This window comes from Aythya fuligula, chromosome 2, assembly GCF_009819795.1.
Source record: "Aythya fuligula isolate bAytFul2 chromosome 2, bAytFul2.pri, whole genome shotgun sequence".
In the NCBI taxonomy this organism is placed as follows: Eukaryota; Metazoa; Chordata; class Aves; order Anseriformes; family Anatidae; genus Aythya; species Aythya fuligula.
Window position 1 is genome coordinate 22026552 of NC_045560.1, and position 72089 is coordinate 22098640.

At 41.9% G+C, this 72089-nt stretch overlaps 2 protein-coding genes across 2 annotated transcripts; one reads left to right on the forward strand and one right to left on the reverse strand.

The window, feature by feature from the left end:
* Positions 1-3140: 3140 nt before the first annotated feature.
* C1QL3 (complement C1q like 3) lies at positions 3141-6923 on the forward strand. Its single transcript, XM_032183056.1, has 2 exons — positions 3141-3728; positions 6744-6923. Exons 1-2 carry the CDS (start codon positions 3141-3143, stop codon positions 6921-6923), a joined length of 768 nt encoding a protein of 255 aa, XP_032038947.1.
* A 2708-nt stretch (positions 6924-9631) lies between these two features.
* On the reverse strand, positions 9632-19871 carry PTER (phosphotriesterase related). The gene is made up of 4 exons (XM_032183040.1): positions 19420-19871; positions 16939-17204; positions 13923-14063; positions 9632-10508 (listed from the first exon to the last, which is right to left on the reverse strand). Exons 1-4 carry the CDS (start codon positions 19849-19851, stop codon positions 10298-10300), a joined length of 1050 nt encoding a protein of 349 aa, XP_032038931.1. The 5' UTR covers positions 19852-19871; the 3' UTR covers positions 9632-10297.
* Positions 19872-72089: the final 52218 nt, after the last annotated feature.

The window sequence follows — 72089 nt, forward strand, 5'->3', positions numbered from 1 at the left end:
TGGGCTGGCAGTCTTGGTTTTTAGCATGGAGAGGAGATTGCATTATAACATAAATGGTACCCAGGCCTTAATTACAGTGACTTGATACTATGGCAAGCCACTTCAGGAAAACTAAAGTCCCACAGTGAAAAGACATTTCCACATTTTCCTTAACTTTGTTCTAAAGTACTGAGACCTCCAGTGCGTAACTTTTCAGCCCATTGGTTTTCTGTTCTTGGTTTCCTTGGAAAAAATATTTTTCCTTGAGATGTAAGGATGCTCTGGTAACTAAAGCACTGGTCTAGCACTCACCATCCCAGGCTGTGTTCCTGGCTAACACATGGTCTTTGTGGACAGCTCTGCACAGGGGCTCACCCTGTGCTCTCTGTTCTGCTTGCTTACACCGTGATTTCTGTGGCTGGCTCATGGGCCTTCTCTGAGAGAAAGTCTGCAAGTCTCGAGTGAATGAGCACAGAGACTCCTGGCAATCTGCAAGAGGATAAAACTGAGCAGTAAGAAGGTAGGCAGGACCTTGCATTAAGAAGCAGGCTTATCCTAGCTGGAGTAAGGGTACGCTCAGCAAACCAGTGCCCAGGTGCCACCCAGAGTCACCACGGCTTGACAGGGCACGATGGGTTTGTGTCTCTTTGAGGACAGGAGAAGAATTGCTGCCTCCCCAGTATGTCACACGGCCGTTGCAGTGGAGGTTTACGCACTTCCTGATGTCATGAAAACCTCCCGGGTTCGAGATGACTAAACACAGCACCCCAAGGGCCCAGCTCCAGCCTGAGACTGACCTGTCTCTCCCAGCACAGCTTTTTTGCTTCCTGGAAGGACAAAAGAGCGGTGTTGAAAGCCCTCTCCTGTGGGGTGAAGAGAGCGATGAGATATAAATATAATCCTCCAAATGTGCTCAGCTGCCTTCCTGGGTCTTGAGCGGCAGCCCTTTGCTAAGGGAACGGGCGAGCTTGTGTCAGTACCAGATAAAGAATTTTTTAAAGACAGAACATTAAAGAAAAAAAAATAATAAAGAAAGAAAAAGGGTGGGTGGGGGGAGATATTTACGAATGTGTGAAATGGAAGCTTTATCAGGAGTTTTGTGGGGAGATAAGGAGCTGGGCTGGCCCATCTCTGCACAGTGCGGACACACTCACTGCCTTTGAGTCTCTCAGGAAAGAGCAAAAGGAGCTGCTGACATTTCTGCTTAAAAGGAAGAATCAATGAATCTTTGTTTCCCACTGCCTGCTTGTTTGACCTTATTGTGTTGTGGAATAGAAAAGAAAGAAAAGAGAACGGGTAAGGGGAGAGGGGATTCGTGCTAATAAAATCCAAGACAAGATCACAGCCCTCTGATCATCACTGGAGATGCTATTATTTGGTTGCTGTCCTATTTGCTGCCATTGCTCATTTCGGATTCCTGCCTTGCTGTAATAAGTCACACTCTTTCCAGCCATCATCCCTGTATTGACAGGCAAATGTCACCCACGTTTGATTGACGTCCATTGCTCCTGAATACAGAAGTATGATTTAGGAATCAATTCTGTTTGTTTATTTAAACAGCTCTTTGTGTACCTTGTGTATTTGTGAGCAGGACAAGTTGCTTAATATTTTCTCCGGAGAAATGCCACTAATAGTGCACATTCACCTTCCTACCCTGTCACAGAGGTGCCCACCAGCTCTTGGGGGAGGAGAAACCTTTCACCAAAGGAAGAAAAAAAAAAAAAAAAAGACTCAACAAAACACTTTGCTGCCGTGAAGTTAAGCCGGTGAGATGCTTTCTCTCAGGTCCAGGCATCTGTTGATCTGCAGATGCCCCACGCTTTCCTTCGGCTTCTGAACGAAAGGGAACTCTTTGCCTTGTGTCACTTTGTTAGCAAAGCAGTGGCTGGCTGTAACACCGGGAAACACTGCAGCCGGTTATGAGCATGCCGCTTTCACTTCATGAACAGAAACTTTGCATTGATAATTGTAATTGGGGAGGGGGGACGAGGGAGACCCAAAACTGTGAGAGATGCTGATGTCTGCTACCGCGCGTGGTGGGAGGCATATTGTCAAATAACTTCCACTTGGACACTCGGTAACTGTAAAGCATCCCCGCGTTTACAGTGATATTTCCCAGCGAGTGCTAACATGGCAGGGTGGCCTCGGGGATGCGTTAAGCAGGAGGTGGATTGACCTTTTAATTCTCGATCGGTGACCTGAAGGGTGCCCAGAGGCTGCTAAGCAGATCTCTTCCTTTCGGTCTAGCTCCAGAAAGAGCTGTCATCAGGCGATGCAGCTAGCGAGTGAGCCTCACGATTTCACTGCTCATCCGTTCACGGAGGGAGGGGGGGGGGGGGGACCGGGGAGGGGAGAGAGAAGGGAGGGGGGGAGGAAAAAAAAATATATATTTCCCACACTGCCAGAGTAATGCCAAACTCTCTGTGAGTGGGAAGAGCAGAGCAGATGCTGGAATGAGATGCCAAAGCAGCTCCCCTTTCCCCTGCGCTTTTGGGTGCCTATAAATTGCTCCAGCGCGCTCGTCAGCCTCCTCCTCTCCTGGCAGGTGGCACCCGGGCAGGATCCCGCTCGGCTCCGGCTCCGGCTCCGGCTCCGGCAGCGCTCGGCGGTGCGGGCTCTCGGCGGCAGCAGCAGCAGCAGCAGCAGCGGGGCTGAGCCCCATCACCTCTGCGGGGAGAGAGGAGGGAGAGAGCAGAGAGCGGGGCGACCGCGGCAGGCAAGTCCCGGGGAAAGTTGACTCGGACTGACTGGCACAGCGTGCGGAGAGAGGAGGAAAAAAAAAGAGAGGAGAAAAAAAAAAAAAAAAAAAAAAAAAAGTCGATCGCCAGCGGGAGCATAAAAGTGAGGGCGGCCGGCGAGCAGGCAGCTCTCCTTCCTTCCTTCCCTCTGTCCGTCCATCCGTCCGTCCGTCCATCCCTCCTCCATCCATCCCTCCTCCTGCCCCCCCGGGCCCTCCGGGTGCCCCGCAGCCGCCTCCGCGGCGCAGCCCCCCCCCCCAGGGGAGCCGGGCTCTCTCGGGCTCGGCTTTTTTTCGGCTCTGAGGAGGTCCCCGCTCAACCAGCAAGATTTTGTCCAAAAGCAGGCAAGAGGATCGCCCTGCGCTGAGCCGGCTGGTGGGCAGCAGGCGGCGGCTGATCGCGGCCGGCGCGCTGGGGGTGGTGATGGTGCTGCTGCTGGTGGTCCTCATCCCCGTGCTGGTCAGCTCGGCCGGCACCTCGGCGCACTACGAGATGCTGGGCACCTGCCGCATGGTCTGCGACCCCTACGGCGGCACCAAGGCGCCCAGCACGGCGGCCACGCCCGACCGCGGCCTCATGCAGTCCCTGCCCACCTTCATCCAGGGCCCCAAGGGGGAGGCCGGCCGGCCGGGCAAAGCCGGGCCCCGAGGGCCCCCGGGGGAACCGGGGCCGCCAGGGCCGGTGGGGCCGCCGGGGGAGAAGGGCGAGCCGGGCCGGCAGGGGCTGCCCGGCCCCCCCGGGGCACCGGGGCTGAACGCGGCGGGGGCCATCAGCGCCGCCACCTACAGCACCGTGCCCAAAATCGCCTTCTACGCCGGCCTGAAGCGGCAGCACGAGGGCTACGAGGTGCTCAAGTTCGACGACGTGGTCACCAACCTGGGCAACCACTACGACCCCACCACCGGCAAGTTCACCTGCTCCATCCCCGGCATCTACTTCTTCACCTACCATGTGCTCATGAGGGGAGGCGACGGCACCAGCATGTGGGCAGATCTCTGCAAGAACAACCAGGTGGGAGCCGGCAGGGGACGGGGGGGCTCGGGGAGCCCCGAGGGGACGGGGAGCAGGCGGGGAGCGGTACCCGGGCAGGGCCGGGGGAGCCGAGCGGAGCCCCCCGCTGCCAGCAGCCCCCGGCTCCGGGACGGCTCCTGCGGGCGGTGGCTCCTCACAGGGAGCCGGGAACGGAGTTAACGAGGGCAGCGGCTAATTCAATTAGGAAATGTCTGCCGTAAATACTACGGGAGCAGGGAAACGAAGTGCCCCGTGGTATATTCACTCCCAGGTGAAGGCAGTCCCGTCCATCGCGGGGATACCGTTTTACCGGCAATTAAGACATTAATTCATTTTAATTAATTAATTTATTTATTTTATTTATGACGCTTTTTAAGGTGTTTGCTTTCCCCAGACCTGCTACCTTTTTAAAAAATAAAATATTAAACGGAGCCTGGAGTCTAAGCGCCCCCAAGTACAACCGCTCCCGGTACCAGACATCAGACAAATTAAACCGATTCAAGGGGAAAAAATATAAAAGGGGAGGGTTTCTAGGCATGTACGTGTGCATTTTTATGCTAGGATAAATACTTAGGTAAATAAAATTGTCTGAAATCGACAGCTCGGATGCGGCAGCGCTGCCTTTTGGTTACGGTCCGTGCCCGGGACGCGAGCCCCGCGTGGTGTGTGGGGAAGCTCGCAAGTTTTGCAAAAAAATCGCTTAAACGGCGCCTGACGGGGCTGACACTGTAAAGTCGGTGTTTTCCAACAAAGCAAAAGCCGTCGGCAAGCGGGAGCCGTGGAGGCAAACACAGCAATTCCCACGCAGTGCCTCCGAGGGATCCCGAGGTCCCCGGTGCTAACACATCGCCCGCTGCCTGCCGGCTCCCCGGGCGTCCCGGCGCAGCGCTGGGAGGCAGCAACATACATGTCTATGCTGCCTGAGTGCTTTAATTTCCAGATAGATACACTGACACAGCGGCACGCTGAGAAGTCATCTGAGACCTTTCTGCCAGGCTTTAAGAGGAAAAAATTATGCTGCCTCACCCACCGAGGTGAAATACTTGAAAACAGCATGCTGGGGTTTGCAGGACGTTTGTCACCACTCGCATACCTGCACTTTACTTTCCAGGCTTTTGAATCCAGGGTCCCTTTTCTCCCCCTTCAGCCACTGTCTCAGGTCTTACAATGAAATGTCCATAGTGTCCAGTGTCCATACGCTGACCTCCTCACGACAGTCACAAACACGGTTTAAATTCGCTTTTACTATCCACAGCAGTACAAAATTTTAGAGAAATCCACTAAGCAGCATTTAATTATGGTCTGCGTGGAAACTAGGAAAGTAATTTAAACCATTTATTTTTGCCAACACGCAAGATAATGTCATTTGATGTGAAAGTTTGTCTCCTTCAGCTGTAGCCCTTTTACTCCTTGCTATTTTGCCCTTTCCATTTCTATTAGCACTACAGCCTCAGCTCACCTTATCTTCTTTGGAGGGCATTTCTAGGGTTAATGGCCCAGAGCCTTCAACTCCACCCTGCTAGTCATTAATCCAGACGAAATACCCTGTGCTTAGAATTGTTATTGCTAAAACACTAGCAAAATAGGTGCCCTCTGTAAACAATACCAGGAGATTCGGGATCAAGAAGTCCTGAAATAGATGTGGTTTATTATCATGCGATGCATCAGTTTAAATTTGCAGCCTGTCAAACCTCTGCAAGATTTTCAAGCCCTTCTCACTCATACAGGATGTGTAAAGAAATGTATAAATAATTTCCACCTACAGTGATGTTTAAGCTGCATAACACCACAAGATCCTCCATGGCAAAGACATCCCCCCCTGCCACCTTTTAACATTTCAATATTAATGTGAGGCCATATCACATGAAAGTTTAATTGGAAATTTATCATTTAAACTTTGAAAGGAATCTGTGGAAATTTGTGACTTATAGCCTATTTTTTCAATTCAGAACAGATAAAATCCCACATACAGTACGCCAAGTCATGCATTATTACTTAGTTCAGGTTTGCAGTGCCACTAAATCACTTACTGCTCTGTAACTACACCAGAACAAAGACAAGCAACAAGCAGATGATGTGATATAAATCTCATACAACTAAGTTTAAATATTTTAACAAACGGGGTCAAATTATATATAAATGATTTGGAAACTTACAATGCCACAGACTATTCCTTGCTGGAAACCAACATACATCCACTTCCAGTTTGCTACTAATGTCAGATTTAATCAGCTGTGGAATAGCAAGGGACAAAAAAAAAAAAAAAAAAAAAAAAAATCAAAAAAAAAAAAAATCATATGTTTAAATGAAAGTTGCAAATGAAATTAGAAGTCCTCCATTGCTTGTAAATTCCAAGAGCTCTCAAAGTAAACAGCGACTCGCCCATGATTTTTCAAATATGCATCTTTTACACTACACAGAAATTAAATGTTTGTTTAATGAAATGTGGCATTAACAGCTTTTCCAAGCCCTGACTAGACTACCTTACCTGCCTGTGTGCATTGGAGCGAGCATGTGGGTGTGTGTTTTTTTTGTTCAGTTCTCTTTACAGCACGATACTATTAGCAGCATGACAATAAATCGCCTCTGGAAACACTCCAGCCTGGTACCAGTAGGGCCTCACTGTGGACCCTCACCAATGTCAATCAATTGTTCTGCTGAAATACAAGTCACGCCAGTGTAAAATGGGCACGCGACCACATTCGGTGCTCCCAACTCTAGCTCTTACTACACATGTATATAAAAAGGCACAAAATATTTACGGGATATAAAATATTAAGCAGTTTTGTATTGATCAGAGGACTGAGAAATAAGCAGGTTACTGCTGTAGTTTCAAATACTGTATTGCAGGAGAAAATTAGCAGTGCCCATAAGAAAAAACTACAATGAACATTATTAGATATTGAAAGCGTCAATGTGTGCATGCTGAATCAAATGGTGAGGCTATGCTTTAATTTCACCATGCAGGAAATATGACCAGAGTTTTATTAACCGCTCCTTATGTATTTTATGTAGGTTCGAGCTAGTGCGATTGCTCAGGATGCTGATCAGAATTACGACTATGCCAGTAACAGCGTGGTTCTTCACTTGGAGCCCGGAGATGAAGTTTACATTAAATTAGACGGAGGAAAAGCACACGGAGGAAACAACAACAAATACAGCACATTTTCTGGATTTATTATTTATGCCGACTGATAACCAGTAAAAAGACCCACCAAACCAGTCCAAAAACAAAGCTCGCTCTTCTAAGCAATGGATTTGCGTGGCAAAAGTCAATGAAACAAGCACCCCAGCAGAGATCGACCACCGAACACCTCACTAGTGGGGAAAAAAGTCGAATGCTACCTGATGCACATCTGTACGACACAGAGAAACCTTATGTTAAAAAAAATTACTAAGCGAGTTAAACAGATGTGTGATCCACTACCGCCAAAGCAAATACTTCCTCATTGTTAGTGTCCATGTGAATGAAGTCCTACACAGGTCAAATTTTTATAGGAGAAAAAAATAAAAACAAACCACTAAAGACACTGAGCTACTTCTTCAGTGTATATGATACTTGGATGTGTTATGATCTTGCTGCTTTATCCATACTTCAGCTTTGGTTCTTGTGACTTACTCGCTAACAATGATGCTTAGAGTCCACTCATAGTGTGGTGAGGAATGATTTTACAATAAAAGGAAGAGGTAATCGAAATATACTTTCTCTCTCCAAAGGAATTGTTTGCCTTGTACTTTTCTTATTCTTCCACTTAAAACTAGAAAGTAATCAGCTTCAAGCCTTAACTCAATGTTCCTGCTTTGTAGGTTTACATTAGACTTTTAACATAAAGTCAAACCACCGGAGTTGTTTAAATTTTGTCTTCCCCTTAGCTATGTTTTAAAAGAAAAAGAGGGATAGAAGAAACACTTTTTTTTTTTTTTTTTTTTTTTTTTTTCTGAAATATTTAACAGCTGACAAACTATTCTATTGGACCAAATCCCCAATTACACTGAAGCCAATGGCAAAACTCCCATTGATGTTAGTGGAAAGAGGATTTGGCTCTTCATTTGTAAACATGTGTAAATATATAGTTAGCCAGTTTTACAGGCCCATTCTTGATGGTTAGTTGTGTAAATATTTAGCAAGCCTAGCATCCACATCCTCAGACCAAGGTCAAATGTTTTCTTTGCAGCAATTAGTCTTCATTAGTCCTTCAACACTTAGACTGCACTTGGGTACAATTTGTAATAAAATAGTAATGACAGCATACTGCAGATGTTCAACTAGAATTTTGTAGGAATGGGTCAAAACCTTAGTTGTCTTCGGTGTCTTGTCTCACTGGAGTTGGTGAGATTACCCCCACAAAGGAGGAGTGGGAGATGTGACCTGAGGGAGAACGGTGGGACACGGACCTTTTCTGTGGTAGCTAGTCAGAGGTTTGTGGTAAGGCGTGCCTATGAAATGGACACAGATAAGCATACTACCAAAAATGAAAACACATATGCAAAGAAAGAAGCAGATATTTACTTGCAAAAAGAAGCGTGTATTAAAACCTATTTTTCTCATTCATATATATAGATATATATATATTAAGGCTCAAAGAAAGAAGTTTAATACGTATAAAGGATTAACGGCTTGGAGAATTAAACTAAACACAGGTACTATGAGTTACATAGTTATAAAAATGCTTTAAAATCTGTCATTCCACTAATAGCCACAGAATACGTGTCATCAGAAATCAGATTTATTATTTGCTTTGGTTTGGGGAGGGGAGGCTGTCTATTTCTCTCAGGTTCAAACTTGCAGGTTTCGATCTAAAAATTAAGCAAGGTCATTAACCAGCTCCTTAGCAGAGATGGTTAGGTTATTTTTAACATTTTGGCAAATTGAAGGTAACATTTGTATAAAGTGTTACAGAGTAATAGAGGCTACCCCTAACATTTCAATTTCATGCAATTTGCCACAAGCAACCTTGTCTAATCTACTAGGGGTACAAACAGATTTATCTGCACTAGAACGCCAAAAGTGTCTGCCATTGAGACAAAAAGCTCTTCAGTGCTGATTGCTCAGTAAAAGGCGGACAGAGATTTTAAGAATCTCTCAAAATCTCGTTTGAATGAGTGAAGCTTTTCTTAAACAGAACACGTTGCTCATTCTGTTTCTGTTTTTGAGTTGTCCAGCTTGAAAGATATGCTGAGGTAGTCTAGACTACGAGGATCGCCAGTCTAACCCATTTAGGTTTTATAAAGGGATATAGTGCTGCAAGCTGCTTGTGTATTATCTCATCAGAATGGCTACGCTTCTAGTCTATAACAACGTGCCAAACTACATCTGCACATTGTAGTGATTGCTTTTGTGTTTTTTTTCTACTACTTTAATAACAGACGTGTAACTGCCCTCACGTCTGTTCAGGCCACAACTGCTTTCAATGCTTAGCCCACTCGCAGCAGTGTAGCTGGAGTTTGTCTGTGCAGCAGCAAACAGCAACGTGCCAAGCTAGAGATCATTTACAACTAACAACGCATATTTACTAAGGTATTTATTGGAAAAGGTCAATACTACAAGACATATAAGGTCAAATTTGAAGAAGCTTTCAAAATCAGACTACCATTGCTACTGGGTATGATTTTTTTTTTTTTCTTTTCGATAAATCACTTGCCCTGGTTTAAAGTTAGACAAGAGGAAAGAACACACTTTATGTGAAAAACACATATAAGGCAAACATTTCTTCCTTTTTCATCATATCTTGATATACTGATTTGTAAAGACTTATATCACAACCTTTGTTATAACTATTGCAACTCATTAAAACCGTATTATGTAATATATTTTGCCTTTTGGTGTTGCATCCTTGCAAAAAGAAGCTGGTCTCTATTGCAGTTTCACATGATCGCTGTGAGATTCCATCAATTCCCAATGAAAAACTAATCTGGTTAAAAAATAGACATCCGTAACAATACTACACACAGTTTAAGAGGTCTACAAATGGTTTTATTCAAAAATAATTCTTTCCATGTATTTTTTACACATTCAGTTCAAAGTAAGTAAATGATTAAATGAAAAAGAAATAGTATCTTTTTAGAAATATTTGAAATTTGTTTTGCCTTCTGTTCTACTTGGAAGGTATTTCAAAGTGCCAGACCTTTTATCTAGCATTATTTAAATGATATACGGATAATTAACGGATTATCGATATTACAAGAACTGATTTATTAAAATCAACCTGTGGAATAGGGGGATTTAATTGAAGACTGTAATGTTCTTCAAAGCCCTGCTGATGCATAAAAATATTCCTGGATAATGTACTAGTATTATTAGCTTACCCTCTGGAAACAACTATTTTAATACATTGAGAAAATTTTGCAGGTAGGTTCATATCTAGTAAATCATTCCTGAACTGGCTTTCAGAAGGGAGAAAACAAATAATTCTGTTATTCTAATTAAAAAGAGAAGTCCTAATCAGGTTGTTCATAGCATGAATACCTTCCAGTTTCTCTGACAATAAGCATGACTGCTCTTCTGAAACAAATTTGAATTATGCCAAGCTCCCCTATGAAACAGGAATTTATAAGTTTATTCACTATTCTTACTTAAAAGTCAACCACCGCTTTGGATTTTCTAGGAGTATTTTATCAATTTTATCTTGGGAGATGCCTCTAATGAGCATTTTAGGAACTATGTTTTTAAGGATATGCGAATATCCATGACCTCCGTATTTCATCAATCTATTCTTCGTGTGCACATCATGAGCCATCAGAATTCTGTCTTCATAGCCTTCATTGATCAGCATCCGAACCCTGCAAAGGTAAAAAGTGTACCTGTCACTGGCAGCTCTCACTCTGCAACACCGCAGAACTGATCAGTAGTTAAACTTTTTACATTATTGTAGTCCTCCACTGCATCATAACTGAAAATAGCTACTTTAAGGTACTCAGAAGACATGTTCCTGATATTTAATTAAACCTAAAACACTTACTTTATTGAATGATAATAATACTACTAATAAAAACATACCAGCAAATATTGCAACGTGGACAAGAAAAAGTGTTTCCAGCTGGCATGACTTTGAATTTCCAGTCTCATGGGCCCATGGAGGAGGAATTCAAGGATTTCATTATTGCCAAGCACAGGACACAGTTTTTATATACATGAGTAAGTAATCATTTCCTACTAAAACTCCTTGCTAGCACGATCTACTCATGGGGTTAGCTCTTGCTGCTGTCACAACACTGGCCCCATAACAATTGTGGAGGACCAGACTCTGCCTGTGACAGGTCCTTTATGAAGCCTGGCTCAACAAGGCAAATACTTTCACATCTGTGCTTTATTCCCAATTAGAATAACCAGGTTGTCAGCATCATATTCCACGCAGGCAATTATCAACCAAACATGTTTCAAAGATGTTCATTAGAGAAGATAAATAAGACAGGCATTGTACGGTGCTAGCATGTGCCAGCAAATTAGAGGAGTTAATTCAGCAGTCCGACTAAGCAGACTTGGCAAATTGACAAGTCAGCTTGAAAAAATAACGAAACAAAACTCATCCTTCTGGTCATTCCCTTGCAGCAAGCCTCCTACAAGGCGTCCTTCTGTTCTGCATTGCACTCAGGTAACCTTAATCCCTTGCTAAGCTCAGTTTTTAGAATCTATTTGGTAGGTGGCTGAACTTCTCTGTTGCATGACTCCGCTGAGTTTCAGTTTTCCACTTGCACTGGCGGTGCTGAGGTGGCACAGACAGATAGAGCAGGCCTGGAAGTGCTCATTCCTCACTAAGCCACCCAATTCCACCAGATGCCAGCACTGTGAAATTCTAATTTTCACCTTCTTGCCTGTGCTTTGATCAGCAAGAAAGCAAACACTGGTTTTATAAGTAACCACACTGCATCTGAAAGCCTTTACTGTCAGTTTTTATTACAACTACTTACGAGGAGATACATCAAATCAATATGGAGAGTAGAAAGAAGGCAAGTGAGATAGAGCTTTGTAAAAAATCAGTGTCTTTCATAAAAACAATATAAACAGTGCTGTATAGCACACAGCACCATGTATGCTGTAGGGTTATAACACCGCTACTATCTTCTCCAGCTTGAAATACGAAGAGGCCACAAGCTAACCTGAGAATAAAAGCAATGACACTTCAGTGACTAAGTTCTTGGCTGATCAAACATCATCTTAGAATGATCTCCTTCCACATTTGGACTCAATTTTGTGGGGTGGGGAGGTATATGGTCCTTTAGATTCCTTATTTATTGCTTCTTCTTGCTCGTTCCTGTAAGTTTAGTTCATACTTCCTGCTGACTCAAAAGAAAACTCTTCTCTAAAAAATTCAGTTTTCTACTTGCACTGGCAGCAGATTACAGCATAAATGCCTCAGTACACACACAGTTAAGCTGTGTTTGAGTAGGTATGGTACGGCTACAGAAGTTTACTTATCTTTTGGACAGGCTAGACCTGAGCAATGTTCTCCATTTAGTTTGGTCAAAATGTGTTTCAGTGACACATTTAAAGATCAGGTTGGTTTCCATCTCTGGGGCGCTGCTAGACCAGAAAAAAAAAAATCACAAAGAAAACCAACAATCCAAGGAGACTGCCACTGCCAACATATGCCCAGTGTGGATGCATCAAAAACTCAACAAAATCCATGTAATGGCATTTCTAACTGGAGGGCAGAGAGCCACACCACACAAAGAGAGGACAAGCTCTTACTATTTTCTTCCTATAAGCAGCCTGCTGCACTAAACGCTCAGCTGCCAGAGAATTTTAAGGAGAAATCTCGGTGGCTAAGCAAGTACCACAGACAGAATAAAAGCTGTGCCATGGCTGAACAAACACTTGCTAACCAGGGCATGCCCCATTCTTCTACACATTTTCCTCACAGTGCTTCTGTACACGCTGACCTGCTGTGGCACAGGAGAGCGGAGCAACTTTAGGGATTCTGAAGGTGAAAACTGCAGATTCATCACAGCAGTTTAAAATACTGTGTGCAAGACTGAGAGACCTGTTAGCAAGAGAAACTATTTCTAGTGTGAAAAGCAGCAGCAAACGCCTGGCAGTAAGTAGAGCAGTAGCCACAATACCTTCTTAGGAGAGCAGCCTGAAAGCAGAGAAGAAAAGTTTTGCAGCTAATTTGACAGTGAGGGGCAAAGCAGTGTCTGAAGTGTGAGTGAAAGCTAGAAAGCTCCTTCATTAGTGATCAGGGACCTTAAAATCTTTCTCCTGAAAAAAAAAAGGAAAGAATTATTTCTGACTCTGGAAGCAAAACGAGACATAGGGCAGGATGGCATTCCCACCCCTCAGATAGCTGCTGCCTGACTACACCTGAATACTGAGGACGAACAGTGAAGGAGCCTCACTCCTCTGGACAGACTGGAAGGAGGGAGAAGCCCACTCCCAGCTGACCATACCTGTCTCAGGCAGTTTCTGCAAGGAATGCATCTGCTTGCAATACTTTGTGTTAGCACAGCACACAGATTTGTTATGCAGCTGAGCTGAGAGAGAAACGGGGAAGAGAGATCTGGCCAGCAGGGCCAATACTGTCACAGTGTGGCTGTGAAGAGCACGGGAGTTGTGAGCCTTCACCAGTGGGAAAGGACAAAAGGAGAGGGGTGGGATAAATGCTAAAATGTATGGAGGAACAGTTGTATGGAAGTGCTGAAAGGTATGGAAGAAATGTATGGAAGGCTGTATTTCAGGATGGAAGCACAGGACCAAATCCACCCAATGAAACTAATCACTTTTGCTCCTGTAAGACACTTGTGAGAAGATGTAATAGGCTCAGAAGACACGTAGTAGCAACACTAGGTTTCCAACAAAAGCCAAATCCTAACATAAATCCTCTATCTCCAGCCTTTCCTTTTATAACACTTTAATTTTTTATAATACATTAATATATAAACGCAGTAAATGATAAAATTCAACCAAATCAGCATGGAATTAGGACAGAGAATGAAGTTCGAGTAGCTTTTGATCTTTCCCTCAAGTCACACTCTATGACTTTCTGATTCCACATTTTCCTTTGCAGATAGAAGAAATTATACATGCTGCCCTAAAGAAGTGACAGCAGCAGAAAAAAAATTGCCATTATTTTAGTATGAAAAAAGACACTTTTGAACTGCTAGCAGAATCACTCCGTGATGCCCTTTAAGACAAGTACCAATAATATTCATTTGTCAATGGCAATGCTATTGCTCAAACCCCACTGAAGCAGATACCTTGCAATTCTTTCGTTGTCACTCGGCATGTCGATGTCCGGATGGAACTGGTAATGAAGAAACTCCGTACCAAATAGGTCATACTCTAAATAGCACCCAAGTTTAGCAAATTCCAGAAGTTTCTCTGTATCAAAGATAGTCCTGCAGAGCATATATTACACAAAGTCAGCATTGTAATGGGAAGAAAAAAATCTCACGGTGTGAAGGTGACGTATTCTGCGAGCTCCTGTTTGCAGGGAACAAAACCAGTCGAGGATTTTGAGAAACAGAATTCCCATTTGGCACATGCAGCCGAACCTGGTAGACAACAGTGTCCTTCTTACATCCATCTGGGACTTCATGCATTAAACAAATATGAAACAAAAGCAACTCTTCCCCCATGATATATTAATAATAATAATAAACAAAAACATTTACAATCATCTTTAAATGGAAACAGAAAAGTTACTTACTTTTGGTATCACTAAACCTCTCAATAGACAACCTAACAAGGAAGGACATTTAAGGAGGAGGTTAATTCAGAGTGACATTTAAAAAAAAAAAAAGAAAAAAGGACAATAGATTACTGACATAAAACAGATTTATGTTCTTAACAGCTACCAGAGACAGCTACATCCAGGACTTGTTTCATCCATCAAACACCGTTAATACACAACTTTGTCTTTAGTTTCTATAAGGTACAGTGATGTTTCCAGATTGTCACCAGAACTGCAATATATCTTAGTCTGTGCTCGGATCTGCCCGGAACACCTCAAGGAAACGCTCTTACCAAAATATATAATGGGACTGTGAGAACCCGAGGCATGGGCTCTGCATCAGATGTGGAAAGCAAAGGAACAAAGCTGCTAAAACCCATCCCTCACTTGGAAAAGAATGACAACGGAAATAACAGCTCTCTGGAATATTTTTTTCTATGACACATTTTTACCAAGAGCATAAACTATCCAAATGAAAAACAACAACAAACCCAATCACAGAACTCTCAAATGACACCTGGTAAATTTATCTTTTAAATTTATCACAACACTTTTTTTTTTTCATCTAGGGAAAAAGCAGGTTCCCACCAAGGCAGCGCAGGTAACCAAAAGTAGCCAGGAATACTCATTCCTATGCAGGTGGTCCTACATGTTTTTAAAAACAAAAGAACAAAAACCCCACGAACAGTGTATCTCAAAACCACAGCCAGAAAAATTTCTTTTGAGAACTGTTTTTGGTGTTTTTTGGAAGCTCTGTCCCAACAAGGGGCAGGAGAGCTTAATCCCATCAGCCACGGGTTCCTCTTGTAAGCCCTGCTGATGTAGCAACAGCAGCAGCTGGCAGCTCGGTGCTGGAATGAGGTGTTTGGGCAAGTCACCACAGGGACACCCACCAAACCCTCTTCAGACCAGCATTCCTAGCAGTTGCAGTGATTTTTCTAACAAAAGCTGCTGAATTCAACATATGTTGATCTCTAAGATGCCTCTGTAACCTTTTTCCCTATTAAATGATGAGGTTTGGTAGCCAAGGTTTAGCAGCTGCTCCTCCCTAGCCTGCCTGGGCACTGTGCTTTCACGATGGACACTTGCAACCTTTTGCTCTGAGATGTTACACTGCAAAACGAGGCAGCCAGCATTTTAGCTTTTGCATCCGACTGTAAATCCACCTGAAAACTGCCCTTCTGTCTGTGTCGAAAGCAGGCATGAAATATGGAGCTATGCACAAATTGGTCTCACATTTAAGGGCCTGGGATGCTCCCACGTGGATTCTTCTCACTGAAAGAGACTTAAAATGTTAAACGCACATTGCAAAGCCAAACTTCACAGCAGTTCAGAGCCTATGTTACAGCAAGTGTCAACCTGAATGTGTAAAAATAATGATAGAAGCAGAATAAGGAAAAGCCATGCATACCAGCGGCTGTTAGTGAAACTGCACCTCTGCCTTGACTGTTTTCCCACTTATGCTGTTTATTTTTTCCATCAATAAATCACTGAATTCAATGATTTACAACAGTGCATAAAAGCAAGAAAAAATCAGAACTGATGTTTATGTTGTAGCAAAAATGGCTACATAAGTACTGACACTGCAGTTTGCTCAGCCGTCTTTCACAGAAAGATTTAAGCCGTCCGTTTGTCTTAATAATTGAGAAAAAATACAGCTAGACATACAATGGCATGCAGGTAAATAAGGAAAGCCCATATCATTCCTATACAATCAAATATAAATAAAATTTCATGGCACTGAATTTTATGCTCCTAAAATCGCCACACAACATTGAGCTCTGTATGAATACCAAAAAAAAACAACCTGACACTTGATTTGTAAGAGCCTATAATCATTAGAAATTTAGAGCACAGTGCTTTTGGCTGTGTTACACTCACATCGACGACAAACAATCCGATTGCTGGGAGTCATATGACCACAAACAGTCTCCATTATTCAGCAACTGTCCAAACCAATCAATGCTTGGACATTTTCCAAGTCATCATGAGCCACGCAAGGTCAGAAGAGAGAAAAGTACCCCAATTCCTTTACATGGCTGCTGTAGGGCTTCTGGTGTTTGCTCTCAAGGAAACTAAAAGTTAGCTCTGGGGTCTAAGATGAGAATTACCCAAAATCCAACTGTTTTCTTTTTACGTAGTATTTCTTCTGTCTGGCAGCAGAACTGAAAAGATCCAGAATTCAGCCAAATCAATGAGTATGTTAGCATCTGCAAGACTTTGGTCAGGCCCTTAAGAGTAGCCCTGTTTTCAAAAGTGCTGAAGCCCGACAACTTCCCACCCAGCCTGGCGGGAGCTTCTCAAAGTCCAGTGCTTGTTAAATGCAGCGATTTGCACAGGGATGTCAATTAATGGAATCCTCTTTTTTCTTTTTTTTTTTTTTTTTTTCCTAGTATGGTTACAGTTATTCCTAATCTTGCATCCCAACCTTCAAAAGGAGTGTTTCAAATCCCTGGATCATTTTATCAGCGCGAACCTACGAGCCGATCCAGTTTGAAGTGCTGGAAGCTGATTAAGCTCCAAACAAGCAGTTTCCTTACCTGTCGAGGTGAGACATGACGGTTTTGGAAGCGTCAGCCCCAGCTTCCTGCAGAATGCGGATGATCTGGAAGGGCGCATCGCTGTTCCTGCCGGGGTGGATGATCACCGGGCACCCCAGCTGCGCCTGGGCGCGCGCGGTTGCCTGGAGCACCCTGCGTTCGCTCTGGGTCAGGGGCCAGGAGCAGCCGATTTCCCCCACCACGCCACACTTGATGTTAGTCCCATCCGCTCCGTCGAGGATCTCACCAACAATGATGTCTGTAAGCTAAAGAACGGGAAAATGAGATATCTGGTTAGTAATATTGTCTGTGTTACACAGCATCACGTTTGGCTGATGGACACTGCGCTGGTCCTAAGGTCCTTTTGAACCTACTTAATTAACAGTTGGGTGTGTGAAAACACTGCAGTTAAAATCTGGTTTCTGCCAACTAACGTCAACCTAGCCATTAACTAAGACCAAAATAAACACAGAGGCAAATCAATTTAACAGTATGCACTCACACAGCTGCCTGGGTTTGCAAGGAAAGATTGTCTACATATAATCCGGATACTGCTTTAAACTGAGACTAATTTTTCTTAAAAGTCCAGGATAAAATCTTGTGCTTCACAAGCCTATATTGGATCCAGAAACAATTCAAGGTAGTTTCTTGCTAAACAAGGGCTCAGAGATTAAGGAATCCTTGTCACTGAAATGGGGAAGGAACAAAGTCCTGCAAAGATTCTGGGCCATAGATCCTGAAAAGACAAGTTTAAGGCAAATCCTGCTCTTGCGAATGCCAATGTAAAACTACTGTAACTCTGCTGACTTTGGAACTACAAGAACAAAGCTCAGCTGACAAACTTACAGGGTCAAAATTACCTTGCTTTTAAAATATTCATAGGCAAAAAAGACATCAAAATCTCCAAATAAAATCAGCTTGTTATAAAATCTTTCACTTTTCTTTTTCAGAATAGGCTTGTGTCTTCAAGAACACACTCAGAAATGAAAGCACAAAATGGCACTGATGGTGATGTTCTAACTATTTGTCCCTGAATGTTAAAGAAATCATGATTTAAAGGAAGAATAAAGTGAACAAAGGAAGAAGGTTTTCAAGCAAACACAGGAAATCAAAAAAGCTCACACCAGTTTTCAAATACATTTCTAACTTACCTTTACTCTGCATCTCATCTCCTCAACAGGTCAATACAAGACATTTTACGGCAGGTCTCTGCCCATCACTTTATCCCATGATCACACACCTCCTGCCTCGTGTATAACCAATCTACCACCCATTTCCAGGGACAACCAGACACAGAGTTCGCTTCTCTCCTGAGAACAACCTGAAGAACATTGCTCCTGCAGCAACATCCTTGTGTCACCATACTTCTCTCGTTCAGTTGAAGTGAGCAACAAAATATTCAAATTATCTTTGCTTAATCAGGAAAAGTATCATTATGACAAATTCACTGGCAAATGAAGAACCACCAGTTATCATGGTGCAGTCCCTGCACAACCCTCGTTAAGCAACTGATCGTTGTTTGGCCTGCATTAAGTATTGATTAACTGTTGACTACAGGACACCTGTGGGTCTTCAGCAGCCCATCAGATACAGGAGGGAAACTTTTGCCCAATGAAATCTTTTGTATCAAATTCCAAGTGATGCAAAAATATTTAGGAAAAGTTGGACCATACAGCTTGAGCCAATTTGGTCCTCGGAGTTGACAGAGCTATGTCACATTGCATCTGCTGAAGCTTTCAGCATTTATTATTAAAATGAACTTGACTCATTTGTAAACTGTGATAGAATTAAAAAAATAATTCAGCTCCATACATTCTCATTCACAGCCTCCTGCCTTGGAGGGTTCCGCTTCCTTCTTCTCCCCATCATCACATTTTCTTAATAAAAGACGAATGAATATTTATTATTACAGAAGTATCTGGGGACTTCTGTCATTATTAACACATTGTCGTGGGCACTGCACAAACAACTGGATGCCCTGAAAAAAATAGGGAAATGGCGGAAAGAGAGGTAACAGGCAGCTTGAGCAGAGCGATGATTTACAACCGTCCTATAAATACTGCAGTTATTTATGCTTCTTAAAAGAATTCTGGGTGGTCTAATTGGGAAGTAATTAGCCAGGAAAATATACAAATGAGGAATAAGGAATAATGTTTCTTCCTTAAAAAATTGTAAAATGCACAGGGTAGATGGTGTTGTACCGAAATCCCACATATGAAATATTTTATTTTCCTTTACTGTTGCAATCTAACTAATCCCTGAGAGAAAAGGGAGTTCAAGAACTGGAAATGCTGACAGATACTCCCAGCACACACAAGTAGGGCTGGTCCAGCTACAACACACCAGCAGTAACACTGCTCTTAAATTCTGCAAATTAGGAGCTTTTAGATTTCATCTTTCTTACTTGAACTTCTCTCCAATTTTGACTCATCCAGGGATAATCCATAGGAGAGAGGCTCCTAGGAGATAGTTAAGACTTACCTGCTCCACTGTCATAGCCTGTGTTTGAGAAGAGTGAGTGGAACCCACATAAAACCCAGCCCCAGCAATAATATGGACTCCAGTTTCTTCAGCGAGTTTCTTCAAAGTATTCATATCCCGACCAATTCCTGTGGTCGTGTTCTCCACGATAGTCCCACCGCCTGCTGCTTTAAAATTCAGCAGCTCCTCCTTCACAGCATCCCTTTCCTGACACAAAAGAAGGTTTTCTTTGTGGCTGTAGGGGTTCTGCTTAATCCAAAACAAGTTCTTCATCTCAATGGGCCCATCAGACAAAGGCTCTTGGCCTGGGGAAGGTGGACAAAAACAGCTGCTGTAGTTCATTGACAGGTGCTCATGAGTCAACGTGTAGCCAAGCTGCACCGGCTCCACGAGGCCCAGGACAGTCTGTGCCTTTCCTCTCAGGGAAGGCATCTTCAACAACTTCAAGAGGAAAAAAAAAAAAAAAACACAACAGATTCTGCAGAAGTCTAGGAAGGAAGAAGAAAGGACATTTCAGAAAAAGCCAACATTTCTTGGAGAATGTCTGAATTCTCCACTCTCACATGCACATACCTACATGCTGTGTGTTTGTTAGAATGTTTTCAAGTGCTAAATCCAAGTACAGTAGGCATTACGAAAACCAAAGCATTTATTTTACCCAATTACACTTTCATCAGTACTCTAGTAACGTAAAAATACCACATTCAGTAAAAGGAAATTGTCATCATTTATTGTGTCGTAGTCAATACCCCATTAAGATAAATGTTTCCTATTTAATAACCACCACTGTATGTTTATTTAGGATTCTTCGCTCTTCAGCAGCTGTCAATTTTTGTCAGCTTGAGCCACCAGATGAACACACTTGGCACCAAGAGTGAATGTTCCTTACTGGTACGTTCATTTGATCAGTGTCCTCCACGACTTGCTATCCCCTTCCCATGCCGAGGAACCCGCCTGGCTCTGGGCACCTCCCCTGCCCCTCCACTCGAGGAGCGCAGGGATGGGGTGACATCTTCTCAGGCATTTAGCAGGGGCTCGAGTCCTCCTGCCAGTTTTGCTGGCAAAGCCTGGCCTAGCCCCAGGGCAACTCCTCCAAAGCTGACAGCAGTCCCTGAAAACACAACCTGGCCCCCATCCAGCTGGGCAGAAATTCCCATCTGGTTCCAAAGTGCTTTTTTCTGTCAGCTTCGTTGGCCAAATGTTTTACCAGTTTAGAACAGACCTTAGCCTAACGTCTCATTTCCATGGCTCAGCCCCTAAGACGATTTTTCCCTCGTCTTTAATATAAATGAAACCAGGTTATTCTTCAAAACTTCAAATGAGTGGTGACGAAGACATACCTTGGGGCTGCTGTCTACAATTGGTTCATGTCATAGGCATCTGCTCTGTGAAAGTTTAGCCCGGATCTCTACAGGTTAGAATTAGCTGCAGCTGTCTCCATTGGGATTTGGGGGGATTTTTTTTTTCTTTTGAGGGTGGGGATGATCTTTATAGTTTATGTGCCGTATTAACATTAAACATAGCTGACTACTCAGCTCATGTTAGATCTTCCTGATGCTGGTTGCGAAGGCTTGAGGATATGTAGTTATAATCCCTAGTCAACCAAAATCATCAGTTATGAAACAAAATACATGTTTAATCATGTCCAGGGGACAGGACTAACTAGAGCATGCATTATTGATTAAAGAGAGAGGTCTTTCCCATTTCTGTCTCCCTTTTAGTGAATAATATCATAAACATGGGTTTGTTACTGGTAAAGCCCTCAGAGGACGTCTTCCTTTTAACTGTTAATGTTAATCTACCAGGATGACAGAAAAACTGAAATCTGAAGGGCACTGAACTCTACATATCAAAGGGCACAAGGATGTCTGGATCTCTTTGGGGATACTTTCTTTTCACGAGTAAGACTCACTGCCAGAGTACCGCTGTAATAGTGACCCAGCTCCTGCAAAAGGCAGATACCCCCTGTCTAGTGATGTTTGAGTGCTGGCAGTTAATTTAACATGAAAAGTCAGCCATCCATAAGAAAAAGAAAGGACTGATTGATTGTGTGTGCTTGTCTTGTGTATAAGCAGACGTGTATAATAATCCCACGTAGGAAGAACTGTTCTTTTATGAATCGCATTTGTAGACTAGCGTCTTGACTTGTTTGAGAAGGCAGAAGTATAATAACTCTCACGGAACAGACTGCTGGCTGATTAATATCATGTTGTGTTGTGGCTTTTGCCAAATAAATTAAGAAGTCCATGATTTCAGAAAATATTATTCATGAGAAAATAATGAAAAGCAAAATACCTGTCTTAGTCAGAAACTGCTGCTAACTGCAATTCAGTTCAGTTGTCCAGCTGAGCCATTAATTGCACTCCTGAATAAAGCTAGTGTTGTGTAGAGCAACGCCCCAGTCTGGAAAAAGCTCAACGAGCCAGGTCATTGTCATACACACAGCAAAGTGACTGCAATAATATATTCTTTAATTTTTATTTTTCTTCCATCAAGTATCTGCTCTGGTATTCAGTTAAGTCTCTATAGCATAAAAAGTGATATCCACTCTCTACTGGAGAAGCATATTTTTCTCCACATTTATTGACAATTTTCAAATCCATTTATTAAGTTAGGAAAACAGACCTATATAAATAAGTTTGTATATATTCAAGTATTGAAGCTCTTTTAATAAAACTAGACACAAAGTGATTATAATTATGGCCCGTTTCCTTAAAAAGTTTCCACTTTATTTTTTTTGGTTATTTGACAGTGCAGTGGCTTAAAACAGCCATTCTAATTGATTCAGATTTTTTGCTCACTTTCAGATTCCTCCTTTGAATGTAAAAAGGACAATAATTAAAAGTTTATTTTCAACATTTGTTCGACTAATTCCTTTCTGACATAGCTAAATTAGACTACCATCAATTAATCTGGCCCATACACTGTGAAAACCTATGGTGGTGTGAGATCTTCTTATAGCCTGAGGCTGCTGTCCTCTGATTTATAACAGCAGGAAACATCTAAAATTACCTGTTCCAGTGCCAGGTTCCTCTTGCAGCAGACATGAATCTGTTGATTTTTAGGCTCTGTACTTCAGATTATAGCATACGTACAGAGCTAACAAAACCAGTGCCTACTATTGAACCTTTTGATTGAGCACAAGTGCTTTTATGACTGTAAGAAGCATCACAGAAATGGAAACTGACATAAACAGCATTTAAAGCAGGCCTAATTTTATCTTCCTGAAAAATATGATTAACGTTAATGTCAGTGCCTGCTTACTAACAGTTTTAGAAAACCAACACTTTTAATAAAAAAAAGAAAGAAAAATAGACAGCCAACAATTCGTGACTAGAATTATTTTTAAAAATACAGTCCTGATATCTTCTCTACCATCATTTACATAGACAGCATGCCATGAATATGCTATAATGATACATTATTCTTGATAAGATTCACCTGATGGAACCATAATTTAATTAGTGTCTTTAAAATAGATTTATGTGCAAACAGCTTTCAAATTGAATAATGACTGCTGCTTAATTTAAACACGTATACGTTAATGTTCGTGCGGTTTTCTAATGACTTGTATGCCACGTTCTACACAGAATTTTCTTTTTTGAGCAAGTTTCTTCTTTTGTACACTGGGGATTGAATTCATACCCTCTCACTTAGCCATCTAAAATGGTACACGTCCTTACAAAATAACTGTCTAGACTATTTTCATACCGGAGATGGGAAGACATATCTACAGGCAATTCATCCAGCCTATTTTGAATGCTTGTGACAGGACAGGACAAGATACTTTCTCTAACATCTGCCTCCTTCCATGGACTAAGGAAGGAGCCAAGAAACAATCTTGGACAAGCCAGTAGATCTTAAATGGCCCCGTGTGAGACATGTGAATTAAACTTCCTGAATCCTCACCCAGTTCAAGGGAAGGGGCAGGGAGAGAATGTGAGAGGAAAAAGGGGAAAGGAATTCATATTTCTATGACAAAAAATAAACAGGTAGGCTTTTATCTGGCAATAAGATGTATTTTGGTTTTGGAAATCACTAATTTATACTGTGTTAGTGCTGAGGCACTCCCACTCAGATCAAGGTTTCCCTGTTTAGGTGCTGCATAAAGAGAAATAAATAGTATTTCCTGAAAATATACTCAGATAACAAGAAAATAATCTTGAATAAACAATCTTTTTTTTTTTTTTTTTTTTTTTTTTTTTTTTTTTTTTTTTGTCCACAACAGCTTGGAAATAATGACCTAACATTTCCTTAATAAACTCTGGACTAATCTTTACAACTCATTGCACAGTGAAATACAACTCTCACCATCACCCTCCTGTTAAATACCAGCAAAGTACATATTTTTCCTAGAGGTATTATTAAGAGGAAAGAAACTTGCTACTAAAAAGGTCACGGTACTGCGTTCCTTACTCTGGTAAAAATTCCACTAAATTCAATGGGTGTTTTGCCTGAATATTGATGGCAAGACGTGTGTTTCTGCTTTTCCCATCTGAAACTCACACTTCAGTCATCGTGTCATTTTAATGGTCTTGTAATGGGACGTCTCTCTAGGTTTGGATTAGTTGCTTCCTACAGTAATTTCATATTGCTGGAACATTATAATCTCATAAACGCGGCTTCCACACGCTAACGCTGCATTTGTTTTGATTCGGTAAGCACATCTGAATGGTATTAGCACAGATTCTCTCGACTTGTATGAGAATAATTGTATTGTTACGTTACAATGCCAGATTACAGGGACACTAAGTGGAGATTGTTGTGACAAAAACTACAAAAAAGCAAAATGAATGGGTATTTATTGTGTTCAGAAACAAATTACACACAGCTGACATTTAGAAACACGGGTTGCCCTGGCTGCATGAAGAATATTATAAGAGAGTTTTTCCCTGTATAGCCATGCAGCTTGAGGAAAGGTGACACAGCAGAGGTTCAAAGTGTATTCACAGCTGGAGGAAATGCTTCGAACATTCAGTTCTACTGTGAGTGACCTCAGCAAAGCACGGAGAAGCCCCGTATCAGTACAGGATACATCTATGGCCCGTTAGCTAGTCTATCCTGCGTTATCTCAGCATCCCCCGTATTTGAACATTTTGCAATGAGGGAAAATGTTAGCAAGACAATGCAAGAGGAGAGGCAGAGGGTATGAGAACACATGCAGGCTGTTTAAGGATGAAGTTAAAAACAGAATTTCCCTCTCCCTTCTCACGTGCTTCTGCCAGCTCTGCAGAGCTTTGTGGGGTGAAAGGAACTCAGTTCTGCAGGCACACTTCTCCCCTATACCCATCAGACAATCAAGTTTTCTAACTTCTCTGGCAGACAGGCTCCACATCAACTTTACCTTCAGAAATGTATATAGAAGCTTTAATTACAGGACAAGCATACCTGAAAACCAGCCTTCTCATCCACTGCTTGCAATAAGCACATTTTTGCTCATGCACAGTGTCAGCAAGTGCAGCTACAGTGCTGGGAGTGGAGCTGTCTGTGAGCTGTGGGGTTGTGGTGGCCAGCAGTGACGCTGCCTCTGCTTCAACAGGACCTCTACAGGCTCACCCTCAGCTTGCCCAGACACTCCTCTGGTGCCAAAGGTGTCCAACAGCCTCCTAAACAGGCATTCTCACTACACAGTTGTCTCTGAGTTATGTGAGATGCCAGAGAATGTCTCCTTTGGGTTATTTTGCCCCAAAAACAGAATTTGGAAATGAGGTAAAAGGACAATGAAAACTCTTGTCTCTTCTGCAGAAATGACAGATAGGCTTCTCTGAAGATTGAGTGGATTATTTCCATTAAAGTCCTAAATATCCTTCCCCAGCTCAATGATCAGAAGTGACATCGAACTTTTTCCTCTCCCAAACTGGACCTACGAGACTAACATGATTTGCTGAACTTCGTGCTAACTCAGCACATAGAGCCAAGGCAAATAACCTTACCTAATCACAGGCAGTGTTTTCTTTCTTCACCAGCTTCACACTCTGTAAATTAAACAAAAAACAAGTATGATAAGTATCATGGCAGTTTTTCACAGTATAAACAAGCATTGTGAAAGTTTTTCACAGGTGTTTGTTTAGCGCAAAAGTATAGTAAAGGGAAAAGGATGTACAGTGCTGGCCTTCCTCCTAGTTATCAGGGTGGCATCCTAGTATTTCCTTGCACATAGCACTAAGGCAAGGCTTTGTGTCCTAAGGACCTGTGCCACATGGGGGATTTTCCACGCATTGACAAAAGCCCTCAGAGAGGAGGGGGACACTTACAGCACCTCTCTCCTACAAACACTCTCATCTAACCCTGTAAGAGAGTATGTTGTAGATCTTCCCTTACACGGTACCTGCACGGTACTCATCTTTGCGTGGCTGTATTTTCAAGGAAAAAGTAAGAACCTCACCATTTCAGATATCTGTCATCTCTCGACTGCTTAGAAATTGGCCAACAGATCCCAAACCTAGAGATTTCTTGGGGGAATATACAAAAAGTGAGAAGCAAAGCTTTTAAATGCTCATCTGAACGGGTAAGCGAAAACTCTCTGTGGCTCTCATAGCAGACCTCTGGGACCAAAGGAAGCTCCCGTGACCTGCACAGGGCCATGTGTGCACTACTGTCTTAGTATTTAATACTCTGAGTGCTTTTTCCTCAAATTGGTTAAAGTTCAGCTGCTGTTAATGCAGCAGAGTCAGACTTTTGTTTTACCTTATTTCTGTGCAGATAAGGGTCGCAAAATTAAGGCTCCTCCGAGCAAAGTCACATTGAAGTTTGTTCTCCTCAGAGATACGAGACCAACATCCCCATAAATGTTTTTACATCAGCAGCTCCTTTACAAGAACTTCAGGGGATTTTACATTTTGGGCAGCTTCCAAAGCAACTCCTGAGGAAAGGTCATAGAAGAACTCTCCCCTGGGGTGCAACATTACATTAATTACATTTTACATGCACACACAGTGTTTTTAGGCCAAAAATCAGGCCTGAGGAAACTTTATACTGTATAATAGTCCATGCAAGGATGGATGAGTCCTGCATGCTGCTACGTGCACGTGTGTTTCTTTACCCTAGATGAATCGTATGTACCCCTTGTGGGTGCTGGGCTACAAGCACACACTCTTTCTTGCAATGAAAATACCACACAGGACAGCAGCCTGTGCTTTTTAGGAATATGTCTTCATTCTTCATTCCCTCTAAATTTCAAATTTGAAACTTAAGCATATACCTAGCTAGCTTTACCATTATTCTCATTGACTTGATTGGTTTCACCAAAAGGCATAGCAAATCACTCCCTAGATCTTTACACGCAGAAATAAAGAGGAAAGGGATGGAGATCTGAGACACCAAAGACTCAACAACATCCTTCTCACCACACAAATCTAGGCAATGGAAGGGTGATGTTCACTACTGCCTCTTGGTCAAGACTAGACCAAGAACTGGAGCCATTCCTAACTAGGACATTCAGATGAATGAAACCCAAGGCCAGCTCCATCCACTGTGGGCTGTGAAGAAACACAGAGAGGAAAATAGCATGGAGAAAGGTTTAGTGCCTCATTCAAAATGGCAGACTGCAGCAACTGGTACAAGCAGGGATTCCAGAACACTTTCTTTTACTGTGGTGGATGGGTCGAGGGTGACCGAGCACTGGCTCAGGTTGCCCAGAGAGGCTGTGGAGTCTCCTTGCCTGGAGATCCTCAAAACCCACCTGGACACAGCCCTGGGCAACGTGTTCTGAGTGTCCCTGCTTGAGCAGAGGGATTGGAGCAGATGATCTCCAGAGGCCCCTTCCAACCCCTACCATTCTGTGGTTCTATGGGCTTACACGCATGGAACCAAATTCATTTTCCTGCTGCTGCAAACAACTGGGTCTCCAGACTTACCACCAATCTGAAGACCCACCAAAAAGAAAATCCCCTGAGAACAGTTCCCCTTGTGACCGCTCTGCTGCAGTTGTTAGGAGACAGAAGCCACACAGCTTTCCACAGCAGCCCTCACAAGAAAACGTGAGCAGACTGAAAGCTTGAAGCTGGCGGGTGTAACTCCACAGAACATCTTTCAACTCCGAGACTGTCTTTACAGAGCCTGCATGCTTTGTCAGTGGTCAAAGCCACTGACCTCTTGATTGTACAACTGCTGGTGCAAAGTTCTCTGCCCTGGCTGGGTACAATAGCGGAACAGCAGGCAAAGCCAACACACAGACCCTGACATAACTGTCAGATCCCCTGCGTGGCCTTTTGCTTTCTCACCAGGTACTGCTGAATCTTCAGTCTTAACAGGAACTGGACGCAGAAGCCAGCAACTGCTCTGGCTTTTTGTGTTACGGAGTGACTAAGTATTTTTGCCAGAAGATACAAACTCAGTATCTTTATCCTGGAAACTAATAATTAGCCAGGTTGTAAAAAATCTTTGCTTCCAGACTAAAGTGAATAACAAAGACCCAAGTCCTGCAATGAAGTTTACAGCCCTCAAGAGTTCTAGCAGTAAGGCTAGTGGAACATTTCCAGACCCATCTGAGAATGGCAGATGGTATGCAAACAGCAGTGGTGACGGAGTTAACTTGCTTTCATTCGGTTCTGGGTAGGTTTTTTAATTTGTGACCATAAAGCAACAAGATGTCAAAGCAGAATCCTACAAGAAAACCTCCTTGATTAGCTGAGATAAAGGTGAAATTTCTTTTTATAACCAGGGGGGTAGGATACTCCCTTTCCCTCCACAACACAGCTGATCATGCAATGACTTGGATATTCCCCAGAAAAACAGAAGACCTATGTTCAAAACTCTGCTCTAAACCAGAAACCAGGGACTTGAACCTTAGGTTCCACATCCTAGAAGGATTTCCAATCCTCCCACACAGGTGGCATGTCGGATGCAAGCAAAAGATTGCCTTTCTCTGCTCCAACTAAACCTTAAGAAACCTTGGTTTCAGCTTACTGAAAAATGAATGTTGCTCAGTGTTTTAATTTTTGAGATGGAAAAAATATTTGAGATTTACATAAAGCGAAATAAGAAATAAAATACACAGAATGATGAGAGAAACGACTCTTTAATAAACACTCTCCGTTGCCATATGGTTCACTATGTACTGGTGGTGATATGTGAGGAGCAAGCTGATGGCTTCCTAACCACAGGCAGTGACACTTGCTCCTGCTCCACCACGCATTAATTTAATAAGTTAACACTGGTCACCTATGCGAAATGTAATTAAGCATCTGAATGCCATTGTTGCCACCTTTGATTATGGCTACAGAAATGAATGTGATGATGGTGACACAAGGGTAAATATTACGTCTGTTAAATTCCAAAACACGAGAGGCATTCGTAATAACAAATGACACGCACATAGTCCTTCATATGACAATCCCACAGTACCTGACAAAATGATACAAAACCACCTATTACAAGCACCGCTTCGCCCATCACTGAAACACAGCCCCCAGCAGAAAGGAGGCAGCAACCTTTAAACACTACAGAACATATTATGGCAGACAACGCCGAACAACGCATCCACTATAAACCACGGGAGAGTTCTAGACAGGCAAAACGCAATTTTCCAAGAGAAAGTGATCTCTGGCTAAAAAAATTGTTTCATCCAAGAGCTATCACAAGCCACCAGCACAGAGAAAGCAACATCCTCCACAACAAACGGGCCTAAAACCAAAGAGCTGTGCCTGCAAGTTTCCTGGAGATCAGGCGTATTGATAGTTTTGGGTCAGAAAGTGTTCATCCGAGTTCCCTGCCCATATGACCAACATGCTTCAGCTCAGGTCCAAGCTCACGCAGCCCAGGACGGGCTGTGCCCAAGGCACCGCTGGGTGCTTTTCCCTCGCTCCATGAGCCCTCATCCCTGCTGCAATGTGAGGAGAAAGCAGCCCTTGAGCCACAGCAGAGCTTCCTAAAGGGCAGGGTATCGCAGGGAGAAAAGATGTGGTGTCTGGGTCCCAAAGCTGGTCCTGGAGCTTTGCTTTTCAGCCTTGCTAAGCAACTGTGTAAGCACCTCGCAGGGGTCTGCGGGCGCTTCCAGATGGAGAAGCCGCCGAAGGCAGGCTTGGAAGGTCCAAAATTTGGACCGAGGCACTTGTTCCCTCACGGATCCACCCTGAGGGACAGATCTCCAGCTCACAACTTGGGGCGGACCAACCCGAAATACCAGCGCTAATAATAGCAGCGCAGCCCCACCGCGCTGCGGGGCCAGCCCCAGCGGGCTACTCCTGGCCAAAAACCTCCCGGCGCCTGCCCAGCAGGGAGGGGACGCTCCCCGACCCCAAACAACCCCAAACAACCCCAAACCCCAGCCCTCTCCCGCTTCCCGCTTCTCTCCGCCTCACGCAGGCGCCCTCCTCTTCCTCCTCCCCTTCTTCCTCCTCCTCCTCTTCCTCCTCAGCGCCCCGACCCGGCCGCCCCTCACCCCCGGAGCCGCCCTCGCCCCATAGCTCCGGCCGAGGGTCCCGTTAGGGGCAGCCACCGGGGGCCGCCGCCATGCCGCGGGGCCCAGTCGCGCTCGCTCACCCCGCAGCCGGCACCGCCACGGCCGCGGCCCGGCCCCGCTCGGGGCGGGACTGACCCGGAGCCGGGCTTGGAGGAGGCGGCTGGGAGGGCGGCGGAGACTTTGGAGCCATGGCAGTCCCCGGGCTCCCTCTTCTCCGTCCCCGGTTGCCCCCGTGCCCCACCGGCCGCAGCTGGTGCTCCCCAGCGGGCCGTGGAGCCGTGCGGTGGCTCCAAGTGGCAGACGCTGCCCGTCCCCGTTTGCACAGCGGGGAGGGTGCTTGGATCACCCGAGCTCTTTTTTTGGGGTGTGGGGAGGGGGTGTGGGGCTGTGCTGTTACGTTTTATAATTTGCCCTTGCCGTGCAAAGAACGGGGAGGTTGAAGAGGTGCTTCTGAGGGCTCACAAGCAGGAGGGTGAGGGCAGTGATGCTGGGTAAAAACAGATGCAAAGTATGAAGTGAAAACAAGCCTGACACCGAAGTTTGTACACTTCCCACCTGGATCTCAGAAGTGTTTTATTTCCCTAAGGCTCACAGCATCTCCTGCTATGGCACTAGTCCTTTTTCCAGCAGGGTAAGCAGACGTTGGCAAAATGACTGCCAAAGGCACAAAGGACAGCAAACTCCAGCCCTCGCACACAGAGTTGCAGCAAAGCTGCCTTGTGCACTGTGCCGACATGTTGCCTGAACCCGGGAGGGGTACCTCACCCTTTCCTGAGAGGATTATTGCAGTTCTTGCTGCTCTCCCTTCTTCTTTGACCCCTTCCCAGTCCCATTCTTAGCACCTTGCTATGCAGAGCCTCAGCCTGTGCTCAGAGGTACAGTACAGTGCCTGTGAACAGATTCTCATGTGCCTGCCTTCAATACAGGTGTTCATTGCCTGGCGATGTTGGATCCTAGCTCTTACGCGGATCCCAGACAATCCTGTGACGTTTTCAGTATCATGCAGAAAGTGAGTGGGCAAAGCTGGGAATGAAAGCCAAGGTGTTCTGATGCGCAGGCCTCTTATCATCTATCTTACTGTGAAGGACAAAAGTGGAGGTAGTGGATGAAAAATGAGAAGGATTCGGGAGTAAACAATGTAGGTGGGAGGTGAGAGAAAGTTGTACTTTTATAAAAGTGATGGAAGGAAGGAAGGAAGGAAGGAAGGAAGGAAGGAAGGAAGGAAGGAAGGAAGGAAGGAAGGAAGGAAGGAAGGAAGGAAGGAAGGAAGGAAGGAAAAGGAAACAAGGAAAGAAAGAAAAAGGAAGAATGAAAGAAAGAGAGAGAGAGGGAGGGAGAGAGACGGAAAGATGCTCACCACGAGGGGCAGAGTCCACCATGACTGGTGGTATTGATGTGGGGAGGGCTGGGCCTGTAGGGTCTCAGCTGAAAGGGAGATTACTGCCCAGTAAAGGGAAAGTAAAGGTGGAGAAGGTGAGGCAGGTAAAATGTTTGGGATGTTTCCCATTAGCAGCAAGTCGCCACATATATGCACCAGTTATTAATACAGATGGATGGCTAGAGCTAAGCTTCTGGGACAGTTCCAGTCGTCAGCCTCACTTGTTTTTATTTGCTTCTCATATGGAGTCAAGTGAGCATGGGTCCAGCAAAGATTAAGTGGAGATATGAAAGCCTGTCATTTATAATGCCTTGTACTTCACCATGTTCATATAGCTGGGCAATCAATGCAGGAGAAATTATGTATGAGAGCTATGTTAAAAATAGTCATGCAGCGGTTTATGGGACATCATTTGTCACTGGCCATATCAAACCTATTTTGAAGATTTGTGATGAATTTTACATAAGGCCTGCAATTCTACATCTCTTTTGTGTTTTAAAATATAAAGGCAATATTAAAACTGGGGTAGGTCCAAAGTAAAACCATATTCAATCTGCATTTTTACACACATAGAATGAGTTTCTCTTTAAAGCAATCTTCAGTATGTCCAAATCAAAGTAAGGTACTATTTTTTTTTATGTCCTTGCTTCACTCTCCTACAAAACAGAGGCTTGTAAACATAAAGTAATGAGACTGTCTTGTTCAGACCAAATGTGTAGTGAACAGTGAAAACAAGTCAGCACCTGGCAGAGTCTGTACATATGACACTGCATGCACAATTTATGTGATATACAACCTTATGTAGTGTATCTGGCTTTTGTAGCCCCTTTCCCAAGTCTGATAGCCAGGCTTTGGGCTTCCTAGAAATATTGAATTGGTTACCACATTAAATGGCACATGAAACTGGGGGAAACAAAACCAAAAGAAGCCTCAGCTGCATTGCCATACAAACAGCAGTGGCAACTATTTGTAACATCACAAACTAGAATATCCATGTTGCATGGTTCAGAAGCAAGGGCCAGCAACTTACTATTAAAAAAAAAAAAAGTTCTTTGCTTTAGCAGGTCTTCACTAAAGAAAAGCTTAATGGCAGTAGCTTTTGCAGAAGTTACAGTGTGCTAAGACCTAAATAACATCCGTTCTTTTGCCTACCTCCATCATGCAATTATCAAAAAGGACACTACAGCCTGTGAATTATGTTTTTCCCATCTGGACACTGTTGTAAACTGGGTCCAGTGTATAATAGGAAACACAAAATAAGGTCCAAATACCATCAGTTCATTAGCTTCAATGCCATTTTCCCTCTTTCCATGGGCAGACAAAGAAGAGAGCAGACCACTAGGTGCAATGCCAGACCTGATACAACAAGAGCTCTTTGCTGTACAAGAAAAGGGACTCACAAGAGAATTCTAGTTTGCTAGAACAAAAATTAGTAACCAAAGACCACAGAGTGCTATTTTTCTTTCTTCAGAAAGACAAACAAGGAAAGGAAAATGAGGCAGTGTGCCATTTAAAGTAATCTTTGTGGAAATGACTTAACAAACGTGTATGCACATACCATTGAAAAGTATGAAGCAAGAGCAGGACTTGCACACATGTGCAATATATTCCACAGTTTGCAAGTTGGTAGCAGGTATAAATGGAACCCCCAGAATGATGGGAAAATTCATCCAGCAAAGTTAAAATATGCAAAATTAATCCTTCAGAAAACCACTTTATTTAGCATGATAAATCAGCTCCCCCCTCCCACCCACCCCCTTTCAAAGTGGTTGCATGAGCTGAGAGTGTTGCAAAGAGCAAATTTGCTTGTCACTGTGGCATACACCCATTGCTCTGAAATGAGAGGACAACAGCCAGGAGTCCTTCAGTACACGCAGGAGATGAATTATATGATGGGCAGGGTTTTGTTTGGAAGGTTTTTTTTTTTTTTGGTTTGGTTGTTAGTTGTTTTGTTTAGTTTAACAATGTTATTCAAAGGTGACAAGAGCTGCTCTTGAAGAATTCTGATGTGCTGCACCAGTGAGAGTTGAATTGCAGGTGCTCCAAGGAGCAAAAGAACAGGAAAAAGTAGGTAATACCTAATATGTAACAGAAAATAACACAAAGCTGTTCATTAACAGCAAAAATGAACTGTTGTTTCTGAAGAATATGAAGTTAGAGTTTTCTGGAGCCAAAAGCAGAGCAGAGTTGACTTTTGACTAAACTGTCAAATATTACAGTCTTAGTTATTATTTAAGATGGTGGAGGGTATTTAGAAAAAGCCAAACTAGGCTGATCATTAAGAAACTTTGAAGAATTCAGCTTTAATATTACTTCTGAATGACATTTTTTCTCTTTATATTTAGAATCAGCATCTGCTTAAAATCCATGGAAATAATGCAGAAGAAAATGCTTGCTATAACTGAGAGAGTTTGGAAGACCAAGCATCTCTAGAATACAATATAACTTTCCATCTGTAGAATAAAATTATTTCACCACCTTCACCTGTTTTTTCTTTGTCTGATTAAGCAAGAAGAGAGTTTTACGGTGGCACCTTTTTTGTTGATTCATATTTGAGGAGTATATATATTGTCAAGCTTTTGTCTGATCTGAAAAATGTTTTTTTTTTTTTTTTTTTTCTTCAAAAAAATACATATTTGCTGGGTTAAGAGGAACTTACCAAAGACACACATGTAAATCTACTTGATCTAGATGACAAGTGACTACACAGACTTTTTTTAGAAAATGACAGGTTTACTAGTCACATCTAATCTTAAGCTGCGGGTGTCTTACTACTGATGATCACACAGTAAAGGAACAGAAGGAGGAGAAGGATGAAATTCTTGGTTGCACTGCCGTAGTGGAAGATGGGATGATGGGGCAATTTGCATGATTCATAATGGGCTTCCAGTTGAGAGCAAAAAGTTCCCAAATAAATATTTCAGTCTCTTTTCAAGAAATAAAGATTTATTTTTTATTTTTTTAACCTGCACACACAATAAATAAATAAATAAATAGATTAGTGTGACTTTTGCTGTTTCGCTCACAATTATTGCCTTCGACATATTTTATAGTACTACCTGGAGGAATTTTGGAAACTTCTGCTTTGTTTCTATCTCTGTGGTATGGTGGCTTCGTTCAGAGTACAAAATGCAAGCTCATTTCTGTCAGTGATCAGGTATAACACACATGAGTAAACAAAGAGTGGTCACTTCAGCCTGCTGTCTTACTTTCATTCTTTTGATAAAACCCAAGAGCTGCAGTTAAATTACTTTGATACTCTCTGTACTTGCAATTAGTGCCAAAGTTACAAATATCATCATGTGGATGTAATTGAGGGCAAAACTTGAGGCCATTAGATTTCAATTCACTGTACAAACACAATTCCTTCTAGTTAGTTGCCACCTTTTAAACTTTATATCTTTAATGAGAGAAACTGAGAATGAGAAAAATTCCTTAATGAGAGGAATTGAAATGGAGACGGCTCTACAAACTCAAACTAAACCGTAAAGGGAGGCCAGACAGCTTTGTTTTCCCACTAACTCACTGGATCAAATCCTATCTCCTTAAATCAATTCCCCACCTCCCATTACTGTATTGTAAACAAGATTTGTCCTTTATAGCCTCAGATTACCATACCTTTGAAGGTCATGAGATTGCTTATGTTTAAGAAAAGTCAAAATTCGTCTCATGAGCCGTTTGCTTGCTTGCTTGCTTAAAGCACATTTCTTTTTTTTTTTTTTGTTTAAATGTGTTTCTGTACTAATTTGGGCACAGAAAGACGCTGTAAGTAGTGTTCTTTAAACCTAGGAGTGAATTTAGGGGCATGGGATCAGGTTCTATAAGCTCCATCCTCTATGTAGTCCTTTTGAAATTAGTGAGGAGAGCATAGCCCTCATTATGGCCAGAGGGGTGTTGCACGCTGGGCATTATCACAGGAGAAGGTACAACTGCTGGCAGCCTAGAAGCATGTGCAGTTAACACAAAACATCCAGACTGCTAGCCAAAGTGGGGCAGATGGGTCAGAAATTGGTTAATGCTCAATCAAGTAAAGCCCAAGTGTGTGTACTTATTAACGTTATCTAGGTTACCTCGAGTGATTGTGGTGCACTCCTGCATGCTTTGGCTTGCCTGTACTTTGCACCAAGCTAGCCTGATCCAGAGAAGTACATAGACAGCAGAGGAGGTTATCACACAATGCCTTTAACCATTTCCCTGTTGAGTAAACTTCAATAGCTCTGTCTCCAGCCATCCACATCCTAAAAGTTTCATTTGTGATGGCTTTTGCTTATAAACTTATATTATTGGTCTATTTTTTTTTCACAAGTGGAGTTTCTTTATTTTCCCTTCTTGCAGTATGACCACTTCAGCTTTAACAGCATCTTCTTGGACCTTTATTCTCACCAGTTCACTTACCCGTTGTTTTCACCTGTCTCTCTAAGTAATACTAAGCATATATCTTTCCATGCTTCAGCGTCCAGCCTTTTGCTCTGCTCCATCTTCTCAGTTTTTGCTCTCTGTCATGGCTCATGAGACACACGGTTCAAAACTTTCTTTTAGAGAAATGAAAGATATTGCATTTTCGCCAGTCTCTTCACTTTAACCTTGATCCTTTCTCTCTCATTCTTTTTTTTTTTTTCTTAATTTTTTTATAAACCAATTCATAACATCAGACCAAGGAGATGCCTCCCCATACAATGCAACATATTATTATTTCATCTTTTATTGGAGAAATAAAATTACTTTGTGCTCACAGCAAAAATGTAATTCAGTTTTAGGCCTCATAGAATTGTGCTTGGGAGATACACAACAATTGTTCTGATCTGTGACATTAACTTCCAAACGCTAATCGTGATCAGAGTTAGCTTGCTAAAAGGGGATTCAATTGAACATTTAAATGCCTGAGGGTTTTACTTCTGGTCTGTAAAGATGAAGCTCATTCTTACTGTACAGCAACCTTGGCTATATGCTATTCCCCTAACAGCCGACGTGCATCAAAACAGCCATTTTTCATATGGAATCCTCTTCTTAATACCTCTTTTTGGACAATATCTGTGCATTTGTAGGGGCAGCCTCTTGCACTCTTGCTCTGCTCTCATATTTCCAGCCAGTAAAGCTGCCATGATAGCAGGTCTGTAAGTGACCTGGAAGCTCCCCCGGGACCAGATTGCTATTTAAGACTTGAGCCCTGTCAGTTTGCCTGCACTGCAAGGAACTTGCTTTTATCTATGGTAATTGCTTTTAGAGCTGGATAGCAAAGAGGCTCTACTCTGAGATTCCCATGCTTCATCCTTGCTTGTGGCAGACTACTTTCACAGCTGCTCCAGCCCATTTAGGAGTCATTTTTCTTTCACCTCGTGGATATAAATCTGCTGCATTCTGCCTACAATTGACTGTCCCTCTGCCTCACTTTAGGACTTGTCCATTCAGCACTGCTTAATGATCCTGATCCTGCAGTCCCTTGGCACTGACCAGAAGTTGGGTGGGAAAGGGGTCGAGTTTGAGGCTGATTGATAGGAACAGAAATGACTGCCCCTTTCAAGTCAACCTACGGTGAGCCAATTCTGCCGGCCTGCTCCATCTAGCATGCAGCTGCAGTCCACGTTATTTAAAAGCAAATGTTTACAGGAGACAACCAGTCTTCACAAAGCAAACAATTTTCTCTGGTTCTTACAGATTTCCTAGTTATTGATCAGCACAGCAACTTTTCTGAAAGGGAATGAAGGAGCTACAGGTTTGAACAGCAAAGTAGCAAGATTTGCACTGTATTAATTTGTATGATACCAACTGTATGCTAGATGGTATTGCTTCTAGCCATATTATTTAGCCATTAGAAATTTCAAGGCTGACTACTGTCACCTCCAGGGGCTATCACAGCAGCTGGGGACTGCTGGAGTGAGGGTGACCTGGGTTTACCTTTTCCTGCATAATTCCTCAGTTGCAGAATCACTAACAGGGACAGGAATCCAGCTTTGAAAGTGAAAATGTTTCCTTTCTGCCTTGTGCTCACCATGCAGGGATTGATGTAGCCATGGGGAAAGGGAAGAACTGACAGCTCTTCAAGAATAACCAGCTGGAAACCAGGCAAACAAATAAAAGGGGTTTTCTCATATTGAATGTTCATGGGGGAAGGACAAGGAAAAAATCTGTTTTCAATTTTGCTTTTACAAGGAATTTCTTGAGTTTTTAGATCTATTGCTCTTCAGTCAAGTTCCTGCTTTAGACAACGTTTTGCATCATTAATTAGCCACTGATGCTGCAGGCAGCTGCATGTGGGAAGCCCTGTGCTCCCATGTAGAGCCTCGCTATTTTTAATGGTGTGCTGTGTGGGCAAAGGCATCTCTCCCTGGAGAGAGACTTCCAGCATGAGGTGTGCCAGTCACTCTTCTCTTGTTTGTTTGTGTTGATTTTCCATTAAAAAAAAAAATAAATAAAAAATAATAAAAAAAAGGAAGGTAAAACATAGCGAAGAATTGAAAGCCACATGCACATCCTCAAACACAAGCATGCAAAAGTACACATGTATGAGGACAGGACTAGACACCAAAAGAAGCCATTCTGATGAATTTTTGTGTTGTCTAAATTATGAGCTGACAGTACCCCCTCATATCTTAAAACAGTGTTCATCAGTTGAAAAATCTCACAGCAAGAGTTTTCACGTTTCTCTGTGTTTTGATTTCACTGGATATAGCTACAGTTAGTGTATATATTTGCATTTTTATTTCTATTCCTATTTTCTGTTGAATCTTAGTTTTATATCCAGATGAAAAATAAAAAGGCAAGTATAGTTCCCTTTCAGCTGAAAACATTCTTTCCTTAAAAATTTGGCTGCTGTGTTCTATGATTTGTTGCCTGGCTTATGTTGGACAACATACCAAGTCTCAAGTCACAATATTCCTATTATGAATAATAGTGTTTTTTTCTCCTCTCTCAGTGATAGATAAATCAGATGAGCTTACATTTTAGGAGACAAAACTGCCATTTGCTGTTCTGAATATTACAGTAGCTATCTAAGACACCGCACTCGGGACACTGTACATGCCCTTTTAATCACCGTGCAGGAGATGTGAGTTCCCATATAGCCATGTAGATTATAAAATCACTTACCCTTGTGCAAAAGGGTTGTGAAAACTGTACTTACTGAAATTCCTCCTTTGTTCGCACCAGTGACAACAATCATACATGGAAGCCCATGTTTACAGGGAGATCATCTTCTGAGCAAAACAGATGGGGCAAATTAATCAGAGATAATAGGCACATTTTACAAATTTTGGTTTTATTTTCGTTTCCTGTTTGAAAAGCTATCAATTCAGAAATGTTAACGAATATTTAATACAATTGTCTGTAAAATGGGTGCCAGGTTTCTAGAAATATTCAGAGTCTGATCCAGCTACTTGTGTTTCTATCAGATTTTGGCTTCCTTTACCAAATCAGTAAGAATACTTTTAACTCTTATATGATGTTACAAGCCAGATTTTTTGACCCAGACAGGGTCAATGCTCAGTGCTTGATGCATAGAAATCTTCTGTCCAGTGGCCCCCAAAACACCATCAAGAGGATGAGGATCCTGGGCATATATTTCCCCCAGTCAAGCCACCTTCCTCAGTAGCCCTGAGAAGTGGCTGCCTCCTTTGACAAGGACACCCACACACTCGTACTAAAATGCCCTTACATTACTGGAAAGTGTGATGTTCCCCAAAACAACATCACATTTGTTTCTAATTTGTCCAACCTGCCTGAAATAGTTTGATACCTTGTCTAGAAAAGAAGGTCCTCAAAGAGAGCCTGGTGTGGAGCCAGCAGAGCTCTGCTGGTCTTTCCATTGAGAGCACAGTAGAAGAAATACACAGGAGGTCAGCTCCAAATTATGCCTGCACATTAAATAAAGTGGAGAACACGCAGACATGAAAAACCTGGGAAAAACATTGTCACTGCCTGTATCAGAACCTGATGAATATTGAAAAATATATTTGCTAACATTTAATAGAATGAAAATGAGGATGTTATTCTCAAAAGAGACTAAGCAGATGTTCTGAGAAAGCTAAATCTCCCTCTCTCTCTTCCCTCTGTGAAAGAAGACAGTATTATGAAACACAAAAGAAAGGTGTTAAAATATCTGTAGAACTGTTTATACTCGTAGCCATCTCTCCACAGAAAGACCTTATTAACTCAAGGTAAATTGTACCAACTACCTTAAAGTGGTGCCTGTCTGTTCTAATTTTTTTGATGTAGCAAGCCAAAGCTTAGCATAATAGTGATTGCACTGACCTATTAAGACTGAAACAGGAAAATGCAATTGTAACCTACAGGTTTATATTTTGATGAAACAGGAATATTCTTTTCTTGCTCTGTTCTTGCTTGAAAAGGAGACAGCAGTTCATTCCTTTTGTTTTCCAATTAGATAACGCTGGTAAGTTTTGCTATAAGGGTGCATTTTAAGTGGGATTCTTTTTAAAATGCATTTGGCAGCCTGAAGTTGCTACCAGAATAAATTACTTATGTTTAGTTCTGTGCTCTAACAGTACCTTTTCAACTGCTTTGAAAATAGAGCCACTTCCATGCTTGTATTGGTTTACCACTGCTCAGTACAGCTCGTATCATTCTGCTAAGCTAAGCTGGTAACTTTTCCTCTCTTAATTTTTTTTTGTATGAATTTGGTGTTCATGAAAGATACCAAATTAACAGCCTAGAGACTTTCCTTTCTTTGTCCTGAGGACATGCAGAGGGTCAGAAGCAAGACTACAGATTTCACTATATTGCCCCAGCAATGTGACATTCATTTGACCACCCCAAACGAAGGAGAAGGTAGTTCGGATTCCTGTGGGCTGGGTCTCTGCCTGTCCTGCTCACACTGCCAAAAAAGGAGGTATCGCAGAGCTGTGCAGCATTGAGAGCTAAAATCACAGATTTGCCCATCTGCCACATCTTCCACCATAGCACATCACTGGATTTTCCTCACAGTTTTTCCAGGTCTGTTTGCTATGGGAAGGTGTTTTGGTAGGTTTGTGCAAAAAGTGCTGTACACTGATGGATAAATAGCCATGAGTTCCTAAAGCAGCTAAAAATAGTCCCACAGAAGAGGTTGGGTGCATGCTTTGGTTTAAACACATAGTTAAATGTTCCATTGACCTCATTCTCAAAGACTTTTATACTTAGTAACAGCTTTGTGCTGCTAATCACTTTTGATTAATATTGAGAGCTGCTGGGTAGTATAACTAAGTCCTCTTGTAACACTTCATAAAATAATTGAAGTCCAAGACATAGCTTCTCTTTTAGGTACCAAAACATGCAGAAATCTGAGGGTACAGGATATTTTCACATGTGTTTGAGTGTCTTGGGAGCTAGCATCCTGACTGATAAGCAAGTGTTATCAGATAGTGCAGATAGGACTTCAGACGCAGAGAGATATTTTTAAAACCATGATATAGCAGGTGTCAAGCTTTGCTTGCTTCTTGCACTTAGAATTCAATTGTGTAAAGTTTACACCTGAGTACTTGGACCATGAACAATTTATTTGAAGGTGCCAGTCAAACAGGCAGCAGTACAAACACTCCCAAATGTACCTGCATTTCATTTTGCAGGTACAGGAGGAAAACTAGTTTTCAGAGCAGTTGAGTGCCCCCAAATCTTGTTTCTTAATTAAAACTTTATAGGGTTTATTTTTGTTCATTTGGTTTGGTTTTACACATGCTGTGGGGTTGTAAGGGGGCATCAAGAGAATTTATTTGGCTTTTCTTTAAAGATCAGCAGAAGCATTTTTAAAACTATGATTTCAATGAAATACCCAGGAAGGAACTATGACATTATAACGTTATCAGTAGCATCACGATAGGTTTTTCTCAGGATCTACGAGTTAGATTCCTGTACCAGTAATAAAATTTTTTCCTATCCCTAGCTGACCCAATAACAGCCAGGGGAGGTTTACTGATGTTTGGTACGGAAGTGCTGGTGAATGCACTGCTGTCTCCTCTGCCAGCTGCCTTGTGAGTCAGTGAACATATGGGTCAGGAACAGGGAGGGGGCAAGGCAAAGCAGAGCTCAGCAACATTTAATCTTCCAATACCTAAGTGTTGCATCAGAAGAGACATCATTTTTCGCAGGCCATCAGCATGTTAGCATTGAGACTCGGTGTACTGAAGCACGGAGGACTGTCTTCACTCACTAGGAAATCGGTGTGATGCAAACCTACAGAATATATCAGGCCTACATTGTACCAGCATAAAGTAATTGGTGCAGTTTGATATATTCATGGGAGCATGCCTTGGTGTAGCTAACTTTAAGACAAAGTCTTGGGTCTAAGCCAAAAGTAGTCCTACAGGTTTTGAGGGTGTAAGCATGTGTTCTAAAATGCAGTAGGTACGCGTTATGCTGTCCCTAAATTCCTTGTTCTGGATTAGGATGAAGCATTCTCATTTTCAAGCCCTGAAGTATTGTTTAGTGTTGGTGTGCACTGTAAAATAGCTCATAGGTTTCAGTTTCGAGCTGCCTGTATTTTGTCATTAGGTATGGGATGCAAGAACATGTAAATCAACTTGGCATCTCACTGCAGGAAAGGTGCTTCATTTAGGTTAAACCTATGCCTCTAGTGTCTTTCTGTGGTGGACTATTACAATAGGCATATTTTCTATAACTAGGGGAGCAAATACAAGCAAATTCTCTCATTTGTGATCTAAAAATATAGACACGATTAATAGTTGCTAAAATATTAAACATCTAATTTTAAGAAACTTCCTCTCTTGAAAATATATTGTCATATTGGGTATGATCCACCTCACTCTCATGTTTTTTTTCAGAACAAGTCTGTTCCCTCACCCCCTCCAAATACTCTTACTTTACGTCTGTTTGTACAAAAGGTCTGCGTTTTAGAAGTCTGAGAACCAGTGGATGCTCACAAAGGGGATTTCCTTGCTACCTTAGGTCATAGATTTAGTTCCTGCCCTCATTATAGAGTGAACACAAACAGTATTTACCTTCTCTAAATCACTTGTCCTTGAATATGTTTTTCTTTCCTGTAATCTCTCTTTTTAAAGGTACTTAAGCAGAAAAAAAGAAAGAAGGTAAAATACCTTTTATCACATGAGATTGTTTAATGTAGCTCAAGAAAATTATCGGCTATGCAATATGCATTATACAAGATTAGTTTATATTTCTGAAGCCTTAGTCTTCGTTCTCCCAAGTTCAGGTTGTAATGAGAACATATTAAATAACTAGTTATAATTGTATGCTGAAATAACGCTATGTACACATTAACATGAGTCTGTGTAGCCCATAGACACACAGACTTTATAACTGCTGTGTGAGCAAAGTTATAGTCAAAGTTATGATGACACCAGTTTGCAGATATTGGTTCCAGGGTTGTTGCATAGCTGTACTCCTTGAATAGGCTGAGCATTAAAAAAAACAGAGATGAGTACTCTATATTTACATTAAAAAAATAAATAAATAGAATGCCCCTGAATTTGCTACATTTATCACAGAAAGTGGCTTTTAGAGATTTTCAATATTTTCAGAGTAGTACCTGTTCTCCATAAAATTCTGTTTTGTTTTGTTTTCAAAAAAGGAAAAATATTTTTCACACAAGAGATAAAAAGGTCAACACGTACATTTGACCACTTCTCATAACAATTTCTAGAAATACAATTTGAAACTTGAAAAATACACCGCAGAATATGTGATTGACATTACCCGTATTATCTGGAACTTGGCTACTTAGTAAGTCTCACAGAAAAAAACAGTAAATTGGAAAATAATTATCTGGCAGGGACAAGACATCTGTTCTTGGCTCATTGCCGTTCAATTGTCTTACTGAATATTTTTGAATCATCAAACTAAAACGTACAGACTGAAACAAAAATCATAATGGGATAGATTATATTTGATGTGCTTACTTAAAGAATGTATTTTTTTAAATTCAACACCATACAAAGATCTTGACCCAGAGAAAGTATTGATGAGAGTGCAAATTCAACAGGTCTGAAAATGAGATAAGAATCACAGCAGATAATCAAAAGAAGCTGAGTTCCCAATCTGATGCCATATGCAAGACAGCAATGTAATTCCTCCGTGCTTATACCTGAAAATATCAAACAGAAGTAGGAGATAGAATTACTTCTAATCCATAGTGGCAGTGCCTCATGTCTTATTTCACTATTCTTTCTCTCTCTCTCTTTTTTTTTTTTTTTTGTCTCTTCACAAACAGTACTGAAAAACACAAAAAGCACTCAGGCAAGGATTACACAAAGGGGTCTAGGGTCAGAAAACATGAGAAAAAGAAGCGACTCAGAAAGCTCAGTCTGTAAGTTTTCAAATATTGCTTATCAAAGATAAGATTAAAAAATATGATCATTGTGTATTGAGATCACCAATTTTATACAGCTCTTCATCTGAAAAAGTAAAAACACTGAACCTGAAGCTAGACAAAAAGAGATTAGAAATAATACCCTTTTTTTTAACAAGTAAAACAATTGATCACTGGAAAGATTTATCTAGGGAAAAAACAAACTATTCATATCTTTTCTCCTATGAAGACAGGCTGGGAGAGCTGGGATGTTCAGCCCGAAGATGAGAAGGCTCCGGGGAGACCTCATTGAAGCTTTTCAATACTTAAAGGGGGCTTAAAAAAATGTGGAGAGCAGCTTTTTGCTCAGGCAGATAATGATAGGACAAGGGTGAACTAAACTAAAAGAGGAGAGATTTAGATCAGAGGTTAGGAGGAAATTCTTCACTCAGAGGGTGGTGAGGCCCTGGCACAGGCTGCCCAGAGAAGCTGTGGATGCCCCATCCCTGGAGGTGTTCAAGGCCAGGATGGACGGGGCTTTGGGCAACCTGATCTGGTGGGAGGTGTCCCTGCGCATGGCAGGGGGTTGGAACTGGGTGATCTTCCAACCAAGTTCCCTTCCAACCCAAACCATTCTGTGATTCTATGGTCTTGGTTTTAAATCAAAGGATGCATTTATACATAATCCACAGTCACTCAAACCAAACTTGTGTCTGTGATATTGAAATGTTGAGACAAAATTCTCTGTTCCATAAATGCTCACCCTCTTGTAGTTTCTTCAGTCTCTCAGGCTTTCAGTCTCTCTGCTTCAGTGACAACACTCGACAGTTCAACAGCACTTTCTATCAACAGCTCTCACATGGATCAGTGAAATAGTGGGACCTCTCCAAGACAGGGATGCATCTAGGTACTGCTTCAGGAATCTGGAAACCCAGAGTCCACATGTACCATGACTAATTGCTTCATTCTTCTGTTCCTTTGCTTCTCTTCCCACCCCTTTTCCATTCTACGTGTTTAGGTCATTAGCTTTGAAGACAAGAATACAACAAAGTATAAACAGAACCTTTTTGTGTGTTTTTGTTGTTGTTCAGTTGGTTGGTTGGTTTCTCTAGATTAGATTTTCATGTTTAGACACCAAAAAATGGCCTGTAGATGTTCACATTTCTGAGAATCAAAAGCAAAGTAACTGTGTTTCCACACATCTTCTCCATCAGTCCAAGACTGCAAAGATCTTATAGTCCTAAATATTGAGCTTCACCATGTTGGTCCTTTATTCTTTTACATGTACATATATAAGGTATATATGGCCCACTCCTTTCTCTCTCTCTCTCTCTCTTTTTTTTTTTTTTTTTTTTTAATTCTGTCCTCTTACATGTCTCCCCTGTCTCTCTTCCTATTGGTTTTCTATTAGAGCTCAAAGCCTCTGATTGCAGCTTAATGAACACTTGTGGATCAGTGTTATTGGATAAGGGATATTTTCTTAATCTCATCTGCATATATATATATATATATATATATATATATATATTAATTAGATATTTCAGTGCAGGGTCTTAAAAGGGCCAATTTATGAGGAAACCTGATAAGAATTTGGGGATTTTTTTTTTCCTCTTCTGCTAACTGTGTATAATAATGGCACACATCACAGCTCGGTGTTCTGTTTAGTAAACAGTGAGTATTGAACAAAGGCACGATTTCCCAGCCCTTAGTTTCTGTGCCTGAACTGTCCAACTTGTACCTCCATCTTTAACACTACAAAGCTGTTTCTTAGTGTCATGCGTAACTGCACTGAAAGGCTTCAGATGTCGTTGTTAGTCTGCAATTGCATTAGCAATGTAATAATTGTAATAATTCTACACACTGCTAATGTCTGTGGAGACCATATGTCTGCTGGTATTACCACTGTGGAAAGTAACAGCTGCTGAAGAGTATCGAATTTCATTGTTGACTTGAAAAAAATGGACTGAAGTACCTTAAAATGCCTGGTTTTCACTATATGTCCTCATAAACGTGCCAGAAGGATGCTATGCAGTTAGATAGCAAGCAGTTGGCTATTAAAAGGTGATTCATATAATTTGGTAGAGTTTGATGCTTGATAGAGCTGAATTTGAAACGTATAGCTAGAGTTTTTCTGGTAGCTGTCTAATTGTGAAGGTAGCTGTCTTGCTGTCCAGCTTTTTTTTTTTTTTTGCCTTTTTTTTTTTTTTCTCCCACATACCAAAAAGATGCTGCTGTTAAAAAAAAAAAAAAAAAAAAAAAAAAAAAAAAAAAAGACTATTTTATTTTATTTTATTATTTATTTATTTATTTTAAGGCTACGAAAAGTGCTCTCTACCCACTAGTATTATCAAATAGGTCCAAAAGGAAAATGTTTTTCAACCTCCTTGGAAAAGTTTTCTTGATTCTTTTTCCACATGGGGATGAACGCAGGTATGTTCACCTATTTTCAAACTGTAGAAATGAGAATATTAGATAGACCACTTCTAATTCTGGACAGACATAAATGTTATGTGGATGGGAGTGTGAAAGGGGAAGCTCATTCCCTGTCAGGTTTAAAATCACAAGTCATGCTATGTAAGAAAGGTGGTTACAGCCTATTCTTCCTTGCAATTCTGGCTCTGGCCTTGCTCACCTCAGAATGACTGCAATCACAGTATTTTGACAATTCACCTGAAACGAGGAGGCTTAGATGCAAATACCAATTCTGAATCTCTTTGTTTGCCTACTTGTTTGTTTTCAACAAAGGTTTATGAAACCTTTTTTTTTCTTTTTTTCCCCACAAATTTTTGATTCTGTGAAAATGACATAATTATGACAGGAAGCTATTTTACCAGAAGAAAAATCCTACTAATTCCAATATTGATCCTTTAGAAGGGTAGTAGCAGGACTCTAGTTCTATCAGGGATTCCATCAGCAAATTTATAAGGAGAGAGTTGTTTAAGACACATATTTTCAAATGTTTTCTCAAAACTGAGAAAGAGAATTCATATCTCCCATTGAGATTTCACACTTGGAAGTCTCACACTTGGAGATCTTCAAAAGCCACCTGGACATGGTCCTGAGCAACCAGTTCTGGGTGGCCCAGCTTGAGCAGGGGTTGGACCTGGTGGACCCAGAGGTGTCCTCCGATCCCAACCATTCTGTGATGCTGAATGGTTGGGGTTGGGAGGCACCTCTGGATCCATCTACATTTCTGATTTTGTTAAGAGCCTGAAAGTTTTATTTTTATTTTTATTTATTATTATCTTTTTTTTTTCCAGAGAAGACGGAAGTGGAGAAATTTGCATCAGGCCCTGTGATAAGAGGTTGGAGCCCTGACTTGCTACAGGGAGATATCTTAACAGAGAATGGTTAGCAGCCAAAAACTGTACTCCTGGTGTACTCTGCCCATCAGAACTGCTAACAGTTGTCCCCGGGCTCACAAGAGCCTGTGGTGGCCTTTTTGGCAAGGCTCTGGGCTGCCGCACTCCGTGCCAGATGGGTGTCGTCTGCCTGGCCAGCTGGTGCCCGGCTGCCAGGGCTGCCGCTGGTTGCTTTCTTTTTGGGTCGATTTTTAAAATAAAAGAAAAAATACAGGTGTATCACAAAACTTGCCAGGAGCAATTTATTTCAAAAATAGAACTGAGTTATTTAAATATATTTGGTTTGATAAAATTTTAGGCTTCAGATTTTCAATAAAATATTTTACAGGGTGAAATAGCGGGGGTTATTTATTTAAAGCATTTTACATCTAATAATTTGAATTAACCAGCTCCAACATATTCACCTATGGGCTAAATATTATTCCTAGAAGTCTTTACCCTGCTTTTTTTTACTGTTATCTACTATATCTACTTGTTCAGAGCTTTCTCAGAAGCGAGGCAGCACATTCAGATGAACCCATCATGATTTCAATGAATACCAAAGCAATTAATAATGATTAAACACTTACATTAAATGTCATTCTCTATATTTCAGTTAGAATAAAATTTCTGGCATCTATTTTTATTTGAAGAGAGTCACATTGCCCACAGAAAATTTCAAGTGCATACTCAAAGTTTAGCAATTAGCAGAGATCAGAAGGCCAGGAGCAGAACAGACAGCACTAAGCGGTTTGGACTTTTGGTTATTTCACGGGAGGCATGTGCTTTCCCAAGCTGTTTCTTTCCTGGAATCAAGATGAGAATCAACATGCAAAGCAAAAAAAAAAAAAAATAAAAAATAATAATAATAATAAAAAAAATTATATATATATATATATACATTGCCAGCTTTTTGAATAAGAGAAAGGATGGGAGAGGTTTCTTTGTTGCAGTTGTCACAACTGGGTTATGAAAACATGAAATGGAAGTTTAAGAAGGGCACTTTGCCCTGGTCTTCCACAGTCCTGAGATGTCAGAAAAATATTTTTTTTCTGTTTAGCTGTCACTTCTGAAACAGACTGCAGGGCTAATGGAGGCTCTGTTACCTAATTTCCTTTGTGGCCACACATATTTTTATACACATAGACGTTAATGGTGAGGAGGGAAATGAGAGACAATCAGAGCAGTTTCATATATCTCTGATCATATAAAATACAATAAGCCCTGGAGTGGGGTTGAAAAGAAGGTGAGGATATAAGTGTCCTCCAGGGACAGTTTGTCATTGATTTATGATTAAATCTTCTCCAAAAATCAAATTGGAATGGTTTCCATTTTGCATTTTGCAGGCCTTACCATAACAGCAGCCTCACTGGCTTTCAAAGGACGAAAGGCAAAAGAAAGGTAAGTTCCCTGCTTGTACAGCCAGTCAATATGTCCAACCACAAGACTATTGAAATGATTCCCTTTTCCTGGCATGATTGTGGACTAAAAGGACATGCAGTTGCTGAACTTGTGCTAGGATTCAGTAGCTCTGATAAAAGTAAATTATTTATCACTCACGGCCCCTTTTATAGGCTTGGTGGCATTTAGAGCTGCGTCACCCAGCATCGTAATGCAGCTTTCAGTGCACAGGGTTGCATCTCCTTTGCTAAAGAGGAAGAAAATCCAGCACCTGACTGACAGGTGGGCAAATGGCTGGTGCAGATCCATCTCAGCTACTTCCCACATAGTAGCCTTTATAAATAAAAATATATATATATATATATATTTCTTTTTTTCCTGAGGGTAGGGCAAAGTGACGTTAATCTGCCTTTATTGAGATATCAGCTTGGTTAGCAGGCACGAAGCAGCCTTAAGCAAAAGGGCAGAGCTGCCTGAGAAATGCTGGCTGTTTGTCTCCAGCGAGGTGCTGATGGGGAAGCCCTGGAGAGGTTCAGATCCCAGCCTGTCTGCTAAGTGGTCTGTGGGGAGACCTTAATCCTGCAGAGAGGATCACGGATGGGAGCTGACTGGCGATCGATGCAGGTGCTTTGCTCGGGATGTTATAGCTACCCCACCTTCTCTTTGGCTCCTGCAGCATGGCATCTCTCTCCCCAGAGGTGTGCGGGACCCTGCCGGCTCTGCAGCAAAGTCTGTCAGAAGCAGGACTGACATTTTGCTGATTATCTCGACTGCTTTGACATCTCGCCGGCAGTACAAACGATCACTTATGTAAAGGTTATTTGAATAAAGGTAACATCCCTTGGTGTGATTTAGCTGTGAAAGTGTTCCAGTTCCCTTCAGGTGCCCCTCTGAGATTTCCAGTCTCCTAAAATGTGCATGAATTTCTAATTTGCCTGGAGGCTAAGAAAAAGTTGGAACCTCAGGTCTGTAGAGCTTGTCTGAGCTGGCAGAAAACACTGAAACAGAGGCTTATTCAAAAAGGATCCCGCAGAGCTACAGATAAGACATGAAAAAATGTTGAAGAATTTCTGCCTCAAGGAGCTCCTTTAACTAAAAGCACCAAGGTGGGGGAGCAAGGGGAGCAGCCAGGTAGCTGCAGGGATGGATGTTCCTGCCACCAACATCATTTGGTAGGCAAAGGATTTGTTTCCCAGCGGGAACCTAGGGCTGATCTGCTGGGGCTTGCTCCCATCGTAGCCCTGGGGGCTCCCCTCCCTCTCCCAGGGTGAGCAGGGCAAGAAGGCTCAGCATGAAACTTCCCTTTGCCAGCAGTGCCCGTGGGTTTTGGCAGATTAATGAGACTTTGCTGGAAAATCAGCGTGAGTCCTCCATAATCACCACTCAGCTCCTCCCTTCCCATGAGCGTGGTGTTTGAGAGAAGCAGGCACACGACTTGCCTCCACTTTGCTTCAGATTTATCTGCTTTTGGGGCGCTTGGATCGTGTGCATGGGGTTTGTGTTGCAGTTCCCCTTAGGGTTAGAGACAAGATGTTAGGGAGGGAAACGTGTTGGCTTGTTGTTGTTTTTTATTTGCTTAAAGAATATTGAATATTTGTAGATGAAACAATTTAACTCAAAGATGAAGGAGATCAAGAGATGACTTGAAGAAACACAATCAAGTATTGCAAAGGGCTCCTAATATTTCATCAGCAAAACTGAGGCTCAGATGTGGTCTGGGCACTCACCCCCCACTGCTCCTGCTGGGGGGAAGCTGGAGGGGGGATGGAGCAGAGATGTGTGTGCAGAATCCCTCTAGAAAGGGGAAAGCCAATGTCCTGGTGCCCTAAATCAACCCTACCATGTTCTCCCAGAGCTCTTCTAGAGAATTCTGTAATTATACCCCTCATTTGCATGCCCATGTAGACATTTTCTTCATTAACTCTACAGTTAACTATCTAATTAGTGTACACAGACGTATCTGAAACTTCTGTACATGAGAAAATCTGTCATGGAAAAATGCAAGTATAATTTTAGATACTGCTTTGCTTCATGTCTGAGAAATGTTCAGATAGTTCACTGCATTGATAGATGCTGTTAGATCATAAGCCAAAATGAAGTTACCTCAGGTAAGCAGAAATGAAAATGCCTTGCATCTGTAGGTGAGTAAGCAGTTCAGCTTCTCTGAGTACTTGCCATGAGCTCTGAATTAGTCTGATTCAAAATCATTTTGAAAAGATCAAACCTGGGGTTAATTCCAGTACTTCTGCACTGTACTGCAATGTGGGAAAGGTGGTCAGAGGCACATGAAACCTTCATGTCTCAGAAAACCACCCGAAAGCTCCATGTCTCAGAAACTCCCTTAGTTATCCTCCCGTGATAAACTGGAGCTAAGGGAAAGAGCCTCTGGCCACCGTATTTGCAGCAGTGTGCTGATTACCTTTGTGACTGTGCTCTGGTCCTACTTCCAGGCTCAGGATTGATCACAGACAAGATGCAAATACAGGTTTTTGAGCTGATTTACAAAATGCCCTATTATATCGTATTAAAATCACATGAGGTCATACAGTAGTTACGTGAACAGATTTCTTATTGTTCCTTTCAAAACAGTCTCTGCTATAATGCCAAGTTCTCATCAAATATGATGAAAAAAAAGCCTACATTTCTACATTCTGTGCAACATAGTTAAAAATCCTTGTGTTTGAGTAGTAATATTTCTTAGGAGGCTTCTCATCTCAGGCCATGGACTAGAAATCCCTGGTGTACCTTAAAGACAGCAAAATCTGAGCCTAATTTTGTTGCACACAGAAATGCTCATGGCCCTGGAGCTGGTGGCAAGGTTTCCATCAGGCAGACACAAAACTTCAGTTCCCTCTCACAAGAGAAGGTGTACACTCACTCAACTGACAGAGAAGAGCTGTAATACATTTGGGTCTGAGTGCAGGGAAGAGAAATGGTGCTGTTTTCCTGTGTATCTTTGTTGTAAACTTTTGCTAAAGCTCTTTATTTTTAATGAAAATGCTGTACCATAAGTACATTAAGAACATTAGCTGGTGCCAAGCTATAGCAGGCATCTGGAATTGTCTGTTGGATTCATAATTGCAATAAATTAGTATATGATGATTTTTATACCAAATTATGAAATGCCAAGATAATTATTAATTATTGGACACTTGCTATACAGTATTGCTTGTCAATGAATGACTCCATCTGGTCTGAAACTGTTGCAGATACTCTGAAGCGAGACTGTTTAAAAGAGTAGGAAGATCTTCATAACATGCAAAGTGAAAGGATCACAAAATAGAAAAGAACAAACATTTCCAACTTTCAGTTTCATTTGCTTGGTGTTTAGGTTCAGTGAATTTCTTGTTAGGCTTTTCAGAATCCTGTAAGGGACTTGTTCCTCCATGCAGAGTCAGTTGCATGAAGTTCCCCTGGCTGCTAGTCAACAAATGCTCTCACCTACTTGTGGATCCGTCTTCTGTCCTCCAGGACGAGTAGACTAGCAATGAGAGAAGAAAGGACTTCTTTCCTGTAAATGTCATTAGCAGATTTTTGTTAGACTTTCTGTGCTGAGGAAAGGTAGTCATTGGTAACACCATGAGAAATACTGACTGAGCAATGCAAGGTGAAGTGAATTCAGTGCTGCTGTGCCCTGCAAACCCAAACTAGAGTAGCTGTCTTCACTAAGGTCATTCCTGTCAGCACAGAACAGTACTGAAGTCACATTTAATGACCTTAATTTGAGAAACTCCTTATAGGATGTAGATGGTCAGATTTATTTATTTTTTGTCATATTTCACCGTTTGCTCTCCATCAAGAGCAGGATGTTTCCTGTGCTGAATATGTCAGCTGACCTCCCACATGCTATCTTCACTTCCTTCTAGCAAGGCATTTCAAATGAAAAGTTGCAGATTAATTGCTGAAAGGCAGCTGAGCATGCTTAGTGATAGCAGTGTGATACCAGAAACAAGGGGCTTCGCAGATGTGACCATTGGTAACTGTAATCCTGCCCATCAAGTGGGATCTGATTAGCTGGCCCAGCTTTATACAATATTGCTCAAACTCAAGGCCATGAGGCTTCCCAGGATAGGGGAAGCCTATTTTTCTTATCCTATCTGTATCACCTATTTTTCTTCCCAATTTTAGGATTCTGTTCTATGATTCTAAAATTTTTCTTCCCAATTTGAAAAACAGGACTCCAGCTTTCTGTTGGATCTCTCAAACATCGCTGAGTCAATGCAGATGATTCCCCTCTCTTTTGGGTTTCACCATGATTTGTTTTTGATGATACAGTTGCAGTCTCCCTTTAGAAAGGATTTTACCTCAGCTAGGCATTTGCCTATTGGCAGCCAGCTAATCACAACCATTTGAAATCTTTGGGCCAGAAACTCCACTGATGTCATTTCAGTTGACATTTACTGATTTACTGAAGGCAGCTGAGGACATGGCAAGATATACAGACCTGTCTTGCCACGTCTTTTACCTATGGACTCTTCAACTGATCAGTTTCTCTACTCAGTGGTCAGTTGTTTTCTTCTCTTGGACCACAGTCAATTTTTAGGTCCTTTACCCCCGACCCCCCCCCCCCCACACACACACTTGCTTATTTTCCCCTACTCCTTCTAAAGCATCAGTGGGATTTGGTGTTTTTTATCTTTCTGTTTGTGTGTGATCTGTTTTCTGAAGCTTCCTCTTAATTCCCTTTTTGACTCATTCCTTTCTGCTTCCTGCGAAAAGCATTTTGTTTTTATTACTAGGCAACATCTTTTCTGTCCTTCCTGGCTGTCACCGTACTCCTTGCCAGAGTTGGCACAATAAGTCACAGAAAAAAAACAAATGTCTCACTTGCCAATGAATTTTCCACTTTCCTTCCTGTTGCCCAGACCACAAGGGTTAATTCTCATTAAAATAGAGTCCCAGGCAGCCCTACAGAAAGACTGTCATACTTGCCACAGTATTCTTCCTCTGTTAAAACTCTTTTTCAGACAAAAACAGGCACTTTTGGGGCTGACCTAGCCCAAATGAGTGCTCTCTTATAAGAATTTTCTGGATTACGCCACAGAAGCTCCTTTATTTTCCACCGAAGGAAACAAATTGCTTTCTTGCCAACCTCCAGCTGTCTTAGAACAAAATCACGGCAATTAACAAGAAAGACTGATACTCTGTGACTCGGTTGCCACTTGACTGCAGGATACCTTCAGTGCTTAGCTGCCTTTTTGCCTTCCTTTGGGTAGCGCTTCTGGTGGTAATCACCTCATCCATCAGCTGCAACGGGTGTCTGCGCGACGCGGGCCGAGGCTCTGCAGACTCCTGTCGCTGTGAATAGTCACGCTCTTACCAAGCGCAGATGTTTCTGGTGCTTTATGAGAGCATCGGGTGCTTCAGTTCGGCTTGGAGTATTTCCTCCAGCACGGGAACTGCAGGCAGAAGGAGAACTGAATGGGGAAATGCACAGAGGGCTCAGGGAAATGGCAAATTTCCCGAGTGCCTGTTGAGGCCACTTCCAACAGCCTGTACCTTTTTTGGGACAAGACATCCACTTGTAGCTTTCCACATGGCTCATGTGCCACAGACTGATCACGATGTTGGATGTGGCCAAGTGCAGGGATGTGCACAGCCAATTGAAGGAAACCCAGTGAAGCAGGTAGTCTGTGTGCAAGAGGCACAAGTTATGCTATTATTCATGGGTTTCTGACAGCAGTGCTAACATTTCTGTCAGTGTTGTGGTTGCACGGGTCTGTCTCGGCTGCCCCAAGCACCTGTGAGCACCTTTACCCCCACAGCATGAGCTCACGGTCCCTAAGAAGCACCTGGTTCAGCGTAGGGCTTGGAGGTAAAATGACAGATTCCAGGGAAAGATCCAGACTTTCAGCAGATGCAGCTACTGAGTAATATCTATTCTAGAGTCTATCGTGCACGAACCCTGGCTTTCTGCTAGCAGTAGCTGTCTGTTTTTATGTATATATTTTTTATTTGAATCCTTGGCACCCAGGCCCTGACGGGATTCATACTCCAGCGAGCTAGCAGCAAAGGCAGGATTTAGCAGTTTTCTCTCAGCAAACAAGCTACGCTTTTGTTGATTTCTTGTTTATTTTACTTCTGCCTCAAAATGTGGTGCTTAAGAATGGTATTTTAATTGTAAATGAAAGAATCACAGTCTTCTTGCTGCAGGGGGATGCACGCCTACCTTCCAGGCTTGTTTTTTAGAGACCGACTGGAAAGAAGAGGCTCTTTTTCCTCAGGAGCCCTGGGGAAGATGAGGGGTGCAGAGGAGCTCGGTGGCTGGCTTGGCTGGTGAGGGGGGCTCCTGGCACAGGCACTGGTGGTGTGAGGGTGGAGAAGGGGCTGGAAGAGCTCCTCACACAGTGGGGGATCCTGCAGCAGCTCCCCTAAGCCATTCGGTGTCAAGGAGTCATTAAGCATGAGCTTGGGGTCGCCATCCCGAGTGAGACTTCTTGGTAACCTGTTTTCCCTTCCAGGCGCTCAAGCTCTCAAAACACTGCATTTGTTGCCATAGTGAGAGGACCCGGCTCAGACAGCACATGCTTGCTTTTATTTGACAGATGTCCAAATAAAAATAAGGAGAATCCTTCTCTGACTTCAGCGTTTGTCTGTCACCCAGTGAAAATCCGTGCTCTTGGAAAGAAATGGGCTCCAGACAGCGTGCCCTGGGGAACTGCTTTCAGGACTGGAGCCACCAGGACATAGCAAAGAGACAGGGAATGCAAAAAGAAGATGCAGAAATATGGAAGGAGTGGTTGATTTGTTTGCTGGCTGGGAAGGACAGGTGGTGTGGGAAGGAAGAGAGGCCAACCATATCTGTATTGCAGTGGTGTGCTTTCCAAGCCTGAGGAGAGTGCTCCTGCCACCAGGAAGGAAGGATGGACTTCTCCTAGGGCTTCAGCTGGCAGCCCTGTGTGCCTGAAGAGCTCTGACTTAGAGCTGCTCCATGGTGCATGTGTATCCCAAGAGTCTAAGAAAATGCTTTTCTTTGATGCATGTGCCCTGAGAGTCAGCAGCGGGGCCATCTCCTCCCTACCAAGATTTTTACACTTGCTTTTAAGCTAAATACCAGCTGACCTGCACACTGTCACCTGTCTGTCTATCTCTTTCTCTAACCTTACCACCTGGAAAGACTCAGAAGTAAGGTTTTGCTCACTTCTGTTAGATGACCATCCTCATTTGTGACAATGTCATAAAGGGAAGCCCTCCAAGTAAGCAGAACAAGCGTGCTAGTGAGAAGAAATGTGGTCAGATATCTTCTAAAGAGAAAGACAAACATGCAGGTACAGGAGACATTGATCATGCTGTCTGTGTGATCAATGGGGTTTTGCCAATGACTCCAATGGGAATGTATTGGCAGGAAAGGGAGCAGGGAATGTTTGTGAAGAAGTGCATCAGCTTTGCATTCGTAGAAGAAAAAGCAGCTGCATTAGCAACTGTCCCATTAGAAGGTGCTCGGGGAAACCAAGATTCATTACTTCTGTCTTCCAGGCATTAACTGTACGCTTTTACTCTACCTTCTGATTAGAATATTTAATTGAACCAAGCCCCATTTCTCCTCCTGCATGCAATGTAATGGGCTCAAGCAAGAGGTTAAATGTAAAGCTGATGAGAGAAGTTTTCACACAGCAGGGTCTGTGATGGTGTTCTTTCCTCAGAGACTGGCTGGGACATCAGCAATCTTCCTAGTGGGAGTGCTGCCCTGTGCCACAGGCAGACCAAGACTGTCCTTATATCTCCAGCTAGACATGCAGGGAGGTCACATTTACACAGGACCTTCACTACTGTGTAGAGAAGTTCATTGGTTCTGAGCCATCTCACTCAAGCACACCTTTGCCATTATCCTGTTTTTGAAAGCAGAAGACTTACACACCCAGAGAGTGCAACATTAAACTGAATTTGCAAATTTGGAGGCCCTGTCTGAAATCATCATCTCCTGTGGTAAAAAAAAAAAAGTGTTGAAAAATAAAGTAAGCAGGAATAGTCTGTGATTTTATGGGTTGGCAAAAGAGCAGTGAGTTCTCTGGAGGTTACCTTGGTAAGTACTAATCGCCTATGTGACCTAAAACTAGCCACTTGAAAAAGTTTGTCTTGGCCACTGCAGCTGAAAGCAAGACTTACTGGAGCAGGAAGATACCATGTTAGATTTGAGCTTTCTGGATCATCATACCCCCCACAACTGACAGAGAGTTTTCTTGATGAAATGGAAGCATGTTCCATAACTTTACTAATCACTTATGTTTCCATATGTGAGGTGATTCTTTTCATTAACCAGATTTGTTCCTTCATTCTCAGGAGTTCTCTAAAATGCCATCTTCTAAGGCTTTGCCAGTCTATTAATTCATACTTTTCAAACAGCCACTTACAAAACATTGTGTTTTTGAAAATATTGCTTTTCTGCAAGCACTCTCAGCAATCTTTTGCAGTAATGATATCCCAGAACACTTCTGGAGACAAATATTTACCCTTTACTACAGAAGTAAATGTTCTTATTAGTGGTAAATAGATGTCTACGTACATGGCACCCTTCTTTATCAGTGATACAAAAACAAATTAAGCAACGCTAAAATACAGTTGCAGCAAAGATGAGTCTTCCAGTATGTAATTTTTTCCTCTTCTGTGTAAACAGCATATTTGCATATTATTTTTTTTTAAATATGAAATACAGTATTAGTATAGAAAAAGAAGTTCCTTGGTCAAACTTACTTTTTCTGCTAACAAATTGCTTGTTCTTAGTAATCAGGCAATTTATCTTGCCTTTACTTTTCCTCTTTATGAAGGACATCATCCTTATTGCATGAGAAAATAGTGTTTAAACAACAAATCAGAATATCATGAAGAAAGAACTTGGTGACCAGAGGACTGAAATAGACAAAGTAATAGGAAATTGGATAAGAGGTAATTGCACTTAAGGGAGAATAACAAGATCTTTTGTCATGAACTGGGAATTCTTTGATTTGAAATGGGAAAAGAAAAAACGGGATGTGTTAGTCCATGACAGAATGGCTGCCAGCAATAATTATGATGTAATTGTGAAAAATTCAAATTTGATATTAATGTAGCCTATGGAGCATTTTCTGAAAATAAAGAAGGAAGTGTCATTGTACAATGTAAATTATTGGACATAACTCTGGATCTGCATGCTAGAATGATGAACTCAAATTAGAATTGGTGTGGGGATTGAGGATGACCAGGAGGAATGGAGACTAAACCATAGGTTGGTACAGTTGGTATAGGTTGGTATAGATTGTGCATTAGAAAGACGTATAGGACATATGTAGTCAGAATAGAGAAGATGTAATCAAACAAACAAACAACAACAAAAAGCACATAACAAATAAGTATATATATATTAAGGTGTAAATTAGCAAAAAAGAACATTCCTAACTGTTGAAGTGGTGAGATATTCTGAAGCAGCCTGGCCAAAGAGGTAGTTTCAGACAGCAGAGCTTGGTGAGTTCATGAAAAGAAGAATATATTACTGCTGTCTAGGAGTTAGAGAATAAAGTGCTCAGGAGTTTCTTTTCTATTCCAGAGCTCACATTGGTTTCCCACACTTTGCCATATGAGAAAGCTATGAGAAGGCAAGGAAGATTTACAAATAGATAAGACCTCGCACTGATGTTCAAATTGTAGTCAAGTCATTCGTGTTTTGGCACAATGAATGGCCATGGCCAAATGACCATGTCTGCGGCCATTTCAACTGCTTTTCTTCAGGGAGAATACACAGAGTCACTGTCTGACACCAGGGAGTAAACTGTGTGAATCACTGTCTTCCAGTTAAATGTCATAACTGCTGCCATATCTCAGACAGGCACTTGTAGTAGGTATCCTTGGTTGTGGCCCAGCACCAGAAGCCTGTGCAGCAAAAATAGACCCAGGGTCCTCCCCCGGTTATAAGCTCCAAACTGCTACAAATGCACCATTCAGTTGCTAATGTGATAAATGACAAATTCAGACTATGCTAGTCCAGAAAGTTTCTTATTCAGGCAGCAAGTCTCCTCTCTGCAACAATTTCTGTCTCAGAAGAGTCTAGGCAATGAAGGGTCTGGGAGAGAAGTAATAAAATAGAAAAATATTGTTTTCTAATAATATTCTCTACTTAAAATATTTGCGTTGCTGACCTTCCTGCTGCCTCTCTGAATACACATTCCCTCCCTTGAAATAGGTATTTTTATTTTCTTGCTGTGTCACATGAAAACTAATCTTTCCTTTCTTGCACCACAGAGCTTCAATTCTGATTAAGCTCAATGGCTATTTTGTATTGGGAATTGCACTTTCTCAGAACAAAGCAGTTTTTTTTACTGTACACTGTAACTGTATTTTCTGTGACTGAGTAGCAACGTGCTGCAGTTCACCCTCAGCATTCAGTTATACATAGCATGTGGGGGGAAGCAGTGAATTAAAATGACAAAGAGAAGAGCCCTCAGTCTCGGACTCCATCTTTATGCATCGAGTATTATACTAAGCATGCTTTGGCATCTTCTGTCTAGTTTGAGCTGTTTTATGCTCATTTCCTCTTGATGCAATTTAGTTAATAGCGGAATTCAGTCACAAATCTGCTTGTAAATAAACACCTTGTTACAGATTATGGCATTCTCAATCTGCATGGCTGCTTGGCTCAGTCTATCAAACAATAAAATCTGCCAATACTGTATATTAAGTTCTGTCATGTTCAAGTGTTTTTATACATTAATGGAACAGCTTGTAATTTCACCATATAGACTACCTACTCCTGGATATACAGCGCATATCAGATAAATAAGCTGTCCAAAAGAGACATTTGTATTGGATGTTCTCTGTTGGTTTCTTCCCATACTGGCCTCAGATGCAGAAGCTGCCCTGGGAGATGAATGTGCCAGGATAAGTTATCTGGGGCTCATAAAATCTTTTTTAGAAGATTGAAATAAAGTCAGTGCTTGCAGAAGACAAATCAATTGTGACATTTCTGAATAGAGTGCGATGCATTTAATTAGCACAAGACATACTGGCAAATGCTGAATTACCCAATAAATCACTGAATGCTGGAACCCATACAGAGCCGGGAATCAGCTGTCTTTTGAGATGTACAGCAAGTGATAATAGGAAGATCTGGCCATTTCTCCTCCATTTTCTGCTAAATTTCTTCATTTTGACATTTACATGCCAGACCATTTTAATTATTTTCAAGTATCAAAGAATTTCTCCAACATAATCTGAGAAATTTGTAACATTATCTGCATTTGCTGAAGACTTAAACTTTTGTCTTATGATATACTACAGTTTTACCTTTCAGTCTGAGGAAAATGATGGAGGTTTATGCTCTGGGAATAAAAGAATTCTTATTTATAAGAAAAATGTACAAGGCTGTTCCCAAGGGCAAATGTGGCAGGACCAGGTTCTGCAGTGACCACTGATGTTGGCCTGGATCTCCTGGGGCTTCTCTGTGCGATGTGCAGTGTGGGCTTCAGGCTTCTTGCAGCTGGGCAGGAAAGGGAGCAGAAGAGAGCTGAGCTCAGACAGAAATGCGCTCCCTTGTTTGAGGCTCCTGGCCACCAGCTCTCCTACCATGAAGAGGTCAGGACTGAAAGAAGCAGCAGGGATGTGGTCAAATCTGGGTGAACACAGGCAGAAGTGCCATCCTTAGGTGTGCAACCCCTTATCTTAGCCGTGCCCTTGCACCACTGCCATTACTCTTGTTGTGTGGCAGGAGTAAATTCGTAGCTGTTCAGCAAAACTTCTACTAACATGGAAGAAATCTGTCCAAATGTTTATATTTGCTCTTATCACCCTACTATCTGAATCTCACTCCCTTTCATTTCACTTCCCTGTGCTGCACTATGCAAGCTCAAGAAGGTTTTCATCACAACAGTGTTCACCTGGGAAAGACAGAGAGTGATTTCAGGTATTTTGGGGGTAAATCCTGTTGACTTTCGGAAGGAGTTTGGGTAGTACGTCTAAACATGAAAAAATTGATTCAGTGGTTAGGAGTAATTTTCCAGACTTGTGCACCTAAGTCACTTAAGAAACAAAACAAAGAAACTGCTAAGATCCTAAGGTATGTACATGCTTATCGAATATTTTGCACGTAGTAAATTTGAATTTACAAAAGATTTTTGTTTGCTTGTTGCTATACAGCTTAATCACATTTTAAGAATATATTTGTTTAATGGGAAAGGATAGGACTGTTTCAAAAAACTTGACCTCGAGCTAGACTTAGTTGTCTTTAGGAATAAGATACAAAAGACATACACAACTGCACTGCTAATGATGTGCCTGCAGTGATACAAAACTGAATATGCAACTATGGCCATGAAATAAAGATTCTGCACACATTTAGGAGGTCTGTGTTTTCTAGGATTTGGTATTTAATGATATTTCACCATGCAGGGGTGGCCTACAGTCTCTGTTCAGCATCTTCTATTAGGTGAAAGATTAGAACGTGGCCTCTTCTTGAGAACAAATCTAATTGCTTTGGATGTTGCCAGTACTTGATATTTATTTAAATGCATGTTTACCACTAGCATAAAAATAAATATAAATCTAGCTTCAGTACACGGGCCTAACTTCTCTGTTTCTTCTGGCTAAATGTGTTCGGTGTAACACTGACATAAAATATTTAGTAACCTATTCTTCTTCTGTAGAGGATTTGTTCTCTTGTCAGTTTTGCCTGGTCCCATGCTTGTTTTCAGTCTAGTAGTTCTTGCTGCCCTGAGAGAGGTGGTCTAAGCCTCTCTACCAGGCATGGTTTTGCTGTAAAAATGCTTGACTTCATTAGTAGACACTACCATAACTGTTTTTTAAAACAGGTTGCAAACAAGCACACGACCAAAATCCAGCTAAAATCCAACTACAATGCTTTGTGAGCCAGTGTGTCCCAAAGCACCCATGCAGAATGATGCAGACTACTGACAAAACAAGTGTGACCTCCAGCAAGGCCACGTCCCTCTTCGTCCCCATTGCTCTGCATGCCAGCAAGACTGCATTAAATCTCATTTGGGGCTGGTGCTGAAGGTGCTCTGAGAGGTAAAGGGAAGGAATTTGACATTAGAGCTGTTCTGCCACCCAAATCCTTCCAGTGCCTTCAGCTCTTGGGACCTTAGGCTTTCAGATCAAAGCCACAACACTACTGCAGAGAGGAGATCAGTTTGCCAAAAAGACAGAAAGAGGAATGCCTGCCAAAAAGAAAGCTCACAGAACATTTGCGACGTGTATTAGAAGTATCACCTTCCATTCTGGTAGCCCACGCAGACCTGCTTGCCTTGGGAGCCAGCTTCTGTCCCACAGCTTCTGGTGCAGGTGTCACCGGTGCTTCGGCAGCATGGCCATCAGACGAGGAGGTCACCCCCCAGCCCTGGAAAAGAGTCAGCTTCTGATTCCCGTGAAACTCAGTTGCAGAACAACAGAGATCTCTGCCGAGCACTTTGTCTGGCTTTGGTTTATAATTACTACTGCTGAGACAAACTGTGGGTGATGATCACTACAGCTTCGGCAGGAATGAGACGCTACAGAACTGAGACTGTTGGCTTGGAGAAGCCAAAATAGAAAATGCGTTGCCTGCTTTTACTAAATCCTAGTAAGTTTTTTGTGCCACTTGCATTACTATTCTGTTCCTTTCCTGGAGATCTTTAAGGCATTTATTTATTTATTTCTGAATCGCCTTCATGATACTGGTACGTCCCAGAGGGGTGTTAGAAGCACCCAGTCTATTTTGTGAATCCTTATTTTTGTGTCAGTGTTGCTAGCAAAAAATTTAAGCATATTCCATCATAAAGCTTGTGATCTGGGGGTTCCACTAATAACTACCCGTTTCTTTTCCCATCATCATCCAAGCCAGTTTCTAAGTGAATTTATGATTCTTGCTCTAATGCCAGTCTCTTCCAGCTTAACAGTTTCTCATATGGCACCATATGTAGATGATTTTAAACTGAGGTAAATGAAATCTAGGACATTTCATTTGTGTTGAAAACCAGCAATTATCATACACAAACCCCAAATAATATCAGGACAATTTGGCATAATCTATTCTGGCAAGGAAATTTATTTCCATCTTATTCTCTATACATTTCTAAATCTTTAATTTTTCTTTCCTTAAGGATTCTTTCTCTAATTTGAATACTGCTAATGTACCTTGGGGTTTTTATCAGTTCTTCATAATTATAGATATCTAATTAATTAATCTTTGATGTGTGGCACATAACTGACTTGACTAGTTTGCTGAAAACCCTCTGTGAGGAAATTCTAGTTCCTTCTTTCACATATGTGGAACTGTAGGGATTTGCCTTCCACCTTAAATGTACTGATTTCTGTCTCCCTTCCTTTGCTGGTGTCAACGAGACCCGAATCTGGCCTTTTGTTGGAAGCAGCAAGCAACAGCGTGTACACAAAGCTGGGAATGCGGAGAGGGGCAGATGGGATTTCAGAGGCTGTTTTTGATAATTTGTCCATACACATTTGTCCTAGTACACATGAGGCATAACAGTATGCGAAAAAAGGGAAAATGAATCCCCTTGCTAATGGACAATTTGTTTCTGGGATCCTCCCCAGTGAGGGGGGTTAACACACAGGCTGTTTTCTTTGTAATATTCAAGCCCTGTCATGGTACCATCTATCTTTTGCTCTGTAACATGGAGTTTTCCTGTTACATTTGTCTTTATAGAAGTTAATTGTGAGCTTCACTGAGTGTTTTATGGATCATCTGTATCTTCATCGTCAACAGAATTCCTTATTAGTTTATTTTCTGTAATACCTCTCACTAACAAAGAAAAGTGAAGCTTTAGCTGGTATTATTAAGACTTACGTATTTTATGTCTTGTATTTATTGCAGCTATCATAGCTTCAAAATACCTTTTTCCTTAACACTCCAAACATGAGTTGGCATTTGACAGTATATATATTTTGGCAGAGATAAGATCAAGTTAACAGGCTGATGGCATTTTAATTATTTTATTGAGATGGCACTGGCCCAGGATGCTTGTTGGAATTTACAAATGTGCGTTGATTTATATTTTATTTTGTAAACCAGGCCCAAGAGGCTGACTAATTAGAAACATGACTTTAAGCTATAAGGGCTACTTATTGATTCAGATCATGAAAAGACCAGAATGATCAAAAGCAAACATCTATCTCCCTCTTCATCTGGGGTTCAGAAGGTTAAGTGCTATTTGTCTGAAATCCCTGGCATTAGCTCTGTCTCTGTAATGGAGAAGACAATTAACATCTATATCTATTCAGTTTTAGCATGTATTATATTATTTAGAAGACTGTTTTTCATAACTTAATTCAACCATGCACAACAAACTATTATCACAGATTGTTTCTTTAAGTGGTATTTTGCATTTTTCTCGCCTTAACTTAAATTTTTACTCAATTTATTTAAGGTTCAAAATGAATGGTGGCTGCATTTTAGAATAAATAATACGATCTGCTAAGTATATAGGTTTTGTGCTGTAAATCTCATTTGCATACCATGGCAACATATAATAACTTCATTGGTTACTTGGGACCAATTTTAAGCAGCATCAAGTCTTCTGTGTTGCCACAAAGCAGTAAAAATACTAAAATGTTAATGCATTCATGGGATAGTCACAGAAAAGACAAAGCAGGAGTGTTTTATACTGTCTGCTCTCCTCCAGGTCTCCACTGGAGATTGACTTCAGGGCTGAAAAGGAAGGAAATGGGTATGCCGAAGGCAGGCTGAGAATTCAGACTCCTCCTGAACACAGCTGAGGGAGGCTTTCTTCTGGGGAAGAGAACAGGCGGCATCCATACCTGCCTCCTTCTGCCCTTCATCCTAACAGGGTGACCAGTTTGGGGCTAATATGGGTACACCCTTCTGACCCACCACAGCACTGCAGGGGGACGTTGTGTTTTCATGGGTGTCTCAGATACTTAGGCAATATTTTTCAGACTGAAGAGCCTGATGTGAGGAATATGGTTAATTTTTAGTAAGTAATAAAGCAGGGATAAATCTCAGGGTCTTCTGAGTACTGTTCTGTCTCTGCCTGTCGTCTCACCATGGCATGCACGCAAAGCACAGCTAGTTGCACTAGCACGGGGATATGGTGAGAAGTGTGTTCGAGCTGGGGTCTGAAAGCAGTGCTCTGCTGCAACTGCCTGTGCCAAAGCATTCAATACTATGAGCAGGAAATATTCACACCCTCCCACACACAAGGACTGGATTGAGAAAGTTGCATATTGCAGAGTTACAGAAATTATTAAATAGAAAAACAAAGGATGTCTCATGTGGGAAATGATCTGTCTGAGGGTTTTAGCAGTGTTGATGGGAGGCAGGAGTTTCCATTCCAGATCTAAGGGCTTCAGTAATGACTGCCACCAACTCGTTGCAACCCCACAACTGTTTGGTGCCAGAGAAAAAGTGGCTTGACACTCCCAGTGGAGTGCCTGCAGTAGAAAAGAAATTTTCTCTAGTGGCCACATTCTTGGCCTCAACTGCAAGACCGAGTGTTGAGCACCCTCAGCTTTCATGGCTGGAACCTGGAGGTGCTCAACATCTGGTGCAGTTATGCTGTCTGTACTGCTTTCACCCTCAAAAGTGAGAGTTTCAGGCTGGGACTGAGACCAGTGAGAGGCATCAGGCAAAGCCCTGTTGGGTGTCTGCCCATGTCTTTCCTGTCCGGCGGGTGACCACATTGAGTGGGAGGGGGAGCAACAGAGTGGTGCTGTGGAGTGGTCAAAACAATTAAAAGGTTTCTGGATACCCTATTGACCCCGTATCTGGATATGGCTTGTAGAAAACAGGCTCCTGTAACCAAACACGATTTAGAGTGCAGCCTATGAGACAGCTGATTTCTTTGAGCTACTCCAGCAATCATCTCCAGGTGTGTGTGAATGGGGACATTTAAAAAAACCTCACCCCCACCCAGTGGAAAAGAATGTGGAACCACTGCTTGAAGGTTTGACAAGCCAGAATTCCATTTTAAAAGGACTTAAAATAGATATTGTCACCTGGTTAGAACAGCAGGTTGGTTTCATCTAAATAAATGTAGATATCCACACCTGAGTTGGTCAGCTCGGCTCTGTTATAGTCAATAGAGAGAAGGTCAATGGAGTAAGTAGAGCATAAAGCATGATTCCTCTCTTCCTAGAGGTGTCCAGAATACAGCATGAATCCCAGCATGAAAAATACTTGTTTCTAACCAAAGGAAGCTCCCCATGACTAGCTCAGACTTGGATCTTTGCATTGCAGATGTGTAAAGTCAAGTAAACGAATCCTACTCTATGTGACCAATATTCCTCCTTTCTTCCTCAAACATTCTTACCATTGCCTCCGTTCCATGAAATATTTGAACCGTAATGACCTTACCTCCTTACTCTTGCTGTTTTGTTCTGCACCTTATTCATTTCTCTGGGCTGCAAATACTACCAGGAGGACGCTGTTCTTTCCCTGATGTACCTACTTACTGCAAAATGCTGTGTACACTGCTGTATAAATAACATCTCAGGAAAAATGAATAATTGAAAAGGATGAAAAACTTTGTTCAGTTGACTGAAATAATCTAGTAGAAGCTGCACAAGAACAGAATCTACTAGGACAAAATTTTCTAAGTGTACCTCTGAAGAATTAATTCTGGCAGTTCTGGACAGAGTTCTGGACAGATACAAACAAGCCAACATGCAGCTCTGGAGAAGACAAAGCAGGGCTCCCAGAACTATTAACAACAAAGCAGGGAGCCCTGCTCCAGGTGGAGTTTTGCTGATGCCTGTTTCTAAAACTCTTTGAAAGGTATAATTCTTGCTAGAAGAACTACTTTGCAGCCCAGTGTAAGGAAGAAGCCTCTGTTTTCCTGGCCAAAGGGTTTTATTTTCCATTTGGGTTGCGAAGTGTTTGGCAGCTACCTTTCCACACTGGGTTGTTCTTCACTTTTCTTGAGTCCTGCCAATGAACCTGCAACCATTTCTGTGGGGTAGCACTTGCTCTCCCACCGTCTGCTTTGACACGAAGACTGGACTACAGGAATTTTCAAAGAAGACCCTTCAAGGTTGGGTGAAAGGTTAGTTGAGTTCATTTTAAATCCCACTAGATGAGGGATCTGTGGTGAAGCCAATGAGCTTAATGGTGGGTGGATGACTGTTCCATATTTCTGTAGATTACTTCTGTGGTCATGGACAAAATCAAATCATTTTTCCTTTTCTTTGTGTCCCATTAAAGATTTTGTGATGAGTGATGGGACTTCCTTTGATCTTTTTCCATTTCTTATTTAGAAGAAAACTCTTGGTATGCCTTCTATTGCGTACATTTATGTTACTTTACACATTGTGGCTCTCCTGGGGACTCTATATCTTGCTGTAAACTAGGAATGTAATTTATTAGAAAAGAGCAGTGTACCCCTTATGCATTTTTCACAGTCATTTTCTTCTCAATGACTCTACTGTTTAACAGGGATAATAACCGTTAATAATTCCATTTAAAAATGTAATTATTTCTTCAAGAACTTCAGAAAAAAAGCTTGTTATCATAGAATCCCAGAACACTGTGGATTGGAAGGGACCTTAAGGATCATCTAAGGGGTGTCCAACCCTCCTGCCATGAGCAGAGACACCTCCCTCCCACTAGATCAGGTTGCTCAGAGTTGTCATCTTTAAGTAATTTAGGGGAAAATAATGGATGTAGAGAGTGCTTGTTACAGCTCTAGTATAAACTAGAGTCACATGTGGGGGAAGCTGTAAGATAAAATTATTTAATTCTTGAGGTTTATTGACAAATAAATGAACAAATTTAGAGGAGAGTTTCAGTGTAATACAAAGACATCTTTAATTACACTGCAGTGACTGTGCTAAGCTGGATACCCTCCATCAAAAAGTCATACTTGCTACCAAACCTGCTTTTGTAACACTGATGGCACGGAGCAAGGCAGAGAGCTATGATGGGACTGCAGACCCTGTGCATTTCTGGCACCGAGGTCTGTGCAAAAGGCTGTGTGGAGCTTTTGCATTAGTGGGCACCAGAAGACGGGACACTGAAAGACATAAATATGAATTAAGCTAGCAAGCACCTGTACTTAGTACCAACTGCATATACCATAATCTTTTTTTTTGTCTCTGAAAATTCCTGCCTTTGATATGAGCAGCAGTGGGAAACACACGGTGTGCTTGCATGTCTTTGGTCAAAAAACCTGCTTGAGACATGTTCGAGCTGACTTTACGTCAGCCTTTCAAGTGACCACAGTGCTAGAGCTGTGTGATACAAACTTCATGGGGAGATGTCTGGCTGAATAAGTATGTAGAGCCTGTGCAGGATTTTAGAGCCTGTGCAGAGGCCCAGGATTCTGTGGTCTTTGTCTTGCATAGATCAGAGCTGGCACAGATAAATTTATACCTGTAACAAGCATATGGGTGACTTGAAGCACTCAAGGGTATGCACAGACTCCAGGCTGAATGCTCCCACCTATGCTGGCAGACTGTGTTTTATGGGTTACTGTATTCCATTGGCTCATTAGTCCCCTAATTAAGATTTTGACAAATGCTTATGAAGCTAGATGGGGGTTTAGATGTGCTTCCTTGTCACTTAAGATGGTTTTTGGCCTGAAGCTTTGTCATTCTTGGGACATAGGCTGTAGTTTGTGTTCAGAGACCAGGGAAATAAATATCTTTTCTCATGAGGCAGACAGAGAAAGAGCAAAAGCATTTCTGAAGTAGTTGCTTGTAAAGTGAGAGCTCATCACCAGAATGTGCTGGCAAGGAGCTTGTTGTGGAGCAGTAAGTTGCGTAAGAAGGAAGTACAACAGATCAGAAGGAGAGGAGGACACTGTATGTCACAAGCTGCAGTGAACACTAAATTAACAAAGAAGGTAACATTGGGAAAAAGAGAGATCTGCTTATGTGGATTCTGCATTTTCCATGTCAAGAAGAGTGCATGGAAGCATGTTCTTATTCAAGGGAAGACTTGAACAAAGCAGCAGCTCCAAGAGCTTTACAAAGAGATGAGTATTAATGATCAACTATTAATTACAGAAACCTCAGGAACTGGCCAGGGGAGGTGGGACGCAGGTGGTACCACTTTGGAAGTGGGAGAGGTGCCACGTCCACAAGCAGCAGGAGATGCTCCAGGCCTGAGACCACCCAACCCTGGGTTAGATGCAACCAGGAGAGAGGTTCAGCAGAGGACAACCCCTGGGGCAAAAAAAGGACTTAAGAGGAGCAAAGACCATCCATTTAGAGAGACCACATAATATCATGCTAGGTAACTGGAAAACCCAGTCTTTCCACCTCCTCCTCTTGTGAATGCGCTTACCCCTGTGCACAACCCTGTTTTATCATCTTCATATGTTTGTGTAATTTCTGTCTCACAGATAGACAGGGTGTTAGCGAGGCAAACGCTTCCTGAGAAGTAGCATCTTCTGTATGCCCATAACAGTGCTGTCTTTTTTTAGGTCTAGAGCTGAGCATTCTATTTCATTTGAAATAATCACTTTTTTTTTTTTCTGTCGTTTTCAGTTTTGAGTTGAATACAGTCTTTGTGGGGGTGGGACTAAAAGAATTTTCTTTTGTTCTAATGACCGATATTTTCTGTAACTATTTGCTACCCATTGCTGTCTGATTGCTAGCAGCCAGACTCAGTCCTTCTGTATTTGTTATAAACTTGGCCTTTAGACCATGCCTCTGTTAAAGCCCTTAAAACTTTGCAAACCATGTTGGTTGCGCTTTATATTAGACCTTCCGTAATAGGTTCTCACTGATTATATACCCTCAGGAAATAAACACATACATATACATATATGTAAAACATTTGTCTTGGATAGACTTTTAAGCCATTCATTAGGAATGAAGAGAGTAAGCATCGATTTATAGATTACCTATTACTACAAGAATTGTATAGGATGCTCCCTGCTCATAATAACACATGAATGCTCTCTGCAATAAGAATAAAAAAAAAAAAAAAAAAAAAATAAAAATAAAATATAAAAAAAAAAAAAAAAAAAAAAAAAAATAATAAAAATAAATATAAAAAAAAAAAAAAATAAATATAAAAAAACAAAAAAAAATAAAAACAAAAACAAAAATAAAAACAAACATTCGTGCAGCAAGCAAGAAAAAATTTTTGGAAAAAAATCTGATCAGGATCAGACTACCACAGGCCTCAACCCTCCCTCTCTGTGCTTCAGGCTCCCCCATGACCCTGGTTAAAAGCACAGAGAGGACAAAGGGTCTCTGAAGCCCAATGGGGGTCTTTTATGGTGCAGCTCTTACTTCTGACTGAGAGTTACACTTGAGTGCTTATGAGAAAATAAATACAAAATCTTGCAACTATGAAAAAGTAGGTGCTTATTGGGAATATTATTGCTGCTACATTTAATATAGCTGCTTCATCATGCTGTTTATATTGGCCAGTGATCCCCAAAGACTTCTTGCATGCCAAGGCACCTCAAGTGTGTTTGAGGTCAGTCTGACCTTGCTGAAATGCCTGCTAGCAAGTTTTTTCTTGCCAAGATCAAGGTAATCAGCATCTGGATGTACCTTTCTCTCTCCCTTTTGATTGTGGAGAGACCCTAGAGTGACCAGACTTGCAGCCAGCTACCCACTGCTAAGTGCCTAAATTTAGGTGTTCATCATCAAGTTTGCAAGATACTGTAGTAACTGTTGTTAAAGGTGAGAAATAGATGAATCATCCTGATGGATCACTGAAATAATGTGTGGATATTTGAGCTGATTTGGGTACCTTTATGTGGCACTGTGGTGTACTTTACAGGCATAAATCCAGTATTCCATGATTATGCACCACAGAATGACCCCAGTAAAACTGCAGTACTATGGCCCCTCGTGTGCACGTGGGTCTGTTGGCTTCAGTGGCAGCTTCAGTGTATGCAGAGAACAGTGTGTGGCTCCTATTTTTAAGTGACAAAGGGCTCCTAGATCCTAGACTGGACAGAGGTGGCACTACAGTTCAAAATTCAGATTCAAAAGAGAGATGCCCGGTGGTATTTGGACCACCACAGGCAGTAAAAGACTCTGAATATTGCCCTCTTCAAAGCACGACATTCATACATGTAAGAAATTAAAAAAAAGATGTATAAACAGATGAAGTGGGAATGCTAAATGGTGACGAATTGAAAGTGAAGAGCTAGTGGGAATATGGGAGGATGTTACTAACTGGCTTAAATGGCAAAAGTTTTCATACATGGTATAAAGCCAAAACGAGTGGGTGACAACGGAGGTCCAAATGCCGGCAGGAATTAATGTTAATACTGCCTTGAAAAGTACTTACCAAACATTTGAAATAATGTTTTCACATTCCCCACTTAACTGCAATCCCTACCAGTTGGTTTCCCTTCCAGAGAAGTTGGCAGATAAAATAGATGGCTTTCTGCAGTGTTGGACATGAGAATGTGTTACTCATACACACTTTTCTTTCCTGTCTGATGGCCTCCGTAGCTAAGGAACAGGTATCCTTTAAATGCAGTTAATCTATATCAATTCAGATATCCCTAGTTTTCAGTTGGGAAAGTTATTGGAGTTGCATTTTCGGTATATCCAAGGACAGAAAGACCAGCAGCTCTCTGGGCAAATTGCTCCAGAGTTTGTTTACTCTCACTGTGAAGATCCTTTTCCTTATTTATTATCAGAATTTGCCTTTCTGCAAAGTGTGTGCATTGCCTTTTGTCATTTCACTGTTCACCTCTGGGAAGAATCTGGTTCCACTTTCTCTATACCCTCACACTCAGAAGTTGAAGATGCCAGTAAAATCTTCCCACGGTTTTCTCTTCTTCAAACTGAACAAATCCAATTCTTCCAGCCTCTTCACATGTTTACACTCCTCAGTTGTGCTGCCACCCCCTAATTTCCTTGATGTTTGTTAAATTTTTGATTGCATGACAGAAGCCAAAGCTAGACACAGCACACCAGATGTGGTCTCACAGATGCCAGACAGGGGGGGAAGAAGCGAGCCACAGTGTGGTCTCACGTTTAGCTGCTTCTCCACCACCACCCACAGCTGGCCCCAGCCTCTGCTCTTGCAGGGGTTATTTCATCCCAGATATTTGGCAATATAGTGACCTGAGAGCTGACTCAGGCACCAGAAGCAGGATGGTCTGGTTAAATTTGTTCATGTAAATGCTGAGGTGGCTGTATTACCTCTCCCACTGTGCAGTGTATTGTAGTTCCAAATTTTCTGTTTAACAATGTAGGATGACATGAAGCCTCCTCTACTAAGAATGACAATGACAAGGACTAACTACATCACAGAGATGGCTTAGACTTATCTGTTGTTTGCCAACCTGAGTTCACAGATTTTACTGGTGAAATGAACACACAGGAAAAACAAACAAACAAACAAACAAACAGAAAGTAGTGATCATATGGATTGCAAAGCCCTCTTTTCTTCTGGTTTTCACAACATCCAGACTGGAGGTAACGTTATCTCCCTTTGGTCTTTGCCATGGAGTAGAATGGGGACATAAGGGAGCAGTGGAGCAACATCACTGTCATAGAGATGAGACAGCATTTCCATAACACAAAGGTCCTCCCATCCTGTGCTCAGGAGGCTCTGTGCTGGCAGCAGTAAGGTCAGTGGGTGGCAGTGCTGGCTCTCCACCTCCTCTTCCCAGTGCAAACAGACCAAAGGTAGCTACACACCAATGGGCAGGAGACATCTGCTCCTGAGAAATTAGAATAAGGAGAAACCTTCTGGACTGAAGACTGTCAAGAGCAGCCCTGGTCTAGAATTAAACAGAACAGGGTTTATGTGTGCAGATTGATGTTGCATGACAAGGATCATGAATTGCCTTTTAAAGAGTAATTCAAAACTTGCCAGCTTGGTAGGCAATGTTTTTACAATGTCTTGAAAGCAGAATCAAATATTAGACTAGCCTATAATTTCTCTGCCAGTTGCCGTGGTTTTACAGTCTTTTATTTCTGGGTTGGGATTTTTTTTCAGTTTAAGTTTGTGAGCCTGTATGTGTGCTTCTGTAA

Bases quoted from the DNA above. Each gene is read 5' to 3' on its own strand.
- C1QL3 (XM_032183056.1), top strand. From the start codon at position 3,141: ATGGTGCTGCTGCTGGTGGTCCTCATCCCCGTGCTGGTCAGCTCGGCC. The intron at 3,729-6,743 runs GTGGGAGCCGGC...TATTTTATGTAG, and splicing joins ATCTCTGCAAGAACAACCAG to GTTCGAGCTAGTGCGATTGC.
- PTER (XM_032183040.1), bottom strand. From the start codon at position 19,851: ATGCCTTCCCTGAGAGGAAAGGCACAGACTGTCCTGGGCCTCGTGGAG. The intron at 17,205-19,419 runs GTAAGTCTTAAC...CCCGTTCTTTAG, and splicing joins AGGCTATGACAGTGGAGCAG to CTTACAGACATCATTGTTGG. The intron at 14,064-16,938 runs GTAAGGAAACTG...TATGCTCTGCAG, and splicing joins GTCATGTCTCACCTCGACAG to GACTATCTTTGATACAGAGA.